At 40.1% G+C, this 64,860-nt stretch overlaps 5 protein-coding genes across 8 annotated transcripts; 4 read left to right on the top strand and 1 right to left on the bottom strand.

Moving 5' to 3' along the window:
* The first annotated feature begins 10,812 nt into the window (after nucleotides 1-10,812).
* On the top strand, nucleotides 10,813-32,981 carry tpm4a (tropomyosin 4a). Of its 4 annotated transcripts, none has more exons than XM_080877728.1 (9): nucleotides 10,813-11,156; nucleotides 13,713-13,838; nucleotides 27,968-28,101; nucleotides 28,236-28,353; nucleotides 28,462-28,532; nucleotides 28,644-28,719; nucleotides 29,727-29,789; nucleotides 30,024-30,093; nucleotides 31,852-32,981. In XM_080877728.1, exons 1-9 carry the CDS (start codon nucleotides 11,043-11,045, stop codon nucleotides 31,932-31,934), a joined length of 855 nt encoding a protein of 284 aa, XP_080733854.1. In that variant the 5' UTR covers nucleotides 10,813-11,042; the 3' UTR covers nucleotides 31,935-32,981. The 4 variants fall into 4 exon arrangements, with proteins under 4 accessions (XP_080733854.1, XP_080733855.1, XP_080733857.1 ...); XM_080877729.1 differs by lacking the exon at nucleotides 31,852-32,981 and adding an exon at nucleotides 31,019-31,224; XM_080877731.1 differs by lacking the exons at nucleotides 10,813-11,156; nucleotides 13,713-13,838; nucleotides 31,852-32,981 and adding exons at nucleotides 19,985-20,570; nucleotides 31,019-31,224.
* Nucleotides 32,117-34,540, bottom strand: LOC308393760 (small ribosomal subunit protein eS27-like). The gene is made up of 4 exons (XM_080877733.1): nucleotides 34,401-34,540; nucleotides 33,617-33,725; nucleotides 33,418-33,528; nucleotides 32,117-33,325 (listed from the first exon to the last, which is right to left on the bottom strand). Exons 1-4 carry the CDS (start codon nucleotides 34,404-34,406, stop codon nucleotides 33,297-33,299), a joined length of 255 nt encoding a protein of 84 aa, XP_080733859.1. The 5' UTR covers nucleotides 34,407-34,540; the 3' UTR covers nucleotides 32,117-33,296.
* A 154-nt stretch (nucleotides 34,541-34,694) lies between these two features.
* Nucleotides 34,695-41,929, top strand: LOC308393759 (ras-related protein Rab-8A). The gene is made up of 8 exons (XM_080877732.1): nucleotides 34,695-35,187; nucleotides 35,679-35,739; nucleotides 36,595-36,655; nucleotides 37,169-37,246; nucleotides 38,076-38,165; nucleotides 38,267-38,332; nucleotides 40,408-40,458; nucleotides 40,592-41,929. Exons 1-8 carry the CDS (start codon nucleotides 35,064-35,066, stop codon nucleotides 40,679-40,681), a joined length of 621 nt encoding a protein of 206 aa, XP_080733858.1. The 5' UTR covers nucleotides 34,695-35,063; the 3' UTR covers nucleotides 40,682-41,929.
* A 3,911-nt stretch (nucleotides 41,930-45,840) lies between these two features.
* Nucleotides 45,841-50,582, top strand: hsh2d (hematopoietic SH2 domain containing). Its single transcript, XM_080877873.1, has 6 exons — nucleotides 45,841-45,879; nucleotides 46,311-46,501; nucleotides 48,271-48,360; nucleotides 48,467-48,632; nucleotides 48,811-49,071; nucleotides 49,518-50,582. Exons 2-6 carry the CDS (start codon nucleotides 46,377-46,379, stop codon nucleotides 49,980-49,982), a joined length of 1,107 nt encoding a protein of 368 aa, XP_080733999.1. The 5' UTR covers nucleotides 45,841-45,879; nucleotides 46,311-46,376; the 3' UTR covers nucleotides 49,983-50,582.
* A 1,510-nt stretch (nucleotides 50,583-52,092) lies between these two features.
* Nucleotides 52,093-60,486, top strand: tax1bp3 (Tax1 (human T-cell leukemia virus type I) binding protein 3). Its single transcript, XM_080877424.1, has 4 exons — nucleotides 52,093-52,289; nucleotides 57,644-57,763; nucleotides 58,644-58,721; nucleotides 58,864-60,486. Exons 1-4 carry the CDS (start codon nucleotides 52,251-52,253, stop codon nucleotides 59,011-59,013), a joined length of 387 nt encoding a protein of 128 aa, XP_080733550.1. The 5' UTR covers nucleotides 52,093-52,250; the 3' UTR covers nucleotides 59,014-60,486.
* The last annotated feature ends 4,374 nt before the right edge of the window (nucleotides 60,487-64,860 follow it).

The raw sequence follows: 64,860 nt of genomic DNA, 5'->3' as shown, positions 1-64,860 counted from the left end.
TTTTACAACTTTGTCAAACAGAGGTACAAAAGCTAATGTAGCTTAATGAGGCAGAGAGAGATAATCAGTGTTGAGAACAATACTGGAATGATTTGACTGAAAAACAAAGATGCTGACAGAGAGAGGAGCAAAAGTTTACCAAAGAAGTTCCACATTGCGAAATCAGGAGGGAGAACATTTCAGGTCAGGCTGTGGGGAGGTGAACTCCAGGTTGCTGAAGGACAGGAAGAGCCCACCGTCACAAACTGAGCCCAAACCGTGCAGATGAGGAAGGCTGGAAATGGTCTACGAGCTTCAGGAGTTCCTCCACAATGGGATTTCGACTTTATGTGAGGAGCCAGTGGAGGCTTCACAGGAGACGGGTGAGAAAAGAGGCTTTGGCAGCAGCGTTCTGGACGAACTGCAGAGTATGAAGTTCATCCAGTGAGGAGTTACACTAAAAGCTACAGTCTAAATAGAGAGCTTGACTCAAAAAGTAAATGTGTAACATCTGTTAGATTTGGCTGCAGTGTTTACAGTCGTGATTTTCTCACAGTCTTCATGCATTCGCCACACCTCCTTGTTTCATTTCTAATCCAGGAAGACTAACGATCACTCATACGGTGACCTTTGACCTCCTGTGACCGAGCTGGCAGTGGCAGCACTTCAGGTTTTAATTAACTGGGATATGCTGGCAGCTATCTGCAGCCTATCAGGCTAACGTCATGCATTTTCCAGTATGGCTTCTTAACTGGAGAGCCTTGATAACCTCTGCAACACGCCTTTGTTTATATGGTGAAAACTTTGTCCTAGAATACCTTTAAGAAGGATAAAGTCTGTACAAATGCTGCTTAAACATACAATAATGAAGGAAAAGCCTCAGAAGTTTGTTATATGTGTGCGATTTTGTGGTATATGAGGCAAATAATTTACTCTTAAAGATGTTCTAATCAGTGTTTTTATATGAACAATGGTTCTTATGTCTAATGTGTAGATCTCTTGCTGGAATGAACCCACAGAGATTCATTTTATACCCTCAGCTCTGTGGAGGTTTATGGGCCATCGTTTTGGGCTTGGTTTTACAACCTACATTTTTACTGTTTTGGTTCACTCTCACCGCTCTCATCAACCTCATTTCCAGCAGCAGGAGCTATTTTCAGCCATCCAGCACCAAACTGCAGACAGGCAAAGCTGGCAGCTCCTGCAGGTGGAGATCATATTAGATCATTTAGTCAGGACTATAAGAGATTATAATGTAAGTGTGAAATTAGATGAATTTATGATCCATGCTGCATTCATTCACACTGTTAGCCATTCATGACAAAATGTGTGTCATCTCACCTCTGACAGGGAGGTAATATAACTTCCCTGTCAGTCCGTCTTCTGATAAATGAGCGCGATGAGGCGATAAAACTGTGAATAACTGGTGCAAGACAGGCATTCGAGACAACGATCTTTATTTGCACATTTGCTGTGAGCAATGTTAAACAGTCAGATAACATAGGGCAAGACAAGGCAGCGCCCATCAAAAATAGGGCCGTGCATAGAAATGTACACACACATACAATAAGGTGTGCTGGTGAAAGTAGTAAATGAAACCATGGGGTTTAAATGCAAGGGCAGTGCATCCAAGAGACCGTCTGTAAGACACAGAAGTACTCAGAGACCGTTAGAGACTCACCACATAACATTAGCCTCTAACCTTAAGCTTAAGCAAAGTATTATACATGCATTTGTTTTGCCATTAGGCAAATGGTACACACAAACAGACTGGGCAATGTCTTTTTCCCTGAGGTACGGCCTCCATCACGGCTATAGGAGGGATGCCAGTCTAAATTTTGTTGCGCTTGTTTAACTACAATAAAGTTCATTCTACTCTAAATTATGTGAATTTGCTTTTTCCTCCCAAAGGAAGTTGGTTCCTTACAGTGAGTCTGTTAAACAGGTAAAATGTTGATACACACAAAATTCCAAATATCATATATTAAAGCTCTCCCTTATTCTTTTACATTGCTAAAGAAATAAAAAAAAAAACAACTGCATTTTGGCCAAAATGCCAAATAGTTGTTTGTGTGCAAGACTTTGAAACATCCACGCTGACAGTAAACTTCTCTCTGGCTGTTATCCAGTAACTGCTCACAAAGAGGACATCCGACAGAAACATTAGGAATTCTTTGCAAGTCTCTCGACAATACCAATTTCTCATAATGGCTCACTTTGCGGACGCATCTTTTGTTTGTATCTCCTTTAAATTGCAGATAGTTTTCCCATGTGTAAGAAATGCATGGGGTCTGTTTCCCACACCCCTCCCCTCGTGATATGACTCAGACACGAGATAATTGACATGAATGTTGACTATGCAGCAGGTCAAAGACTCGGTCATAAAGATACAATCACAACCAGAGCTAATGAAGGCTTTCAGTCATAAAAGCCCTGATAGTGAAATGTTATGAAAATATGACTTTAAACTAGCAACACTTGAGGAAACTGACTCGGCTCTTGACAAATGAGGTGTGCTACTTAAAAAATAACACAATAAATTCCAAGCACATGAATTTTCCTCTGCTTGCTTTTCATTGGGTCTTCTTCCCTGCCTTTAGCAGCTCTCTCTCTCTCTCTGTAGCTTTAAATATGACTATATCTTAGCCCTTTTCCCAAGCGAGAAGAGTTTTGGGAAGTTTTTTACCTTAAAAGGCCATGTGGAGTGGAGCGCTGGTTTCCTGTGGGAGGGGTTTCCTCTCTCTAACTCTGGAGCTGGAGGCCCAGCCCATCCTCATCCTCTCTCGGCCCTGCCTGTTTAAAGCACTCCTCCTTCCATTTTTGCACTCCCAGCAAAGTGGTGAGATCCAGCTACAGCCAGATGTGTGTGTATGTGACAGTGTTCATGTGTGTCTGTGTAGGACTCATGCTGACCTTCCTACTTAACAGAAGGTGAAAACACGGTTAAAAGCTGGGAAATGAGAGAGGAACCAAGTAAAGACAGCAGGAGAGAGAAGGAAGCAGGAAAGAATTGGATTGGAGTGTGGGAGGAGACAGGAAATAAATGAGAGGGATTAAGAAGAGGGAAGATGTGTGGTGTGGTGATAATGAACACTACTCTTGTCATCCCCTTTTCAGTTAGTCTGTCAGTCATTCACACAGCACAGAATGAGTCAAATATATTGTCCTTATAAGGCCTGTGCTGAAGATCTGACTGCAGTGCTCCTGGCACAGCAGCTGGTGTGTCATCACTATGAGGTCATTACTACTGTGCCCCTGTCTGACTTCCTGTCTTTTTGTCAGCGCTTATGATTATGATCTACAGGAGTTATTGTGGTTTTATTATGTTTCAGTTTCTGCAGCGTATCTCAGTTTATCCCAGTTCAGTCAGTTTTACTTAGGGCTTTAGCTATCATCACTTCATACTTTTAAATACATTTTATTTGTGACTTCACCTAATATATTTGTGGCTTCTGTATGCCATATAAAGTGGCTCCGTGGTGCATGGTTAACACATTCACGTCATATGTGACAGGTCCCTGGTTCAAGGCCAGGAGGAGCCACATGCTGGGGGGGTCACGTGCTGTTGTACTCCTAGTTCCGGTTGCACGCCCGGATAAACGCGAGCGTTAGCTCACGAAGAGTCTGTGGCCTGTTATCTGTGCCAAATTAACATGTGGCTCCATCCACAATTGTGCACCCATGGGAATTAATAAAAAGTACCTTGTTCTATATGTGTCATAAGCTCGGATGTTGGATTTTTCTGTTCACCTGAAGTCATTTATATGGATGTTCTAAACAAACACAAGTAAAGTTGATCCAGAGCAGCTAGCTCAGGGTTCATCTTTAACAATCAGTTACAGTATTTTTTTTCTAGACATGTCAGTGAGAGTGGATATGTGTAATATGGTCATATCAGCACAGAAGTCCCACTCACCAGCTTCTGCTTGGGAGGAAGCTTGTGAAGAAGAAAGTAGGCTTAAAGGGAGAGTGATAAAGGAGGAAGAGCCCAAAATTTAGCTTGTTTTAGACAGAAAATGCACCAGGGCCTACAATAAGGAAATATAAGGATTATTGTGAGCTGTAAAACATAGAGGGTGACTGTAAGGATTATTGGTTGCATCATTAAATTGCAGCTGGTCAATGGAAACTCTACGATGTTTCCCTGGATTTTTTCTCTTTACTCAGGGAATATTGAACAGATTGAAGTACTGATAATGTTCTAATAAAACACCAAACACCACCGTTTAATTGCTTTAATATTTATTTTAGATATATTTGTCATAACTTCCTTTTAAGCCTCTAATTTTTCTGCGTAGTCTGTGACTCTTTCTGCCTTTGCATGTCCTGTTCTTCCTCGAAAGGTATACGGCTCATTAGTCGGGAATGTTCTGTCTTGTTTTATACACAGGAAGTTGTTGCATAATGAAAAAGTCACAGACAGTGAGTGGGTAATGGTGTAATTGCTTGAATGATCATCAGTCATAATCGTCGATATTTCATAATAATGGCAGCTCGTTTGAGCCCAACCCAAGTTTCTTGTTTATATCAGGATATTTTTTGAATGAATATTCTTTATTGTCATTGTCACAAGTACAATGAAATTGAAAGATGTCTCCGGTCAGTGCAACATCACGAAAGATAAATACTTAAAAACCATAATAAATAGGATATAAAAGATAGAAATACATATAAGATACAGTATTCTCATACAGTAAATTCACCCAAGCAATCCAGGCCTAAGGCCCCATACAGACACTCAACATACGACCTAGTTGATATATCACTCAAACAATCAATCACTCAGTCAATTTGTTAGCGCATCCAACAAAACATGTCTGAAAGCATTCCAACATCAAGGGCACAAATGACAACAGGGGCAATGAAAGTCATCTACTTTTAGTAGCATTGAGACATGATATTGCAATTGGGTAGAAACTGTGTTTGAGTCTGTTAGTCCTTGTGTATGTTGTTCTATACCGTTTACCTGAAGGCAGCAGTTCGAACATGGAGTGTCCAGGGTGTGAGGTGTCCTTTATGATGTTATGGGCTCTTTTGAGGCAGCGGGAACTGTGTAGGTCTTTCAGTTTGAGGAGAGGGCAGCCGATTGTCCTTTGGGCAGCGTTGATTACTCCCTGGAGTGCTTTCCTCTGAGCCACTGTGCAGCTAGCGTACCATATGCCTATGCAGTACGTTAGTATGCTTTTGATGGAGGCTCTGTAGAAAGACACCAGCAGTCTCTGTGTGATGTTGTTCTTCCTAAGCACTCTCAGAAAGTACAGTCTCTGTTGTGTCTTTTTCAGTAGCTCAGAGGTATTCACACTCCAGGATAGTTTTTTTCAGTGCTAATATTAGTGTATTCCTGAAAACTGAGCAAACACTCTGGTGTAGTAGGTCACAGTGGAAGAGCTGAACCGGAGAAAGTAAAGTCACCTCACTCCCAGATCGCACCACTTCACATATGAGCAGTCATTTTCACGCTTATGCTCACCACCTGAACCTGAGTGGCAGGTTTAGTCTCTAGGTGACCTGACAACAATTCTTCATTACACAGTGACTCATTGTGCTGTGATTACAGAGTTACTGAGCTTAAGTATTATTGCAAAGGCGTTGGAAATAATTGGGATTAATTTAAAAGCTGATTGACTTGACTGAGACTTACTCCATTCATTGCAACACGTTCATCAGGACATTTGGGTTGGGCAGCTTCTGAATTCAAGATGTTCGAACAAAGGTAGAATTTGTAAAACACTAAAACGTGAAATGAGGTCACAACATGCAGCTGCGTCTGCGATTTCACCTTAATCGGTGCCCGTAACAATGTGTTTACTTACCCCAAAGCAAAGAGAAGTTGAGACATGCCAGGTCAATTCTGATTGGCTAGCTGTGAGTCAAACATTTCTGAAATGCCTGTGGAGAAAGAGTGTGTAAGTACTAATCACCTTGAGGGGATCTATACATGGGGACATGCATTAATTTTTTTTAAGTCCCCTCAAAGTAAATAATCAGTTTAGGGCAGGTTTATATTTGAGGTTGGTTAAAAGTATGGTTATGGTTAAAGCACAAGTCAAGAAAATGTAAGTCATTAGAATATTTTTTGAAATAACTGCACGTATGTGTCTGTGTGAGTGGGTTAGGAGAGGTGGATGGGAGGCTTCTGACGTCATTTAACCTCGTCGTCATACAGGAAACATGCCTCCGCCCGTACAGACTCTGAGTTACAAAGGGAATGTGCCTCACCATCTGTGCATGTGTGTCTGTGTGTGCGTATCACCAGAGTCCAGGTGGTGTCCTGTCTAGCAGAGTCATGAGCTTTGTTTCCACCCCAAGGCCACAGGAGTTCACTTACGCACATGTACAAAGAGTACCTCTTGTTCTGCTGAAGGGACTGGAGGTTCAGTTGTGCAATAGCTTTGATGCCGTTTTGTTTAGCTTTGCATTAGGAACTCCAGTGCAGAAAGTCCTGCCTTTTGGCTGCTTTATCCTCTCCGGTATTCTGTTCTCCATCAAAAATAATGATAAAAAACATTCACTTTCATTGGCTGCTCTGCTTGCATTTGCAAAATATCTTCATGTTTAGTCTGGGCCCCTCCGCAGCATTTCTGCGGCTAAGCTGCAGAAAGAGAAAGCATACTTGGAACATCGGGAGAAAATATTGAAGACACTAAATTATACTCTTGAATTACTGGCTGAGCAGTCGGGTGGAGCAGGGCTACATTCACACAGTATGTGTAAGAGACTTAAAGCTGCTGCTTCTCAAACCAGAGCAACTTCTGCTGCTGCTGTATTTACACGCATAGATGTCCAGAGTCAGTGCTTTCAGGTTTTATGTGATTATCTTGGTAACTGTTGTAATTAAGACATGAATTTAAAGGCTCTTTATTAAGAGAAAATATTCTCATATGTTGAAAAACCCTGACATAGAATGTCTGTAGAGAGTCATTTAATCTCTATAGATGATTGTCCTCCAGAATTCAGTTTTTTAAAGACAGCAAACAGAGATTTGAAATCCAGCTGGCTTCACATAAATCTGGTTTAGTCTTTGTCCTGAGACCTAAACTAATGTCAAGAAAAGCTACTCTGCTGTTTCACTAATACAAGCAAACTGACCGCTTCACAACAAGATGACATGAAGGTGAAGCACACGACAGGTAATCTAGACAAGATTAATTTCAGACAGGAGAACACACAACTTTAAACTGCTCCAGCTGTGTTCACTTCTTAGCTGCAGTCACCTTGAAATGTTGCCAGATGCTAAGCGACAACTTATAATGAACAAAATTGTTCTGTACAGATGAGCTGCTGGATGAGAATTTGTCAAGTTGGTCACACAGACTTCTAGTACAATTTGTCTCTGAGTGGATCTGTACATCAACATTGTTCAGTTCCAGCCAATTGGACCGGCTTCAGGTGTTCAGTTCAGACTCTAATGTTTAGTTAAATTTTAAGTTTTTTACCACAAATTATCCATAAAATATTGACATAACCACTGTGACTAATGGGGACTGTTTTTAACCCTGGAGATTGGTCTTTTTGTATGGTGGCCCTGAGAGGCCAAACAGACTGAAACTGAAAACACCAGAAAAACGCTGCAAAAGCACACAAAACACAACGGAAATTGGAAAAATGAAAACGAAAACAGAAATAGGAATAACAGATTTACAAAAGCAAAAGTGTTTCTGGGGAGACAATAACCCGACGGACCAGTTGCAGGAACCAAAATATGCTAGGTAAGCGTGTAGGCTAATAGTTAGCCTACACACTTACCTCTCATCTTTTCTTTCCTCACAAAACCGATAGATCCTCCCCTTATTTTAAGTGTCTCCCAGCGCAATTCTTATCTCTCTATTATTAGAGTCTTGACCTTTCATTATAAACCACACTGAAGCAACTTTTGGGATGATTTGGTGCTATATAGATAAGATAAAATGGAACTAAACTGAAAGGAAATTTAACTTTGAATTTGTTTTTTGCCTTGAAAGTTGCAGCTTGGTATTTACTGATTTATTGATCAACCTTAGATCCACTTCAAAGAAAGACCCACTAATGCTGGCTAGCAGCTAACAGTGGCAAAAACAGCAGAGCTCAGCAACAGAAAAACTCAGGATATCCACAACAACAAGTGAGCTTCACAGACTCATCGGCTCATATCAGACTCCTTTCACAAAGTCTCCAGAGAAAATAGACTTGGAAACCTGCTGAGATGAACAAGGAAATGACTCGCTATCCGGTTGTTCAGTCTGACGTCACTAGCCGTGTCTGGGTCTAAACTCCGCTGCAGGTCCATATATCAAACGATCACTATGGCATTACTGAGAGTTGAAAAACTGTCTAAAGTCTTTCATCTTTAATAAAATGATCAGCCTTCTCCTCTACCAGGTGTAACAATTGAGTTTAACATCCAGGCATCCATGAAAATGGAATTTATGACATTTAACGGAGTTAGAAGTTAGCAGGGAGTTAGCTCGCTAGCTTCTATCTAAATACAATATAGCATGTCCTGACTGCGGGGTTTTGGAAACAAATTAAAACGTACAGCTCTGCTATCACTTCCAGCATAAATGAAGACAGAAAACTAAACAGCAGTGACGTTTGTAGGGTTACTGAAGTTGGGCTAGCTGGTATATAATGATGTGCTACGTGACCGCTAGCGACACAGCTATGTTAGCATAATATAAACAAGCTAACTTTTTTTTCCACTCGATAAAAGTTAACGTGAGTGTTCTCGGTGGTCAGGAACAAATGTAATCGCATGGCAGGATGCTGTAAAAGGACCAAACTACAGCCAGGAGAACAACTGAGATAATGCAGCCACAATACGAGGTTAGTCATTCATATACTGCTGCATGGGCTGGGCTGTAGTTACATCGTAAGGTTTTAAAAACTGAGCTTAAATAAATGATTAGCGGTAATAAAAGCCGAGGGAGGTCAACAGTGGTCGCTGACTGTTTTAGGAGCTTTTTGAGATCAAATAGAAGAAAACACAAAACATTAAACATGTTAACAACACAAAAGCCATATTAAACGCAGACTACTTTAGACCCGGAAGTAGGATTCGTCGCGTCATCACTGAACAACCGGATAGATGAAAGGTGGCCAGAGTTGTTTGTCTTACAGTGGCCACCATAGATAGGATTTTGCACTTTAATTGAGAGGAGGCATAAAACAGAATTCAGTTGACTGCAACGTCTGCGATCTGCTGATGTCTAGCTGTGATATTTTACAAAGAGCACCTTTAAAATCAAACAAATCTGTCCCTCAAATCTTTCCAGTTCTTTGTACATTCCCTCATGTCCATTCTGATGAAATAAAGGCATGAATAACAATTTCCAATTAACAGCGTGGTACGAAAGAACTCACATTGGCAACTTGAAAGTGATAAAAGCAAGAGTGAGTCAACATGAGCCTCCAAGGGGAAGGCTGACTCAAATATTAAGCCATGACAGATAGAAGATTTTGCAAAAGCGTCAAGGAGAACCTAGAGTTTCCATTACCACAAATCTGTTGAGGGCACAAGCACTACCTTCTTTTTATTAAGTTGGAGAAAATTGTCAAATATCTGATTTTTGATACAGTCCAAGCGCCTATGGAAGATCTATAACTTAGAAAACAAAACATATAGTGCTGAAAAGAGAGCAGATGTAACAGAAACAGTAAAGGCCCCAAAAGAGGACCCGAACTTACAAGCAGCCACAGGATCGTTCAGACAAATATGAAGAAAATAATTAAAAACAAATCTACAGAATACATGAAAATAAAGCTTTTATTGGTGTAACGAGTCTTACTGAACCACTAGTTTAACATTAGCCAACCAGTCCTGGGTAATATATGCGCATGTGTCCATGCAAATACAAACTCATGCAGGTCTTTTCTCTTCAGGGCCATCCATCTTTCTGCATATTTCTCTCTCTGTGTAGGCGAATGTGGACACTGGTCTCCATTCTTTGCACAATCTCTCAGTCTGATTTCGTCCCTCAGTCATCAAACTGAAGTATCAGGTACACAGAATGCAGAGCTCAAGTTTCAGAAAGCATGCCGTAATCCATCGTCACGCAGATGATCACACTTGAAGAAGTGCAGCAGGGAAATTATCATAGAGTTATAAAACCAAAACAGCTTTATGATACTCTGACAAAGGCAACATGTGAAGGCTGAATCATCAAACTACCCTGTACTACTGTGGCACAAACTAATCTCCGAAAAAAGTATCTTTGCATCTGTCTTCCATACGAGTTTCCTTTATGTCTCCTTTCAGACCACATCAATGCCTCTATTCTGTTTTAGTCTTCTTGACACAGTAATGAATTGGGATAAGCCAACACCCTCACTTTAAATGGCTTAAAAGTCACAATAGAGCGATCACATCATGGAAACTTCCTTTCTATAGTCTCCTTTCTACCTGTCTCCTTCTACTTTGCCCGTCTATCTCTGTTTGTCTTATATACGCACTCTCTAAGGCTTTGAGTGCGAGATGCTGTGTGCCAGCAGGACTTGTAGCCATTGACAGGGGGTTAAATGTGGAAACAGGACCTGCGCGTCTGATCTCCGTCTCTTTGTGAAAACATAGCAACCCAAATAAGGAGATCGTCCACGGCTGAAGAGCGGAGCAGCCAGACCATTCCTGAGAGCGAGCTTGGATGGGTTTGATAGGGTGGAGTGATAGCCAGGGAGTAAGGATGGAGTGGACGCAGAGTGGTGAGTGGCTGAATGAAGAGAGGAATGGACAGAGAGTGAGAGGATGGAGAAAAGTGATGGATGTAGGGAGGGAGGGGGAAACATGGGAGGAGGATGGCGATAGGGGTGGTGAGTGGAGACTGGAGGCAGGTTCTGTTGAAGTTTAAATAACCATCCTTATAGGGCTTGACTCTCCATCTCTGTTCACAGCTCTTTCTGTCTCCTTCCATCTGTCTCTCCTTTTCTGTCTCTGCCTCTCTTGCTTTCTCGCTTTCTCTGCAGCTTTGTTCAGCTCGAGCTTTCTCCTGCACTGCAAGCAAGGCTGAATCTCCTACATCTCAGCGAGAGCCCAAACTTTTAACGGTGCGTTTGAACATCTCAGAGGGAGAAAATCCAGCCGAGCAGCCACCATGGAGGCCATCAAGAAGAAGATGCAAATGCTGAAACTGGATAAGGAGAATGCCATCGACCGGGCCGAGCAGGCAGAGACAGACAAGAAGGCGGCAGAGGACAAATGCAAGCAGGTGGGAAAGACAGAGCAAGAAAGAGATGGATCACAAGGGATTCCAGCGCATATAGAAAACATTTTAGATATTTTTTAGGGCTATTGATCTGATTTTGGAAATACGCAACTAGAACTGTATATTAAGCAAAAATGTATAGATTAAGTTTATAGTTTACTTATAGATTTACTGATTAGTTGCAACTTCTGAAGCGAAATTTATTTCAAAACAGTTTTTCATGAAAAAAGAAATGTCCACACCCAGTAAATGTGCTTTTCTCTGAAGACTTTTCTTTCTATCCAGTTCTTAAACTAATCACGACATTCAAACCATACCAGACATACCTACAAGGACACGGTGTGTAAACAGTTCTTACATTTATTTATTCTACATTCTTCACAGTTAATTTACTGGTTTACTTTGCTGGGAAATATTTTAGGAAGTAGTTTAAGTTTTTTTTCTTTTTCTTTTCTGAGGAATGCCTCATAGTACAGATGATCCAACCACAGGTCCAGGAAAGTTTGGAAGTTATTAAATTGCTGACTTTGGATCAAATGAGGTGCAAATCGTTGCTTTCAGTTTCCACTCGTTACTTTTTTATTCTTTAAACAAAGCTGTACTAAAGGAGATCTGCAGGAAAACAGTAGTTTGAACTTCTCTTCACTTGAACTGGTCAGCACCACCGGTACACAAGTGATGAGACCACCCAGGACCAGGATTTGGTCTTTGGGAAAAGAAAACAAGTCCACCTCAACCGCTTTATAGAGAGGACCTATTTAAAAGAACAGCCATTATGGAGACTGTGTGACCCTTAATAAGCATGCAAATGGACATGCATAGACACACAAATGGAGGATTAGACACACGTGCATGCGTGCACACACACACACACACAACTTATGGTTCCAGGCGTCTGTGTGTTCTCGCTGATAACAGCTGTATTTTTAGAGCCCAGAAGAGATCGGCAGTGTGGGACACAGCAGGGTTATCAGATGTACTTCATGGACTCAGAGGGGAACACTGATTAGGGGGAACAGCTAACCCTGAGAGAGAGAGAGAGAGAAGAAAAGGGAGAAAGAGAAAAGAGATTAGACCGCATACCAGAGTTCTTGTCATGAGAGGGTGATGCCATTTAAATAAATGTTCTCCAAACATCATAAACACAGTTCTGCTTGCAAATTAGCCACCGCAGCTTTATCAGTTGCTTAACTTGGTTTCCTTTCAACCATCATTTTGCTCAGCAGTTGTTAACTCGATAAAAGTTTCATCATTATATCTTTGCAAAGGTTCATTCATCTGTGAGAATAAATATGATGGTCTCAGTGCTCAGATGAATGCAAATAGAATAGAATAGAATAGAATAGAAGAACCGACCATACCAGACTCCATCAGAATAGAATAGAAAAGACTACACCAGAATAGAATAGAATAGAAAAGAATAGAATAGAAGAACCGACCACACCAGACTCCATCACCATAGAATAGAATAGAATAGAATAGAATAGAATAGAAGAACCGACCACACCAGACTCCATCACCATAGAATAGAATAGAAAAGAATAGAATAGAAGAACCGACCACACCAGACTCCATCACCATAGAATAGAATAGAAAAGACTACACCAGAATAGAATAGAATAGAAAAGAATAGAATAGAAGAACCGACCATACCAGACTCCATCAGAATACAATAGAATAGAAAAGAATAGAATAGAAGAACCGACCACACCAGACTCCATCACCATAGAATAGAATAGAAAAGACTACACCAGAATAGAATAGAATAGAAAAGAATAGAATAGAAGAACCGACCATACCAGACTCCATCAGAATACAATAGAATAGAATAGAAGAACCGACCACACCAGACTCCATCAGAATACAATAGAAAAGACTACACCAGAATAGAATAGAAAAGAATAGAATAGAAGAACCGACCACACCAGACTCCATCAGAATAGAATAGAATAGAAAAGAATAGAATAGAAGAACCGACCACACCAGACTCCATCACCATAGAATAGAATAGAAAAGAATAGAATAGAAGAACCGACCACACCAGACTCCATCACCATAGAATAGAATAGAAAAGACTACACCAGAATAGAATAGAATAGAAAAGAATAGAATAGAAGAACCGACCATACCAGACTCCATCAGAATACAATAGAAAAGACTACACCAGAATAGAATAGAAAAGAATAGAATAGAAGAACCGACCACACCAGACTCCATCAGAATAGAATAGAATAGAATAGAATACCAAATCACCGAACAGAACAGAGACTAGAATAGACCAGACCAGAAGGGAATAGAACAGAACACAAGAGAACATAACAGACCAGACCACACTATACTAGAATAGAATTGAATCGAATCAAATCGAATCTAAGAACAGAAAAAAACAGAGACTAGAATGGACCAGGCCAGACCAGAATAGAATCCAATCCAATACAACACCAGGCCAGACTACACTACACTAGAATAGACTAGAATAGAATAGAGGTTCATCTAAGGTTTTCATGCTAAACTGAGTTAAAATGAAAAAAACAGCACTAACAGTATCCTTTGTTTTAGTTGGAGGAGGAGTTACTGGATCTGCAGAAGAAGATGAAGCAGACGGAAGATGAACTGGACAAATTCTCTGAGGGCCTGAAAGATGCTCAGGAGAAACTGGAACTGTCTGAGAAGAAAGCTGCAGATGTGAGTGAACGGCACGCACACACACAGGAGGGTTCGGTGTCACTTCATTTTCAGGACACTTTACTCAAAGTTAAACTAGAAATCAAACTGCCAAATAACCATGACCATTACAGTCACTGAATCCTTGAATCCCGTAAAGAAGAACAAAGGATGTTAATACTTGTTTCATCTGACTCTGGCATGCACACATTACTGTGGCACTACTGAAAACTAGGGACCATTCTTCCACAGCTGGACTCTTTCTAAGCCGGCACCAGCTGTGGCTTTGCTTTGATCCTCGGTGAACGATTTGGAGCACTTCAGAGACAGTTACATTCCTGTGCAGCCACTCCTGAAAGATGAGCACACGGTTAAACTATAATCCCTTCACCCAAACACACACACACACACACACACACACACACACACACACACACACACACACACACACACACACACACACACACACTGTAAGCCTCATCATGACATATGTTCTGACATTTACAGTTACACAAACATGAGGAGGGACATTTACAACAAATTGCATGCAGATGTTGCAATCATGATAGCAAAGGGACAAACATGCAAAAAATATAAGAGTTTTTCATTTTGTGCCACTTCACATGTTCTAATACAATTTACTAAAGGTGATAACTAAAATTAAAACAAACAACACAAAACAGTTTATATGCCTAAATTCACTTTTGGTACTTTAAGGATTTTTAAATATTTTAAGTATTTATGATGCTTTTGGACTTTAACTAAATAAATTATGTAGCATTTAAAAGTCAGTTTGATACATGAATGTGCAAGTTATGGGCACATCTAGGACACAAGGGGAGATAATTAGTCAATAACCTGCCTCTTGTAAGCTCACTGCATTGCACTTACAAGAGACAGGGAACAAGACGACCACTCACTCGCTGTGAATGCAGCACTATTACTTGGGCTGTTCTTACATCAGTGGAAATCAGTGCAGTCCCACATCAAACAGACTTTGTTCTAACGACTTAGCAGGTTTAATAGCATTTCATGTCCAAGCTGACTAATTTGAACATTTGGAAGCTATTATGTTTTTTTAATTCTTCGTTAAGAAGCACACTGCCTACATATCCAACAATGCATTTCAACCTCTAGCTGTAGCTTCAGGTAGCTTAACCCACAAACTTCAGGCATGACTAAGGAGGCGGTGAAAGAAGTCTGATAAGCTTTTTTTATTTCTAACTTCACACCACCAAATTACTTTATTGTCAAACTCGCAGTCTTGCAGTCAGAGCCAAATGATGGAGACACAGCTGGACCAAAAGCTGTAAACAGACTTCCCCTTTAACTAAACTCAAACTTGCAATGGCAACATTTTTTGGCTCTGGAGTATTTACTTTTTCTCATGTAAAGATGTAAATAAATGTAACCACCACTGAGAAATCCTATATGGATCTTGTTTGTGGACAGAAACAGTTAATTGAGTAAATGTAGCAGAACATTGGAATTGGCAGTTCTCCTGAGCCTAATCAGCTGCAATCTGGGAAAGGCGGTCATATTTTAGATTGGCATCACCACAAACCACATGGTTGTATATCTGTCAGTGGTGATTCATGCAGCACAGCAGTGTGTTTGCTTGCTTGTGTCCGTTACTGTGTGTTTGTATGGGTGGAAGGGGGAATCACATATATCACAAACATACAATACTGTTTACAGTATACCTGTTTATCAGTTAAATGGCATTTTAATAAAAAGTAGGGGAAAGCAGTACCACAGCATTACGAAGCAAAGTGAGCACAGAGAGAGAAGAGTCATGCACAAACCTCCCCCACCTTCCACTAAGATGTGGTATTGTTTTAGTCTCATGGAGGATATCCCAGGGAAATGTGATGTTGCACTAAACACAAAGAGAAGGGAAGTGCCTGCTATATAGACATAGACCTAGGGGCTGAGACATGCTGGTTTATCCTCACGCAGTGATTAAATAAACTCAGGATGGTTCTGAGAAGCCTCACATATAAACTGGGTCAAGTGGGCCCCTTGAAAACCCAGAGCATGACCTGTAGCTATCACTCTTGGGTGTCCTATAGTGTTTGGAAAGAGAACTCAAGCAGTGCGAGTTGTGTTAAAAAATAGATGTCCACTATGGCATTTTTTTAGATTTACCACAGAGTACAGAGTGACATCAAATTATGAAGTCTGCTCTGCTCCACTTCCATGAATTCCCCTCCACATGTCACTTATTAGAGGAAGCAGTCAAGTCATTACGCATCTGAATTCACACCGACCAAAATTGGAAACCTGAAAACGACTGGGAAAACAGAGGAATGAGCCAGCAGCTCCTGCAAGCAAACCGTTTATGATTCATGAAAAAGGGCACCAGAGCAGACGTGCTGATATTTAGGTCATCACTGTTTATTGCTAGCTCAAGCCACCAGACGAAGAGTCTATCCTTATAGATCTAAGTACTTAAACACAGTGCAGTGAAAAGTAAAGTTAGCGCATGTGGTCTTGGTACAGGCATTGATTACACCAATCACAGCAGCAACAGTCGCAGTTTTAGGGCAAAGCTGGTCAGCCGGGCGGAGAGAGCAGAGAACAGGCAGGGGGGGCTCTGGTATGTGAGGAATGTAGCTAAGGCAAACAGAAAGGCCCACACTCCTGTGTCTAATGAAATCAATGCTTCCAGCTTTTCTGGTGCAAGGGCCAAATCAGAGAGAGAGCAGCTCAATCAACACATGAGACTGACTGTGAGACATGTTCTTCTTGTTGAGAACAGCAGGACTGAATCTGAGATGAGCCTCGGCTGAAATCTGCTGGCCTACTTGCCCGTCCGCCCGACATATTCAAGCTCCCAGGCTGATCGTGTGAATAGGAGCCGATGGGGGGTAAACACAGGCAGGGCAAGCAGTGAAACATGAAAAATGAAGAATAAATTTGATTTACACCCACACAATGCACATCATCAGTCAGCAGGGAAGTGGTTCATGTATTCTGTATTTGCTCTCTGCTTCAAGACAAACACTAACACATTTCTATTTAGAGAGTTGCGGGTTTACTGAGAGGTCAGAAGTTGGAATTTTATATATATATATATATATATATATATATATATAGGGTGGCACGGTGGTTAGCACTGTTGCCGCACAGCAAGAAGGTCCTGAGTTCAATTCCACCATCAGGCCGGGGTCTTTCTGTGTGGAGTTTGCATGTTCTCCCCGTGTCTGCGTGGGTTCCCTCCGGGTACTCCGGCTTCCTCCCACCGTCCAAAGACATGCAGTTTGTGGGGATAGGTTAATTGGATAATCCAAATTGCCACTAGGTGTGAATGTGAGTATGAATGGTTGTCTGTCCTTGTGTGTTGGCCCTGCGACAGACTGGCGACCTGTCCATGGTGTACCCCGCCTCTCGCCCTATGACAGCTGGGATTGGCTCCAGCACCCCCCGCGACCCTGAAAAGGATCAGCGGTAGCGAATGGATGGATGGATATATATATATACACATCATTAATGTAAGGGCAGTGCTGAGTTATCAGCTAAGGCTTGGCTATCAATTTCTGTCCATAAACTGTTCTGTACAATCTAGATATCAGCTAATTAATGGTAACTAAGTAATAAAATACTGTAAGCACAAGTAAGCTGTAATATAATACACCAAATGGCACCAACAGCATAAACACAGTGGAGGGGTCGAGCTCAGTGACTGCAGTTAGTGAATGTGAGGCCAACCAGAGATATCAGCTAGAGATGCCTGTGTCTGGATGCCTGTCTATCAAAGAAGTTACACCCCTAACTCCAGTACCCATGAGGATGTTACAAAAAAGACTAGACTCCCATGAGTTGATATTAGATGGGGAAATCTTATTTTTTTGCATGAGGCTGTAGACATGTTTCTTAATGCTCTGAAAGCTCGGTATTTGAACATGGAGTCTTGTTTTTGGAACCAGCAGCACTTTTTTGCACTCCTACATTAGCTACCCCCTTTTTTTCTTTTTGGCTTAGTGGCTTAGGTTACTGGTTAGTGTGGGTGTCAACCCAAGATAACTGACTACATCTGGAGGGTGCCGGGGCCACATATGGCCACATTCTTTAAGCAGCATACAAGTAATCACGTGTCCTCAGCAAAAACAGTGTGTGTACTCCTTTGGGCACCGGTGGTGTCTTATTCGACATAATGAAAATTTTGAAAAGGATTTAGAAATATATTAGAGGTTCACTAATCATCTTGGGCTGTTTAAATGGCCTGCAACACACCAAGGAATACTTATTCTGACGTCTTCTTTTAAATTCCAGCACACCAGTCACAATTTCTGGTCTTTGCCCACTGAAATAATCTAGGTGTTTATTGTCATATTGAGCAGGGGCATGACATTCTATTACACAAGTGGTCACTTGAGACCAGATGCTGTAAATAAAAGATGGATATAGCCATCGTGACCTTACCCGTTGGTTTGTGCAGACCTGGTGAGAAGTCTCACCATTTTTTCCCTTTTTTTAAGAGCTTGAAGTGACCGTATATGGACGAGAAGATCTAGAGATAGGTTATCAGCTAACAGTAGCAACCTGGGTTAGCTGCGTGTATCTGTAGACTGCCATATTATTTGTCTGATTACTGCATTAAAATTGCTGAAAAAACACACCAACATCTCAAATATGGCCGAGAGGTCTATTTCAGAGACCTCCTCATATTAGGTAAGATCGGATTTAGCAGATAGTATAGCAACCTAGCTGGCATATGTTTGCTCAGTGTGACCATGGGCCTAGTTGTGCATCACTTTAGTTAATTAAAATGGGTCATAAAAGGAAAAAACAAACAAACAAAAAAAACCCGCGTTAGTATCTGGCTTTAAACATGCTTATTTCTGCAGTGAAGTTTAGTATTTGAACATTTGAGCCAATTAAATTTACCTGCTTTTAGCAAGCCTCAAGTGGCAATTTAAGGTATTGCCGTTTTTGGTACTTTACTGCTAGCTTCACCTCTAGAGGTTGCCCCTTGCTCTACATCAGGGTAGGCAACTCCAGGCCTTGAGTGCCGGTGTCCTGCAGGTTTTAGATGTGTCCTTGATCCAACACAGCTGATTCAAATTGCTAAATTACCTCCTCAAAATCTCATGAAGTCCTCCAGAGGCCTGGTAACAACTAATCATTTGATTCAGGTGTGCTGACCCAGGGTGATATCTAAAACCTGCAGGACACCAGCACTCGAGGCCTGGAGTTGTCTACCCCTGCTCTATATTCATGTCAAGAATAATAAGGATACTTGCACAGTCTGAGCCCAACTAACCCTAGCATGCCATTTTGAAATATGCATGTGCCATCAGAGAAGAAAAAAAATCAATTGATAGAAAGTCCGGGTCATTCAGTGTATTCAGGTAGTCAGGTGACCTCAGTTTTTGGGGGGCATGTTAACTGAACCTGGATCCGGTCAGGTAAAGCTGCCTCGGATCATTAGTGTTGCCCCCACAGCACAGGCTTGTACAGTAGATGCATGTGGATGCATCACTTTATCTGCCTGATCCACTGATCATTCTGGAAGAAGACAAATCTGGACTCATCAGACCACGTGACCTTTGTCCTATCTTTATGCCCCATAGCAAACACAAGCCTTTTTTTTTTCCATTGAGCCTCACTGATAAGTGTTTCTTCCTCACTAGTTTTAATCATTCTCCTTAGCTGTATTCTGTGCTTGATGCAGGCCAGTTGTATGACCCCTCTGAAATGGAGCAACAGCTTCTCTGTGACCACGTGGTCGTTTAAGGTTAAATAACCTGTTGCCATCCAAAACACATTAATCGCTGCTGCTTAGGTTTGGATTTCCACCATGAAGTTAGAATGGTATATGCAGAGTGGCACTTTAACCAGTAGTCCACGATGACAGAATGAAATATAATTGTGTGGGGGTTTTTAAAAGAGGAAATACTCAAATTATTCACACTTCACTGGAGGCGGTACAAACTCAGGGGAAATTTAACTGTCACATCAAGTTTGTGTGAGACAACTAAACAATGGACACTGCGCCTTCACAATGACTGAAAGTAATTCATCCTGGCTCTCCTTTTTCTTTTCAAAGTCTCGCAGCAGTGCTCACATCAGTCACAGGGATCAGCTTTTTACACACACTCACTCACTCTCAAGCCCCGCCCTCTTCGGCGTCATCGACCCAATCACTCACTCTCCTCCTCCGCCACAGTCTGGCGCTCTTCTCACCGCGCAGCTTATTCTGTATGCTCCTCAAACTCTAACTGAAGCTGAGTCCGGACCAAAACGGCTACCTACATTCCCGAGGACCACTTTCTGCGCCGCTCATGAACTTTTCATTCCTACAATCCAGAAGAAACACTCGGGGAACACCTGGACACTCACGCTTCCTAGTTATATAACTTTTTGCTGCACTTGAGTGACTCCTTTACATTCCTCATACTTTATCTCCGGACTCACGCCTATTTTTCTCGTTTTTCCTTTCTTTTTTTTTTTTTTTTTAAATCAACGAACAAAAGTCTTATTTTTCTGTTACTCAACTACTCTGAATAGACCAAATAAGCAGGAATCAGTGGCCTCGTTTTTGCACAACATATACATAGTCATAACTGTTTTATTTTTTTACGTTTAGTCTTAAGTTAAGTAAGGAAACAGTAAACAATGGCAGGTGTGAACTCTCTGGATGCTGTGAAGAGAAAGATTCAGTGTTTGCAGCAGCAGGCCGACGACGCAGAAGATCGGGCTCAGGTCCTACAGAGAGAGCTGGACAGTGAACGGGAGCTCCGGGAAAAAGTGAGACAATCAACTCCTCTATTGTTCTAGCTTTTTCTATTGTCGCCATTTCCCATGTATTATAATCATTAAACACGGACTGAATTGTTCGTATTCGCCTCTCGGGCTCTAGAAAGTCTTATTAGTCTCATGTCATTGATTCACTGGTGGCGGGCGTGAATGTGCCACAATGCAAGGCGTTGGTCTGCAACGAAAAAAAAGTTTGGATTCCTACAGCTCTTCGCGCATGCTCCGTGTGACTTGAAGGCCGCTGTGAAACTACAGTGATTAGACCACGTAGACAGCGTTGAAGTGATTGTGCAAATTGTGGCGAATCTATTAGCCTGACCAGTTTATTTCTTTTAAAGTCAAACATGTGTCATAATTGTGACTATATTTTCAGTCAGATTCCATTTGGTTTGCGGGTTAATGGGACAATGTTTTGATGGAATTTCAATGGAATTCACTTTTTAACGCTCTGATTTGCTCAAAGGCACTTCGGCAAGGGTGGCTGTTTTCCCTCGGCAGCTGTCTGGTTGAAGGGCTGACCCTCGGGCCTCCACAGATGATCGGAAAATACAGGGCACAGTTAAAGAGTGTCTCCTCTGTTATTAGGGACACAAAGGAGTAGCTCTAAAAATGTTGCTGTTTTCAGCTAGAAGCAAAAGATCAGCTGCTTCATTGATCAGTCAATCAACAGTCAGTAACAGTTGAGATCACCTTTAAGTTTTTTATTATAAAACTGTAAATTGGTGAAGTTGAACAATGAAACAACTGAAAGCTGTTTTCCACACCTCTTTACATTAAACTGTAAAGTTTGGGTTATTTGCTCAGCTTGGGCTGAAATTAGTCATTGCTAAAGTTCCACAAATTGAGCGTCTTTAACCATTGCCTTCAATGTGTCAGATGTGACTCATATATTGAGTAATTGGCGGGTCTGTCACCTGCCTGTCTCTTGACTGTGCCCACATCCGAGTTTTATGGCTTCACATGCAGAAAAGGTAGTGGCTGGAGGGGAGAGAGAGAAAAATGCTTAGTAGCAGCACAGTTAGGCAACAGTTTTTGACTCGTTTCACGTGCTGCTTTATGGCACACGGTGCCATACTTTTTGCATAGGAGTTATTTTAATGATAGGACAATGAGAAAGACTTCAGGAGGGTGGGAGGGGAAGGTGTGGCAGTAAAGATATGGCAGCTGAACTGATGAAAGGAGTTGGGCCTGCTGCAAGGCAAAGCCCTTTGTTACAGGATGGCTATTAGGTAACAGGCCACCTTTTTAATTTGGCCAATGGGCGTGTGGGTAATTATTTTGGTATGGACTCACATACCGTATCGGTTTAAGAAGTTTGGCTTCATAGTTGGCTTGTTTGTGTTGCAGTTTGTGGTTGTTCAGTGGGTGCTTTGTGTACTTTACAAGTGTTTCTGTTCAATGTTTGTGCAAACTGCAGCATGAACTTCAAAACATTGACACAGGAATGGTAACTGAATGAATGAATGATATGGGGATGCCCCGTATAACTACATCTGCTGTCAGGGTGCATGTGTGGTCTCACATCAATGAAGAGCTGAAAGGGTTGTGTTTTTTTTTAAGAAATTAATTGTTAGAAAATTTTTTATTGCATATGAGACAGACTGGCTGGTCAGTTTGGTCCAGCATTTCAAAACTGATGAACCAGGTTTCAGAGGTGGACTTATAGTTGTTGACCAGTACTTATAAGTATGTCTTGTATAGTGTGTTTACACTGAAATGGGAGGGTGTGGTTAAACTCTTATCTTCAGAGTGGATGCTGCATTTAAAAAAAATTTTTCATTCCTGTCAGGATTAACGTGCACAAGCAGTTTGATGTCCCACATGTCCCTCCATTCAAAGTCGAACACAGGGGTGCAACTGTGTGGCGAGGCTGGTGTGGTCCCATGTGTGAATAATTAGGACAACCTGGAGTTATTCCTTGGCACAGAAAATCCTTCTGAGTGCGGGGAGATCAAAACAAGAACCTTGCTGCGTGTAATGAATCATTCTTTAAAAATGTGTGAGGGAGTACAAAAACGTTGGCTACGTCTCTCGCTGATAAAGAAAATTGCTTCATGTTATTGTGGTTTTGACGCTTCTGGGGATGTTTCTTAACCTCTCGGTAATGATTTAAGGTTGTAGTCAAAGGCTTGTGATGCTTTTTGTTTATAGCCACTATTTCTCTACATGAATTCGTTCAGTTTTCGCAGCAGAGTCGGGTCAGAGGTGATCGTTTTGACTGTGTTCGGAGTCCTGTAAAGAGCACAGATGAAGCAGATTAGTTGTTTTTGGAACATGGAAGCAAATTTGAGTGCTTCTCCTTCTGTCAGGCACTTAATAATGACAAGATTAGTTTAAACAATCAGTCATGACCAAAATAAGAAAAAGAGACGGGGAAAAAATATCTGCTTCCTTTTCTGAAATTGAGGCTGTTGTGAGGACAACTTACAGTTGCCATGGTGAGCATCAGTGTTTCACCACACGCAAGTTGAAATACAGAAATAAATATAAAAAGGGAAGTGGAATTCTTACTGAGGAATCCCCACGCACGCCCTCCCTCCGACTGACCCTCCCAGGATGTCGGCTGCCGACCCTGGTCCAGTACTTCCTGCGCTTCTACTCCCAACACTTCCTGTCCCCTGGCTCCAGCCCTGATCAACAGGAAGATTACTGTGCTCGGTGAAGTTGGTATTTCTACATTGATGTGCCACTTCATCTTTAGTGTCCTGTTATGTTCTTATAGTTACTAACACTATTCTCTCCATGTAGAGCAGAAGTCTGCAGTCTTTTTTTGCACTACAACATTTAATTAGACACACTGAAGTTGCATCCTACGCTTATGGCAACTGTATTTGTTTACTTGCATCTCATATCGAGAGTAAATTGCAGGAAGCCATTCAAAAAAATGCTTATCGTGAAAAACGACGTCCCCACACTCATCTGCTGAGCTAAAGGTGTTCGTTTGTTGCTTTGTGCGGTCAGCTAAGGCTTTCTGCTGGTCCTCTAGGAGTCTCCAGCAGATTCTGTGGAAAGAATTACTTCCTGATTTCACTGTTTTCTTTGGACTTTCTCCCTGGGAATAGCTCAACTTTCCAAATATAACTGCCACATGTTGATACTTTTTGGCAGTCGCTGGCATCCTGGGGAACACTCCCATGTAAGTGGCTTGTGGCTTTGCTGATTATGCAGGCCAAGGCTGAGGGTTCTCATTCAAACGAGGAGTGGGTTATATTTGTTCGGTTAGTCCTAGCACAGGCGAATTTGCTGTAATGTCGTTAAATAGCATGTATACAGCACCAAGTTGTTTGAACTGCTTTTAGAGTCCATGAAAGTGAGTCACTTCAGCGAGTCTGTTTGCTTGTGAATGCAGAGTGGAAATGGTAACCTGAAGGAAACTCGGATTACCGGGATTCATATTTGACCTGCAGGTAAAAATCACCCTGTTAATATTTATCTGGAAAGTTAGATTGCATCAACGCTGGAAAAATTAGGTTTTTCTTATGGTTTGTGGATTCCTGGTGGTGCGGTTCACAAATGGGTTGCAATCAGCCTCTGATTAGGATTAGACACACTGAGCTGAAGACTCAGACCAGAGTCGAGATCCTCCTAAAAGTCTGAGTACATGCTTTTAAATGGCGACAAATTGTTTAGCGCTGAAGGAGCTCATTGTGATGCTTGTCTGAATGTTTAACAACAGTCTTTTACATACTTCATGACAGACTGGCTTATACTTTATGCAGCTTTCTTTGCATGCCAGATCTTTGTGGGAAATGATTACACACTTTCTTTCTGTCACGAACCAACACAGAGTAACTTTAAGAGCAGCAGGCAGTCAGGAATAACTTGCACTGAACCCCAACAGCATTGTGCCGCTCATTAGCCCACTGCCCTGAAATCAGCCAGTAATTAGATTCCTCTTTCACTTGTCCTTGATGCTGTCTCTAACATATGTAATACACTCAGGTATTTCTTAAGTCACTCCCAGCAGTCTGCAGCCTCACTTCGAGTGCTCTGACTTCAACTAAGACAGATGAATCACTCCATGCCATCAGTAGTACCGTAGTCTGTGCCACTTACTAATGCAGTGTCTGTTAAAAAGGTAGCTTAATGTCATGGAACATCTTGCACTGCTTTCTTGCTGCACAATAAAATGAAACTATGGCAGTCAGTCAGTGTAATCTGCTGAAATCAGCCCATCTAAGCTCACTAATTAACACTATTTATTGGCTGGGAATGATGGCAGTTAGGCTCTTTAAATCCGCAGCTTATCCATAGTCTCCACTGTAGCTGGGAACTATTTTGTCAGCCCAAAGTTTTGTGTTTTGAGACTGTTAACAGTGGTTTTTATTTTTATTTTTTTTAAATCTCACACTAGAATTTAGTTCCTGAAATGTTGAGCTAAAGCTTTAGGAATCTTGTGGCTCTAATAGCCACACAGCCTGCTGGTTGCACTGAGTAGTAAAGCTCCATTCCTGACTTAGAAAGCTGGTGACATATTAACTTACGGTGACAACAGAGCAGCTACTTGTGTCCCAGTATCTTTTAAAGTCTGCGTGGTTGTTGCCTCAGTCTTCCTGATACTCCACCACAAACATTCTCCATAGTTTGTTTTACCATATAAGGCAGGGTGCGTCCCTGGCAGCCAAAGAATGAAAAGTGGGTGCTAAAGGAAGGGGCATGGCCAGAGAGACAGACGGAGCAGTGAAAGAAAGAACAATCAAAGGGAGGAAATGAAAGGATGTTGGGCAGCGTACTTCCTGTCACCTTTTTTCAAGATCCTCATTTGCTATATGATGAGTAGTGAAAGCTCGTCGTTAACCTTACTTCTTGTTTCTTGGCATTTATGGTAACATTGTTTTGACATCGTGTTCGCACAAAGGCTCTGAATACTTTTCAGTCCGCTTTTGCTGCTGGGCTTGTGGCTGCACCGGCCAAGGTTAAATGATTTTCTAAAGCTGCAAAAGAGTCTGTGGCTAAAACTGTGCATTCAGGATTTACAGGAAAGGCTCTTCTTTGTTCACAGCTCAGTCAATTAGAAGCATGTAAATACATTCATTTTTTTTCCTTTTAAACCTGACACAAGGGTGTCTCTGTCTGTATGGGGCTCCCCCACTCCCTGCCTTTTTTGCTATGAGCAGATGGCAGATAAGGCACCAGGTTGCACACATTTCTGTCACTGCCACCATACCGGTGTTAGCTGAGGTTTTTATGTTTGTCTGTTTTGATACTTGAACGCAGTTTACTGGGTAGGAGACTGGATAGCTGGTAATTGTGTGTGTGTGTGTGTGTGTGTGTGTGTGTGTGTTTGAGAGAGGCAGAGATTGGTGCAATAAGAGTGTCTGTTTGCATGTTTGCAGAGCATGTGCGTGTCTGGAAGCACATTACAGCAGCTGGTGCGCTAACGTAGCTGACCTAAAACAGATGAATAGCATGTTTGTTTGCGTGCTGGATATTGCTCAGGAAGTACCAATATCTGTTATTTCAGGTTGCAGTTGAATACTAGGTAACGTTTCTGGGCAGCCAGATGTGGCGTCGATGGATGCAGACCTGTGCGAGCGACACTGCTGATGAGATTTCAAGATGTTCTGAGCGATTTATGATTTTTCATTCATTCTGTGTCCGGTTCGGTTTTCAACGTCTGTCAAGTGCCAGCGGTTTTGAGACACATCAGCGATAGTTAGGCAGACATTTCCTGTCTCGTATGGGTGGCCTCCCCTGTGAGCTTTCTGTGCAGCAGGGGAGGACCTGGGAGAGGATGAAGAAGAGGGTGGAAAAAAAAAAAAAAACACACAGACGACCGGCGGTGGGAGTGGCGGGTCACCAGGCCAAGATTAGATTAGATGGATGCAAGATGGAGAAAATACTAAAAATGAGAATGAAGCCTGTGCCATCATGCTTGGATTTCCTGAACATATCGAGTCTATGACAGAATGGAAGTCTCAGTATATTTAAGCTCTCTGTTCTTTGCATTGGTCCTTCTTATCAGTCATCTCATTTTCTATTTGTGACTTTCGGTCACCAGTTTCTGCGCAGAATGACTCCTCTGCCTGTAAGCTGAATGGTGGAGACACTGACGGTTGATCAGAGCGATTGCTGGACTGAAAAACTGGCTAATGAGTCACTGACCTACTAACTGCTGCCCTCATCAGAGCAGAGAATACAGCCTGCGAGGTTGTAAACATAATAAACTTGTGTGAGTACTCCGGGTTTCAGTGAATGGTTCAGCAACTTATCGGTCTGGTTGTGAACTTTCATTTTAACAGCAGGTTCTTTGTGTTATGCTAAGACTGAGGTCAGTTTTTACTTTGAATGCAACTCCCAAGGAGATGATTGTTGGATAAACTCCCCGACCAACAGAGGAAATTCTTGTGTAGTTGTCTGTTTGCTTTCTTTTTTCCTCTTTCTGGCTTTTTGTTTATCGAGGGCAGACGAGCAGAAGCCCATTCGTTCTCCCTCCTTTGCCCAGTTGTGGCTTGAGCATCACCGGAAATTGAGTTTGTCTAAATGTTTCGCTCAGACGTCCTGCTACATTGTAAGGAATTACACTTTCCAGCCAGATGCAGCATGTTCTCATTAAAGACGGTTAGAGTTGGGCCCTGCTTTTATGGACGAATCTCCCAACGACCTCCAGCTGCCTCCATTTCACATTTTAACCGTCACATTTTGATTTGAGAAACCCGAGTGACCCCAGAGAGCACACAGAGTAGATTACACTGTCTCCCCCTCACTCACTCACTCACTCACTTGCAGCCTTTGTTTGGATTCACTTTGTTAGTGAGGATTAGGATATGAATGATAAGGGTGAATATTTCCCTGTCATCATAGCACCATGATTATATTCAGGTGGCTGTATTTAAATATTTTTATCAGAGTTCTGGGTAGGCATTGTACTGTGTGACTGTATAGCTGCTCTTCCATTGACAGCTTTAAAAAAAAAAAAAGTGTTTCATGTGGTGAAATATGCAACACTTGAGTTCATTTTTGGACTTTTGTTCATAATAGATGTGGTTTGGTTTTAAAGTGATGCATCAATTTGTTGGATGAGGAACTAAGTTTAAAAAAAGACAGAGATTCAACCTCCTGATAACAGTAGTTGTTAGGGAAGTGTAGACAGGACATCACCATATCCTGTCCACACAGGCCTTGCTTAAATCTACAAGATGTTAATTTTTATTCCCTTTTACTTTTAAAATTACGTCCTTCTGGTTGGTTTGGACATTCACTGATTTTTGTTGCAACAATTGCTGAAAACAGGGTGAAAAGTTCTTTCCCCCGACTTCTGTCATTGTGTCATTTCCTTCTCTTCCTGTTTTATGGTGGAGGACGACAGACAACTTCGGGTGACTTAAAGTTGAATAAATGCATGACTAAAGTTCTTCCTATTTTTTTTTTTTTTTTTTCCTTTGCAGGCAGAGGGTGAGGTAGCAGCTCTTAACCGTAGGATCCAGCTGGTGGAGGAGGAGCTGGACCGTGCCCAGGAGAGACTGGCCACAGCGCTGCAGAAACTGGAGGAGGCAGAGAAGGCTGCAGATGAGAGCGAGAGGTCAGTTTCTTATTCGCATTAGACACAAGTGGAGAAAAAGTCTGCCTTGCGCGGGAGAACATGTGTTATCTAGTTCACCTGACTTTCACAAAAGAAAGTCTGTCCTCTCCTCACGCTGTGTCCTGTCATCCCAGAGGAATGAAGGTGATTGAGAACCGAGCGATGAAGGATGAGGAGAAGATGGAGATTCAGGAGATGCAGCTGAAGGAGGCCAAACACATCGCAGAGGAGGCCGACCGCAAATACGAGGAGGTGATTCTGACAGTGACGGCTTAAGTGCAAGAGAGAAATTCCCTTATTCAGATCGTTAATAGCCTCTTAGTTTTTTGAGTTTAAAATATTTCTCTTTTTCTTTCTCAGGTGGCTCGTAAACTGGTGATCTTGGAGGGCGAGCTGGAGAGAGCTGAGGAGAGGGCCGAGCTCTCAGAATGGTAAATGCAATAAGCGCACAAATGTATAAATCCATTGACTCTCATACAGATGCATGGTCTCTTGTGCGGCTCGCAGATTAAAACAAAGTATGTGTGGGATTCTCCTTACAGTAAAGCCAGTGACCTAGAGGAGGAGCTGAAAAATGTGACCAACAACCTGAAGTCCTTAGAAGCCCAGTCTGAGAAGGTACAAGACGAAATGCATTGACACTTTAAGAAGTAATAATTCTGCTTTGGCTTTCTGGAGATTGGTGATGTTTTTCCAAACAAGAATCTTCCAAATATAGAAAAAAAAAATCTGATTTTATCCAGTAAAGGAGGAAAAAAAGGTTTCCTGTCAAAATGCATCAATGTGATTTGTGAACATCTAATAATATGACAAAACAAACTAAAACTTTAGGCAGTTGCTTTCATTGTCTTTCACAAACACAAACAGAAAAACTAAATATATATACTGAACACCAAGTCTGGCACCATGCACACACGAATCCTATCATTAGGGCTTTACTCATGGCTCGGTGCACCGTAATTTGGGTGAGCTGTCCTCAGAGAGAGAGAGACCACATGGCAAAGGACTGTTTCATACTACCTCCATTATAACTGTGTATCATCAGGCCCTCCTTAAAACCATTTATTTTGCACTCAAGCTATTATATAAGGGAGCTCGGCACCTGAACTCCTTTGATATGCAGCTGTTTAAATATATGTTTGCACACCAACTTATCTACCGCATGACAAATTAGCCACTGAGGCTTTTTTTTTCTTTTTCATGTGTGTATGAGTGGTGTTACTGGCTACGTAAGGTGTTTCAGGTGTGTGTATATAAGCAGCCAGTAGAAACCTGCCACACTCAGAAATGTGTCTGCTTCATTCCCGCCCGTGCACAGGCATGCAGTGCAACGGCATGCCAGGTTTACCTCATGCCAGGTTTACCTCATGACAACTTTTCTTTAGCAAATATGGCATGGCTTGTCTTTGAAACCGACCTGCAGTGGTTAGCGTAACAGCAGAACTTGTTCCCAGGACAAGCCAACACCTTTCCTGTTACGTGCCAGCGAGGGAGTGGCGCCATGAGCTCTCAAAGCAATAATAATCCTGGGATGGTGCCGTTTTGTGCTCCCATTGTGTGCACGTTTGCTGCTGAAAGCTAAGTGTGAGCTAATGCTGTTTCTTTGCCTCTCCGTCTGTCACCAGTACTCAGAAAAAGAAGACAAGTACGAAGAGGAGATCAAAGTTCTGACTGACAAACTGAAGGAGGTGAGATGATGGTGTTTTCACAGAATTAAGAATAAAATTATAATAGTGAGAATAATCCAGTCATTCAGAGACATTTGTAGCATTTTCCCCCCCATCACTAAAATGTTAAATGTGACATTTCCATAAGCTTAGCAAGGCTGGCTGAAAAGCTCTCCTGTTGCAGTCTTTCATGATGGATGTGTTTGTTGGCGCTCATCAGTTTGTTTTGACTTGCTTTGTCTGAATTCCTCCCAGGCTGAAACCCGTGCAGAGTTTGCCGAGAGGACAGTTGCCAAACTGGAAAAGAGCATCGATGACCTGGAAGGTACGAGAGTCACATTCATATTGAGGTTTTTGGGGGATTTGCAGCATCTGTGGCCCAAAATCTTTTTCTTTTTTAACAGAACATGTAAATGGTAAATGGCCTGTATTTATATAGCGCTTTACTAGTCCCTAAGGACCCCAAAGCGCTTTACATATCCAGTCATCCACCCATTCACACACCCATTCACACACACATTCACACACTGGTGATGGCAAGCTACATTGTAGCCACAGCCACCCAGAGCCCAAATCATTTTGTCTGCTAGCTTTAAGTGAACCTGCAAAGATGCGTTCAGTTTCATTAAATGGTGATTTATTTGCTGATGAACTACGAGCACATCTTCATACACAGTTGCAAAATCACTTACCTGAGTTTTGGCCTGAGTTCTAGAAGAGGTGTCCTATTTCAGCATCACTGGAATTTTTTTTTCCTGTGGAAAAGAGGATTTTCCACAGGAACCAAATGTATGGAAACTATTTCACTAAGACAGGCTAATAAAAGACCCTTGTTACTGAAGGACAAGTATTCCATGTCAGCCACGAAGCTGCAGCGGCAGCAAAGAGGACAGAATGTACTCATATTTTTTTTTTAGGTCAGGATCGTTCAGTTGTTGAACCACAGGCAGCTGAGTTCATGGATTTATTGGATCAGTTTTATGAGACTTTCACAAAAGTCTTAAATGCTCAAAGCTCCCCCAGCAACAAAAAACAAACGTGAAGAGCTTTGAGCATAATTAGGTATTCATCATTCTTTCTTCCAAGCATTTCTGCATCTTTAAAAAGGCTGACCTATTTTTTTTGTCTCTTCCTTTCTCCCTCTGCTCTTTGCCTCCATCTGTCTCTCGCTCTCGTCCTGCTTTCGGCTTGCTTGTGTCGCTGCTGTCGTTGGCACCTGCCTCTGCTTCTTGTTGACCTCTGGCGTCCAGATGAATTGTATGCTCAGAAGCTGAAGTACAAGGCCATTAGCGAGGAGCTGGACCATGCCCTCAATGACATGACATCTCTGTAGAGACATGTTTCGCTCTTTCTCTCTGTCTGCTGTGCCTCTAAATGTTCATCTCCTCTGATCGTATGTGCCTCTGCTCATCTTACTATGCAAAACATAATTCATTAAAGCTCGTTTTCTTTCCTAGTTTGCAGCTTTTGTCTGTTTTTTGTTTGTTTGTTGCCAGTGTGTAAGGAAATTATGAACTGTTTGATGCAAAGTCTGAGCTAACTATATAGGTTACTATGATTTTCTTATTAACAGTGTATTTTATGATTAGTTGTTACTCTATGCGTTCATCTGAATATCAGTTTTACAAAGGTGAGCATTTCTGGTTTTAGTGTGGATTAATAGTTTGCAGTCACCTGGGTTTTAATCTACACGCTTTGGTAGTTTCTGATTTCTATGTCCATAAAGTATGCATAGATCTTAATGCCATTTCCACAAGGTGGGATATACGAATGACTTCACTGTGCAGCAAACGAGTCCTTTAAAAAGTCCATCCTGTATGATCCCACTAACAGTCTTCCAGCAGTTTATGCATGAAAGGTACTCTGTAGTGGTTGATTTTTATTTTTTGCATGTGGCACAACTTAACCAAACCAGTTATGCAAAACATCTGCCCAGTAACACCGACCTTTGTGCAGTCTTTAAAAAAAGGGGTGCTGTGTGACAAACCTCACGAAGAGATTACAGTGGCATGAAATGAGCGAGCACTGCTAACTGGTGATTGAGGGTTCACAGTGTCATATTTCTTCTTCTTCTTCTCCCCAGAGAAACTATCACATGCCAAAGAGGAGAATCTGGGCATGCACCAAGTCCTGGACCAGACCCTGCAGGAGCTGAACAGCTTATAAACACACACAGAGGAAGCTGGAGAGGATGAGGTCGTCATTAACATTCCATTAAACGTTCGACTCCATTCCGCCTTTCGAGCTGTAAAATCTTTATTCCCCACCTAAAGGGGGATTAACTTAATGCTTGTCCCCTTTTTTTTTTTTCTTTTTTTTTTATAAAGATTTTTTGAATCCACTGCTACTTTATTTTTTTTAAACCTACAGATGTTCTTGTAGAAATTCGTTTTTGACCACTTACAAAGAACTGACACTAAATTTGTCCAAAGAAACCTCAGATTTGGTCACTCAACCACTTAAACAGACTTAATTTTACACATTATGTGCACATACATTACACTTTGATTATTTTTAATACATAGGCTACATATGGCATAGGGGTTTGCTCAGTCTTGTGTGGCTTTTAAGCGCCACCTACTGGTGATTTGAAGTTAGTCAACATTTTTTTTTTCTTATTATTATTCCATTTTATCTCCAGTGGCTGCAAATTAACAGATATTTGACAGATCTGTGCTCGTCTCAGTCTCTTTTTGTGTTAGAACAGCACAACAGTCACGTGAACAGATGACCTGATAACAAGGCTCAGTGATTAAGACTTCTTTACATTTAATTATAACGTAATGCCTCTTTGGCCAAGGTGTTGAACCTGATGCGGACGTCCTGACCACTGATACCTAATGCATCATTACCAACAATATGCCATTGTGTAGCCAATATTTACAATATGAGTGAGCTAAACCCCAAACCACTGGAAGCTCAGTCAAGTTTTATCAACCATGGATACTTATTGTATATAGTAGAATAATGTTAGGTAATGTGAGAAGTTGTATTTTTTTTTTTCCTTGGGTTTTGTTTCATTTACACCACTCCTTTTTGCCAGAGGAACTCTCAAAACCAAAGAACACACACAACACAGACAATTCATGAAATGTTTTTATTTTTTTTGTGATGGTCATCGTGGTTTCATCTCATGTCAGAGCCACTGAGAGTGCCTCACATTTGGTTGAGACTGTTATGAAATACTTCATTCACCCACCCCCACCCCACCCATGTCAACCTATTAAAATGTTTTACAGAAATCATGACTTGTCTGAAGTTTTTTGCAAATTTGATTGTTGCATTTTACTCATGCAGAAGAAGTAATGACAATGTCTTTACAGGAAAGTGCTTCTTTATGTCAATCTGCTTTGGAGTGTACATGCATTCAGATGATTCTGTCTCATTCAGCCCCACACGGGGGTCAAATCGTACTCATTTAGATAAATAGAGGCAATTTCTCTATTTGCTGAGGATTTGCAACATGGCATCGCTCAGCCTCGATTATCCTTGGGTATTTCTGCTGCATGGTTCCAGGTTCGTTACTGTTCATGTCTGTTTCTTTCTGAAGGCGCAGCCTAGAGGGAGAAATGTCAAACATTTCAGCAAGGTCTTGCAAGCAAATTAGGAGGATCTTATTCAAAGCTACTGTTTTTGGCATTGTACTTACCTGCTGTCAGTCTGCATTTCCCCCCTCGTGGCCTACAAAGGATTATAGAGCAGCCTGCACAGGGCACCACTGTCTGGGCATGGCTGAAGATGGTGGTGATCCTGTAACACCCTGATGAGCATTTGCAGATCAATTAGAGCTTGCCACACATAACTAAAAATAAATCCTAAAACTTTGCACCATGAGCCAAAATTCCTACCCATGCATTTAACATCCATGAAGTAAGAGTTTGGATTCTGCACCAGCCTCTTCTTCTTATGCTGCCTCCTCTCCTCGGCAAAACTTGGGTGCATCAGATCCTTAGCCAGCTGCAAGAAAAGGCAGAGCATTTTTTTTTTTTTTTTTTTTTTAAACATGAGCTATTCAATTGTTCTGCTACTGACAGGATGGGGTTAATGGAGGGATAAGAATATGAAAATGATTATTTACAAGATCATGGTAAAACTGCTGTGATGTATGGTTTGGAGACAGCACTAACAAAACGACAGGAGGCATAGCTGACAGGAATTTGTACAGCTCAGGTTAACTGGTTTGGAAATTAGAGAAGAGGCTGAATATTGGCTATACTGGATAAAGGTGACAGTGGAAGATGATGGGGATAGGGTGAGATGAAAGAAGAAGACAGGATTGTCTTAAGAGATGTACCGCAATATGTTTTATAGCCGTATGCCCCCTACAGTCTGAAGAATGAATTGCTAGTTAGAGAAGCAACATGTCCAGACAAGCCCAAGCATCATTCGTACAGTACAAGAACAATGGGCAGATAACAGTATATAACATGTTGCTACAAGTTCAATATTACAAGAGTTAAAAAAAATATTACTCACTTTATTGCTACTCTTTTTAAAATTCAGTACAATGTTGTATTTCTTAGTTCACAAAATACTATTAAAGCATCTTTCTGTCAGTCAGAACTGTTCTACTTTCTAATATTTCTAACAAAAACAGTCAAATCTAAAAATTATAATAAGATTTTCACTTACAGACATTTTTGCTCAGATCGTCCGGTTTTCTCGTCAAATGTAAATAAATGATATAGCAAACTAAGCCCGCTATGCTCGTCACTAAATCCACCTGTAGTTTGGTGTAGGTCTGAGTTATAAGAATCGAGTAGGCGGAGGCTTCGTGTAAGGGAGGGGCCTAAGTAGGTCCGTGCTGAATGCACACTACGTGTTTAACAAACAGCACAGCTGTAAGAGAATGGAAAGTGTACTGGAAAAGGTCTGCTTTAATTTAGCCTTTTAGTTATTTATTTTTTAAAACAAAATCTAAACAGGTCTTAAAAACACCTGTTGTAAAAAAAATAAATAAAAAAAAGATAAGAAGCAACAATAAATTAAAAGCTACAGTAGAAAACTCTTAGAAACTCTCAGGGTTAAACAATTGTGTGCAGTTTCCAGTTTCCTTCGGACTACACATAACCAGCGGCTTAGTATTGTGTTCTTACGAGCAGTGGTTAGTTAAGCGATTAATTAACAACACTCTCCCGGGTGGACACAGGCATCAAAACGAGCAAACCCCCTCGGGAGAGCAGCCACGACGACAGTGGGGAGTGACGTTTGATTTGTCCAAAAGAAACTCGCAGGAAGTGACGCCTCCCTGTACGCGACGGGCGGGATATCCGCAGTAGTAAGCTAACTAATAACATGGCGAAGACTTACGATTACTTGTTTAAACTACTTTTAATCGGCGATTCCGGCGTTGGGAAGACCTGCGTGCTTTTCAGATTTTCAGAAGATGCCTTCAACTCAACGTTTATCTCCACGATAGGTGGGTAAAAGCCGAATTATCGGTGTGGTTTTGGACGAAAAGAGACATAGGAGTAGCCCATCCCGACAGGCTAATTCTGCTAACTTTTCTGGCTAGCATTCATATTGTACTACAGGCTAGTCAGGAAGCTTTCAACCGGCTAGTTAGAGGGGCTTTCCAGAAACCTCACAGACGTTGTAACCGGCCTGAATATTTGGCAACCTCAAATATATGTGATTTCCATGAGAGTGCACCCCACCTGACATTTTTATCGTAATAAATACTTTAACAGGGGTAAACTGAGCTAGCATGCTTCAAAGCTAACAGTGATAGTTGGCACTGTCATTTCCCTTATGACAGACTGCCCTGTACTTCGCACTCATGCTGCCAACGTTACAAAAGTGTGAATTATCTCGTGCATTAAAAACAGATATTGTTACTGTCTGTGGGGTGGTCAGGCAAAGTTTGTGGTGCTTCTAAAAGACAATTGATGTGACTTTTATTTTCTTCAGGTATTGACTTCAAAATCAGAACAATAGAATTAGATGGAAAGAAGATCAAGCTACAGATATGGTAAGATAGACAAGTCCATAAATTGTCTTCATCTGACAGGGTTTGGTGATGGATGACAGTGATATTAAGCTGCCTTCAAACTGAAAGTCAGCAGCATAATTCAGCATGCCTGCACTCTTTACTGTTTAGAATAATTGTTCTAAAATGAGAAGCATTTCTGATGAAGAAGCATTTCAGTATGATGCAATGCAATTTAACAGCAACACAAACTAATTTAAATCAGAAATTTATTATTTAAATTATTTAAATCAGAAAGAATGTTTCATAACAATGTTATCGTTAAAAACAGGTATTTACTTGTATTTACTTATCTACATGATCACTGCCATACCTGTATTTTCTGTGTGTATTTATTAACTTACAGATGGAAAGTTCCCAATCAAACAGACTCTTTGTACTCCCCACATTTGGTCTGGCCACCATTGGTCTAACCCTTCTTGGGGTTAATGTTAAGTCTTACCCTAAATCTAATCCTGTATATTTTAGAGAAAGACAAAAAGTACTTGATATTCTTAGAATTATTTTCTTTGTCCCCCTATTCATAAGACTTGAGATAAATTCAAAAGCAAAATACCACACAGCCTTGGCTTGGGTACCTAGCGTCACAAACGGTAATGACCTCACATTGTTGGTGTTAGCTGAACAAGTTATTGTATAACTGCTGGACAGTATCTACTACTGTAACTGACCAGAATAGGATTGTGTCAAGCGAGGAAAGTCACCAACACTTGTATGGAACACTTGGAAACTTGGTCCTGCTCCTTATTTTGTATGCTTTTAAAAAAATCTCTAAAAAAGCTGTTATACCCTTAATGTGTTCTGTGAGGACAGTTAACAGATGTATCTTCTGTGTAGGGATACAGCAGGACAGGAGAGGTTCAGGACTATCACAACAGCCTACTACAGAGGAGCCATGGTAAGTTGCATCGTTAGCCTTTCAGATGATACATTAGCTGAGATAATCTCTGGGAATGGAGTAGGTGAAATGATGTATGTACTGCAGCATAAACCTCTACTAGAACCACACCCCACATTGTTGTTAATGCCATGTACACCTGAAAAATCAGGTGTGCTCACTACAGCACCTTGGCAGTTTTTGCTAGTCCCTCCTACAAGCATACAGTTAGTATGCTTGTATTTGTAAACCTAATTGGACCTTCTTACCTTTGATCAAAGTCCTTTTACTTTGCTCCAGCACAACATGATTCATCACCGGTCGACGATGTTTCATCTCAGTTTCGTTTTATTGACATAGTGCTAATTAATAACAAGTGGTTATCTCACAGTGGTTACATGAGCTGCATATTTTCATTAGAGTTGATTCTCAGCTCTGTTTCTGTGGATCAGATAGATTCAAGAAGTACGCGATGACAGCACTGATCTTAGGTTACTGTGTTTTCTTATGTCTTCTGCTCTATGACCTCTGCAGGGCATCATGTTAGTGTTTGACATTACCAATGAGAAGTCCTTTGAAAACATCAAGAACTGGATACGGAATATAGAAGAGGTAAAAACCTTGCATTACTCGTACTTTTCTAGTTCTTTCTGTTCAGATTTCTTCCTCTTTGGTTAATTATTGATTTTGATCTTCTACAAAGTGCTATAGAGTAACGCTGTAGTTTTGATTCAGTTTCTGTTACGATTAAAATTATTATACCCAGATAATTAAGATAAAGCAGTTATTGTGCTAGGCCCTGTTTTGCAGGAACCCTCTTGTTTTGCCTTCTGCACATCCTTTTCCTTGTAATTTTGTCAACAAATAAAAGTCCAAATCCTCCTGCAGGGCTAGGTTTATTTAAGCAGCTTAATCTATTTGGGTTTTACAGAATAGTTGTAATTATAATTTTTGTGTTAGGGCTCAACGATTGGTATCAAATCTGAATTTCTTGTGCTTAGAATATCAATTTGGACAATAGCTGATGTTTATGCCCATGTTTTGCATTGTTATTTGTTATTCATTCTCCCTGTTGTACCAGAGAAGCAAAATTATAATTATAACGTAATAGCAGAACTATTTTAATGTTACTACATTAAATGTAAACATACAGATTCATGCAAAAGTTTTAATCATTCACGATAAAGATTTTTTTTGGTGAAAAAATAAATAACTAAAAAAAATCCAGAGGCCTTCTTCGTCAGCCTTATAAATAACCAACACAGTATTTAATGAGTGTAAAATACACAGCAGATAAACATCAACATCAGTTACCTTTAGTAACAATGTTCTTATTTACTGGTGAGCTGGTGGCATTGAACAAGGTGAAAACATACCAGTATATTCTTAGTATATATGAGGTAGCTTTCCTACCTGTTCACCATGAGTTTCTTTTTCACAGCATGCATCAGCAGACGTGGAAAGGATGGTCCTTGGGAATAAGTGTGACGTTAATGACAAGCGTCAAGTGTCCAAAGAAAGAGGAGAGAAGGTGGGAATTGATTTGTCGGTGATAATGTTACTCTGAGGTCCCTGCAAAATAAAAGTAGTGTCTGAATAGTCCCACTAATGACTCTTTTCTTCTGCTGTTAGCTGGCGCTGGAGTACGGTATCAAATTTATGGAGACCAGTGCGAAGGCGAACATCAACGTGGAGAATGTGAGTTCAGTTTTCAGTAATTATTTGCTAGTTGTTGAAAGTGGTGTTGTGGAAGATGGCCAGCTTAATTTATGTTTTTACTCTGTAAAACTAGGGGACAGCACATGTGCGACAGCTCAGATGTTAAATCATTTTTAACTCTTGAAATCCACACCGGACAACGACACAATTGTACTTCCTATTAGCAGGAAGCAGGTTCAAGCAGCTCTATCAGAATATTACAAGCATACCTAAAACCAAATATTTATACGTTATAAGAAAAAGAATTATTATTATTATTATTATTATTATTATTATTATTATTATTATTATTATTATTATTAATAATAATATTTATTTATCCCAAAGGTTGGGAAATGACTTTGATACTCTTAGCTAAGTTTTTCTTTGAAGCATAAACGACGTGACTAAATATATAGGTAGAATATAACAGTTCAAAATAACTTTGAAAGGTAAAGTACTACAGATCCAATAAATCAAAACTTTTAATATGATCAAATAATGATCTTAAATCTTTCTTTTTATTCTTTGTTTAAAAGGGACAGTGCAGTTTAACATAGTCCAAATATAAAGCATGAAACTGATGTACTGCACATAAGTTTATAGCTATTGCTAATTTCTAACTATTGTCCCTTGTTGGGCTTACATTCATAATACACAAAGTTACAACATTCAATTACATGAAAACCAAAATACACCATGAATATAACTACAATTAATAATGTAAAAAAGAAGGAGATAATTTTATCTGAAATGAATGTGGCTATTATGGCATGACATGGTTAAGAGTTTGTGTCTTTAAACACATTAGAGAAAGTTTCCAGCTGCAGTGTGGTCAGAATCCATTAATCATGCGCAGCCACAGAATCCAAACCTTTTGCTCCTTCAAAGTGGATACAAAGAGATATAGCAAAGATGAATTCCTTCATCGAGTAATATGGTCGCATTCCAGCAGCTAGTAATTCAGTATTCAGGCCGCAGGAATGTTTCTGAGCTTTGACACGACTGGGATTTCCCCAATTTTCAATCGTAATAAGTGTAATCCCTCCACATATCTTCTTACTGCTCAGATTAATATCCCTGTCTCCCCCAAAGTCCTAAAGCCAGAGGCAAGGAAGTCTGAGTGCAGCACACCAAACTGCCCTCACTGGGTTTCCTCTGGTCTTGGGGCGTTTTCACATGCACATGCACTTTGTTGTAAACTCGTAGCTTTTCCTTGTTTTTTTTGTATTCGGTTTCTTTTCACATGGAGAAAACTCCAACCAAACCAAATGTGGAACTATAAAAGACACAAGAATTATCAGTTTGCGCCACAGACACATCTGGACAATAAAAAATCTTGAAAACAAATACAGTATGAAGGTAAATGGCCTGTATTTGTATAGCGCTTTACTAGTCCCTAAGGACCCCAAAGCGCTTTACACATCCAGTCATCCAGTCATCCACCCATTCACACACACATTCACACACTGGTGATGGCAGCTACATTGTAGCCACAGCCGCCCTGGGACGCACTGACAGTGGATTACAGGGAGAGTTTAGTTAGCCCTCACTTCATTTCGTGGTTAATGACTACAGTTTTTGCCCTCGGCACATGTGTGGTACTCTCAAACTTGCAGCCTACACGTTGTAGTTGGGTCAAACGACCTCCTCCAAAGAGTCTCGGTGTGGTTGTTGTGAGCTGTGCCTGAATCTAATCACCGTATTCAAAACCGCACAAACAAACCACCCTAAGAGGAAAATGAATTATTAATAGAGCACTTTTTAATAGCACGTTTGCCATAGAAGGCACCAAAACAACACATCCAATGAAACATTGATTATTTTTGATGTTTTCATTATTCTAATAATAAATAGAGGGTAATAAGAAACCACTCTGAGTTAAAAGCCAAACAAAATAAAAAAACGAGTTATTGTCCAAACACTTTAGATTCCCTGTGATAATTGCTGGAACACTTGTTTGGGATTACATCGTCTTGTTGTTTATTATTTATTTCTTAGTGATAATTGTACTGAATTATTGCTTCGATGCGGTGTAATGATCTTATATGTTCTGGGTTTTTTTTGGTCTGCAGGCCTTCTTAACGCTTGCCAGAGACATTAAGGCAAAAATGGACAAGAAGCTGGTAAGAAAGTAGAGAAGTGAAAACTCTATTAATAGCTTACCCACAGTAGTTTCAGTAGGTATGGTGTTAATGGTGTTTTCTGGTGTCTTGGATGTTTTTCTAATTAATGGGCTTTAACATTTGTGCATTTTAGGAGGGAAACAACCCACAGGGCAGCAATCAAGGAGTAAAGATTACAGAACAACCCAAGAAGAGCAGTTTCTTCCGCTGCACGCTGCTGTGAGAAGACGAGTGCGTCGGCAACCACCATCGCCTTAACCGTGTCCCCCCACTGGACATAACTGGACAGAGCACACGCTGATCTGTTTTATCCTTCTTCATTTGTCTTCCTCCTCCTTCTGATTTGTCCCGTCATTATGTAATTAGGAAAAGTCTACCCCCCCGCCTTGGTTTACCAGTCTTCCTTTAATACCTGTGGATCTAACTGCTGTGGGCTCTGTTACATATTTAATCTCATTTCTTTTTTTCTCCCCCACCCCCCATTAATTAATATTTTCAGTGTAGGCACAAGAGTGAAAGATTCTTAACGGTCACGTCCTTAAATACTAAGAAAGATCCAACCTTTCGGCAGTGACGGATAATAATTAAGGGATTCGTTCATCAAATTTGAGAGAGTTTTAATATCTACGTAACTAGAGAGGCAAATTTTTTAAGCAGCCATTTCCTGAGTTTATCATGTTCAAAAGCTGATTGTGCACAGCTAAATACCATATGGATTGGATACAAAAAAAAGAAAAAGTATTCTTCTTCTTAGAGATTAAGGACGTTGCATGTACAACATTGCCAAAACTCTGTGCACAGAAGAGCACTAACCAGAGGAGAAAGAGAAGTGGGAGACCCCAGTGCCCAGCTGAACAACAATAGGACAAGTCTGAGAAACACACAGAAACGCCTCACAGTTCCTCATCTGGCAGCTTTTTAAAAGAATGTATTTGTCTAGACTAGTTTTGAAGTGAGTAGGAAGTGCTGTTGCATTTCTTTGATCAAGAATATAACTTTTTCAGGTGCGTTTTGAGCCTTTAATCCAACACACAAAGGCTGATTCTCCAGACGCTGAACTAGCTGCATCGTTTGCTTCTTTAGTCAGCACAGCATTCTTCAGCTTCTTACATGATAAACTTGCGTTAGGTGACACGATGCAACATTCGAAGCCAGAGGCGATGGTTGCTGAAAACAGGGTATGTATGCTTGATCTTCCATTAAAGCTCAGTGATGGTTCCTGATGAATAATTCCATTTATCATTAATTTAATGCGCTATTACATAAAAACAAATATCCTTTTCCTTAAGGACGGTCCCCAGTCACCACAAACCTTTAGGCAGCGCTGTATTTGATCCTTATGACCAACAAAAGACCAGATTATACTTAAAGAATACGTGTATTACACTCATGTGTTTTTATAATATTTCGATTGTCACCTGTGCTTCCAAAGTGATGCGTACAATCCCCCCCCCCCCCCCCCCCCCCCCCACACACACACACACAAGATATTATACTAGATATTTGTCCTGACAGGGTGGTCTAGCTCTTTCCTTAATGTCCACATCTATGTAAATGCATCGTGTAAATATATTAAAAAAAAAAAAATATATATATATATATATATATATATATATATATATATATATATATATATATATATATAAAAATTGATTATGATTCACCGTATTACAGAGTAATGCCAGCACATGTCACTCATATCCACAGTGGGGTTTACGTGTCCTTTCTTCTCGCGTCTTCTGCTAAAACATTCCAGTCCTCTTTAATGTGCAATGTAATGTATGAAAGAGCCCTGATTTTTCTCTTGTGTTCACATGTCTGCAGTAGGGTTGGGTTTTTAGAAAGGGGGGTAATTTAAGGGCACACACATGCTCCTTTTTCATGTTGCTTTCCACACTGTTTTAGCAATACCTACACTGACCACCTGGAGGCAACTTCAGCTACACAGCAGAAAGAGTCACAGCAATGGTGAAAGTGTGGTTTTATGCATTTGTACTTGTTCCGGTTGTCTGTTCCAATGGGGGAACATAAACACAACTGTTTCCTGGGCCTTGGATATGTGCTGTGCTGTAGCAGTATTTATGGAGTGAAAGAAATCATAGCACCAAAATGACAAAGTGCCCTTTTATGTTCTTCTTGATTATGCACTTTTCTTCCTTTTTCTTTCTGTTTTGGGAAAAAAAAGATTTCTTAACATTTATTGTCTGTGTTTATTGCAAGTCTTAACTGAAAGCAAAGAATTTGCATGCACAAGATTTCCACAGAGCCTCTCTGGGCTTCTTTAAAACATCTGAGCACTGAAACCAGAAATCTAGAGATTTTCTTTTTGTTTTCACAACATTCCCACTTAGTGATTGAACTTTTTTTTGTTTTTGTTTTTTTTTTGTTTATGCATTTGCGTAGATTCTGATGCTTTTGGAAACCACCTTCTTCCACCTCTCCTCCTGTGTTGTTTTGGTCCAGTATTATGACCATCTAATCTATGCATTCTTGGTGCGTAGGAAACCTCAAAAGGCTTTGCACAGTTGACTTAATGAGCTTTATTTGAGATTAGAATTGTGCAGAGGATCCTTGATCTTGTTTTATTATTTTCTGCTGTCACTCCATGCAATTACATCGAGAGCTCATCAGAGGACAAAAAATAGGAAATTGAGCAAATCACGTCAAAGGCCAGATAAGCTGGTCCTTTGAAGTGGTGCTGAAGAGTCATCCAATCAAACCTGTAACAAAACGGTTTTCCTGTGGATTTAAGGAAATGTCAGCTTTGCTGGTTTAAATTTGTTTCGGCTGTTTCTTAAAATCACTCTCAGCTAAAATCAGTTCACAGCTTGATGAAAATCCAGCATTGTGAGCTACAGTCTGCCGTTGCTTTATTCTGTAATTCTCTCCCTTTTGCAAATGTGACAGTTCTGTGTTCACATATCTTAAGCATTCCTGAACTACAATTGGCTTTCTTTGCTGATTACTGATGGGCTTCATGTGGAATAAAGTAAATAATTCAGCAATTGTAAATAAGATCTACAATGATTGTACTGTAGTTTCGTAAATCTTATTGATCTACACTTTTTGTAGATATGTGTACTTTTGATGATTTATTAAAAATGAGATTCTTAAATGTGTCCAGTATGTTTTTCTGTGCAAAAACACAAAACATTTGCAGGACAAGTACTCTTGATGTTTTTCTTTAATTGTGTAGGTACACCTGTTCAGCTGGTTGTTGATGCATCTAACCAATCACATGGCAGCACCTCAGTGCATTTAGGCATGTAGTCAAGGTCAAGATGACCTGTTCAAACTGACAGATGCTGTCCCCACTGCTGTTCTGCATAGGCCTGAACCGCCCAGGCTAGATCATTAACATGACTTGCTACGGATACCGACTACAGGATGGCACAATTGTTATCCTCTACATCAAGCTGTATGCCAGGAGTAAATGAGACATATTGCAATGTCATTCAGGCTGGAAAAGTGTAACAAAGAGAGGGAAGATGGTTAGAACTGAGAGGATTGCACAACCAGAAGACGACACCGAGGACAGCTACAAGTACCTGGGAATCCCACAGGCAAGTGGGAATCACGAAGAGGCCGCTAGGAAAGCCGCAACCACCAAACACCTGCAGAAAGTAAGCAAGTCCTGAGCAGTCAGATGCCTGACTCGGATAATCAGCTGGCTAAAGGATGAGATGGAATTCCAGCACCCTGAGACTGTCTGCTAAGAAGGACGGCCGAGGACTAGTGAGTATCAGAACCACCATCCAGGATGAAACAGCAAACATCCATGAGTACACTGAAGTAAATACCTCAGCATTGACCCCAAACTAGGTAAGTGGCTCGAACAGATCCAGAGCACAGTCCCATAAACAGAATTAATATATATACACTGTATATGTCATTATATATCATCAATTGGTTAACTGGTTGCACCATGACACCAGTACAAATTGAAAATTTTGGTTCCTATAATCCAGTTTCTCTGAAATCTATTTATTGATGTTTTCCCATCCGTGATGTAGAGTTTTGCGTTGCAAATGAATCTGCCACTCTACCACATGGTAATATGCAAATGTGTAGCCTACGGCATCGAAGTGGCGCAAAAACTGCGGAGCAGTCTATCGCCTCATATTATCACGGGGATCTTGAGAGACTTGATTATTTCTGTACAAATGAGGAGATTTGTGGAGTCAGCATGCCATCTATTCCACACCCTCTGTAAGCAAGCGTATTGTACTCGTGCACTTCCTCCTCAGCCTTACAAACAGGGAAAGAATATGCCCGCAGTCTGAGCTGCAGCTTTCACTTTAGTCAGCTGATGGAACCATGATTAGACTGAGGCTACTTCTCCCTGCCGCGTTCTCCTCTCTGATGTGGCACTGGTTTATTTTCTTCTCTATCAGTAGTTGGCAGTTTAAGGAAGCTTTAAGGTGTACAATAGGGGCCTGTTTGCTTGAGGAGAAGACATATGAGCATTAGTGGTTCCCTGATAACTTTCTTCACCAAGGTTTGAAAAAAAAAAAAAAACCCAAAAACGTATTTTTCATAAAATTGTGGAGGAGGTGGAGTGCGTAGGTGGGGGCACTTTGTGTATAAATGGAGAAGAGCCCTGCAGAAAGATTTGCACTGGAGCGCAACACTTCTGCTTCACACCAGAAAGACTTTGACCTTTGCTCTGACTTTTTTCTTTTTAACAATTGTCAGGTGGGCGGTGGATTTTCTCTGAAGCGGATGTCGATATTACAGGAATTTTTTTTTATTGAATCATAAATCAGTCAATAAGTCACCTATTATGCCTGAAAGCAGGATCTATTTTTCTTTAAAAGATGCTCACCTGTATATCATGCACTGCATATAAAAAAAATATGTTTTTACTAATGATAAGTTACATAAAATGCTGTGGGATGCGAACGTACTGCATGTCGTCAGTGACGTCTAGGAAGTTTCCCAGATGTAAATTGTTTTTCGGCACTCTGTAAAAATCTGGCCCTGGAGTAACGTGGGAGAGCTGGAAAGTACTGATAAAGTCTTTTGAGGTTTTTTGTTGTTGTTGCTTAAAATCACTCAGACTGTAGCCTCTCCTTTCACTTGTGTTTTATCTCCAATCTGTTAAGTCAGAACAATCACTTGAAGGTCATTTTCTCCACAGCTTTGCGCATGTGTGCTTGTGTGCATACAGCCACAGATACAATCAAGACATGCAACTTCAGCCTTAACGTATGTGGAGTATCTGAATAATTTAATTTCTTATTTAGTGATGCTATTCAGTGTTTTCTATGTGTCTCTTAAAAAAACTATTCTACTGTACTTAAAAATTTACTGTATTCTACTTGGATCGAGTAGGGTTTTGGCCCCGCCCCCGCCCCCAGACAGGTTTTTTCAGGTGCGCGAGCTCAGCCGTGTCATTCTATCTCGGAGCTGCCAGACAGGGTGAGTAACTTTTCCTATGAGTTTGTATTTGACGCCAGAAGCAACATTATTGAGTTTTATTCACAAAATCAGTATTCTGTAATGAATTATGTGTTCATATTGCAAATTTAAGATGAATTCACAAATATAATTGATAAAGTCTTACAACAGGTACTGCTGTAAACAAAGGTATTAGTGAGTAGACTCCATCCTTTAGCTCTTTGTCATTTTAAAGGAAAACTGCATTATGTTTGAGATTGTTAAAATGCACGGGAACTAATAATAATTCACCTGAGGAACTGTTGATAGACATCACAGAGCACTTCACCTGCAACAGGAACAATGAATATTTAAAATGCATATTAACACCCAGCTTTCACACCTGTATGTGGTCTCTACTGTAGGTGCGTAGTTAATGTACAGACTAAATATACTAACTTCTTCATTTGCAGGTCTTTGTGCTCAGTGACTTTTCCATTAGCCATAACTGTCGATTAAATGAACCATTACGCAGGAGGATGGAGGGAAGTCAGACGTTTCAGGGACAACGTGATCCTTACACCTGGTTCACAGAGTCTCAGCTCCAGTCTGTCATCAGGAACGGTGTAGTCCCGGAGTGGTTTCATGGGATCATTTCCAGAAAGTAAGTTTATGAGATATATAACTGTGCTCGCATTATCATTATAAAAGAGGGAAGAACATTAGGTTATTCCAGCTTTCCAGGACCCTTCAACCCCAGAAACAACCCTGATAACTCATAAACTACAAGGTCATTCTAAATGTGGGTCTTGCATAAATTGCTAGTACAATAAAAATGTAAAACCATTAGTGGCAACATCATCAATGTTAAAGGCTTCATCGCTTATAAAACTAAAAATGTGGTCTATATGACATAGTGCCTATGTAATGCAACATCTATAGGAGAAACATCCCTGAAAGAGAAAATTAATGAACATTTAAGTTGTACAAAGAGGAATCATTTAACCAGTCCTGTTGCAAGACATTTTATGAAAAACATTGCAGCTTGCCTTTATTTTTTTATAGGCATTGAAACCATTAAAGAGTCGGTAATATGAACTTTATCAGGGAAAAGACAGAAGCATTCTGGATATTTTGTTTAAAGAGTTTATTTCCTGCAGGTATGAATAAGAATCTATTTTGTTTTTATGTTTTTAATTAGATTTTCTAATACTGATGTTTTTTTTTTAATATATGAGTGAATGTGTGATTGGTTCATTTGACTTTTTTTCTGCAGTATACTGTTTTATTTAAACACACACTGTTTGGTATTTTGTAATGACCCTGATGAAGGCCGCACGTCTTCACCTCATATCATATCATACCTATATCATTACCTTCCATCTACTCCAGTGGAAGGCAAACAGTCCAAAATATGAGGAGCTAAGACTGAAAGATATCAGTTTTCATGACCTGATGTGATTGTCTAACTGACTGAACATTTTGTAAATGCTACATTTCTTTATTAATGTTTATTAAACTGTTAAATCATTCACATGCCACGGTTTTCCGATATTTCTGGGAAAGCACAGGGTTAGACTCTTTTTCTCTCAACCGCCCATCTAATAGCCTTTGAACATCTAGGCACAAATATGTGTCAGCAGAGATTTGCATTTACTTTTCCTATAGGTTTTTTTTTACTCTATTTTTAGGCGGTGAGACTGAAACTAATCTTTCACTCTGCCGGTTTACTTTGGTCACTACACAGTAATTCCATAGAGTAATGGTTGATGCACTCAGCTAGCATGTGAAAGATGGTTCCATCCTGGAAGGAGACTCAAATCCCTTTAGGGATACAGCGTTAAACAAAGATACCTGACGTCCTGACGTCTTGTGAATAAGGGAACAGCTGAAAGTAGCTTACTTCACTTAATATGAGACCAAACCTGTGCTGTACAATTGCACTATGAGAGATGATTATATGGGATGTATTGCACAATTACCATGTTTTAAAGCTGTAGATCAGTTATTAAATATAGCTGGAAAAAGGACTGGTATACTTTTGATAGTTTAGTATCTTTAATTATGGTGACAGAGCAGTTAGCACTGTTGCACAGGAAGACAGTCACAGGTTTGACTCCACCAGCTGGTCTGCATGTTCTTCCTTTGACTGTGCTGGTTCTGTCCGGGTACTCTGGCTTCCTTCAGCAGTTCAAAGACATGCATGTTAGACTAGCTGGTGATTCTAAATTGGCTGTAGGTGTGAACTCTTTCACTATGTCATATGATATACAAAAACTATTTGTAGAATATGCCCAAAGGCCAGGCTGATTCCCACTATGATGTGATTCACATTTTAGTGACAGCTACGGTTTATAAATAACCCCAAACCATAAAATGTAAAGATTGAAGTGCATGCATGAAAGAGGCCTTTGTTTGTGGTCCTTTGTGTAGGACAGCAGAGGAACTGCTAATGGCTAAGCCGCCGGGTTACTTCCTCATCAGAGTCAGTGAGAGCAGGATCGGCTACACTCTCTCGTATCGGTGAGTGTTTTCAGCATGACGGAAACCTTATTTTTAAAGTAATGTGCTCACACACTTAGTGACCCTGACACTCCACTCTGTTCACTCTAATGTACTGACCAATCAGTGCCGAGGACCGCTGCAGACACTTTATGATTGATGCACTGGAACATGGCTCTTACATCATAGTGGGGGAAAACAGGTATCACCGGTTTCTGCATGACCTGGTGGACTTTCATCGTAGAACTCCCATCATGCCTTTCACTCAAGTGCTGACTGTTCCTTGTGGACAGGTGAGAAAATGTGCTTGTCTCAACTGCATTCATGCTTTTTTATGTTATTGTAAATTACAGGTTTACTTTTTAGTACATTAAATAAGCTCAGCATAAGCTAATCAAGCTAAGCTAAGTAAGATTAATTGTGTAAACTACAATAAAACATCTGTGCTGTAACTTTTCTACATCTTTTCAGGCTTCTAATGACAAGACTGACTATGCAGAACTACTGTTTTGCTCAAGAGGTCCAGACTCTAGGGCCAGTTTGCCACCAAACAACTTCCAGGTTCCCAGCATAAATCCACCAGGGTCAAGAGAGGATATCCCACCTGCCCTTCCTCACCGCCCAAATTATTTGGGAAACTCACCAATTTTGCCTCCAAAAAGCCAAATAAATAGACTCTACCCTTCTTTGGAAGATGAGTTTCAGCACAATACCTCTCCACCCCCAGCACTGGTAAAAATGGCCTTGAAAACTATTGTTCAAGCTAAAGATCTCCGTACATTGTCTGATAAAGTTATGGTTAAAAGATTTTCATCTAAAAAGCTTTTCTTTGCAGTTAGCATCCTTTTATACGAATCTAAAGAATAAGTATGGCTCTAAATCTTCATGTAAAAGGATATTTGCTTATGATGATCAGGTTTGATTTAAACTGAAATAGTAGCATGAATATTTTCTAAAAACTGAAGACAGGTCCTGAAAACATGTTATCAATGAGCTACTTGCTGTGAGTGACTGAGAAGTCTAGATTTTTGACAAATTAGAAGTAAATGTAACCCTGAGTGTTGATGGATTTGTGGTGATGCACATTTGAGATGAGGTTTTCATTAACTTTCAAAATAAGAAGTAAAGAGATCTAAAAATTAAAAAAAAATTAAGTTTGTCTTTATGTTCATCTGCAGCCTGTCCCAACACCCAGGAAGAAATATACAGGTGATAATCCTCCATCCAACCAGCCTCCCGAAGTCCCTTCTCGAGACTGCATGGCTCTGAAGCAGAATCAGGCTGTCAGAACAGTCTCTGCTCCTGAGAATCTGCCCACGTTTGCAGGCTCCGAACAACCGCCCACTACCAACAACCAGCAAGTGAGGAATCAAGAAGTAAAGCCGTCAGTCGTCACCAACCTAAAGAACTTCAAGAAGAAATTCCAAAAGAAGAGGGGCCCGTTGCAGGATAATTCATACGAAGAGATTAACACTGACAGGGGTGAAAATGATGAGCACGAGTACCAGGAGATCACGAGGGATCTGACCTTTTGTGAACCACCACTTTCCTCCAGCTGCACTCCTGTGAAGCTGACTGATGACATGTTACCCTTAGAATATATGCCACCTCCACCTTTTGCTCCAGGCTACGGACCCACATGAGAAAATAGAGTGCATAAAATATAGTGAATATGGACAGGTCACAGTGATCACCTGAAACTATAATAAACAAGTGTGTCAAGTCAAGGAAGAGGTTAATGTGTACATGTATCCTCATCTGGGCAAAGGAGAGGAAGTGGAAAATACTGCATTCGTCCAACCTTTATGATCCTTTATCTTTATGACCTTTGTTCACCTAAAGAGAGGCTTAATGTCAAAGCATTGCACCAGTCTTTCATTCTTAGGATGTGTCTACAACTGGCTAATGCAGACACTGAAACACAGTGAAACAGCTAGACTAGACACAAAATGTGCCTATCGGTTTCTTTAAAGTTTACTAATTAAATCATTCCGTGTGTTTTCTTTTTTTCCCTGTTGTATAAGATAACAGAGGCGGGATAGATGCCTCATCCTGTTTTCTGTCTTTATGCTAAGTTAAGCTAAGCTAAGCCAACAGCTGCCACAGCCTCATAATATTCCTATTCCTTTAACATTTAGGTCGCAAGGAATATTTATTATGCATAAAATTATAGGATAGATTAAACTGCCTCCTTCATGCAAATGTATTTAGTGCCAAATTATATATATATATATTTTTTTTAAATGTTCCATACATCAAAACTCTATTCAGACAAAAGGTGTCACATTAAAATGAATAATGCAATAAATTTGTTACATAGATGTCTACCTGAAGCCAATCTCCTGCCATCTTTGCATACATGCTTTCAAATTGAGGTTAAAGTTTTTTATACACTTATTTGGTAGGATATTAAAGTCTAAACATGCTCAGGGGAATTTTTGCGTAGCATATGCAAATAAGAAATAACAGCTGCTTTGAGTAAAGGTGGCATGCTGCTGCATCACATGCAGATCTCTGATCAGAAGTGTGATAGAGATGATGAAAGAGAGAGAGAACACCCAAACTGGTACATTTTTTACAGGTGGAAACATACAGCAGTGCGCTCTTAAAAACATTATTTTGATTTTATGGCAAATAAAATTATAGCTAGATAGCTAAAAGAATACAGAGCTAGAAAAAAAGCACTTCTAATGTTCATTCTTTATTTCTTGATGCATGCTCAATCAGTGGGTTTTGGTCAGTGGTTGTTGATCAATGGTCATGAGAATTTGCATAATTAAGATTAAGAAACTGACCTCCCAGCTCATTGTTCCTTCAGTGGGCTGGTTTCAGTCATTATGCAAATGTACTGTTTATAAGATTGGGGAAACCTGCAGTCAGCTGAGACTGAAGAAGTTACTTGGATGAGTGACGAAACGTTTCTCCCACAAAACGCTACGTCCAGATGAACAGAATCAACTTTGGGAGATTCATGCTTTATTCATCCCTCCACACTGTACTGACAGAAAAGTCTTGTATCATTACGGACTACCATCTAGTGGCAGCAAAAGACACAGGATGCTTGCACAATGAGTAGTACAACAGCGTCAAGGTGTCTGGCTTTAAATGGTTACTATTTTCGTGTTTTACTTTATTACTTTAAATCAGAAGGAAACAGTTACTAATAGCTGAGACTATTTTAAACACGTATATACTCACCAGCTACTGTATGAGTGCTGTAGCTATTATATGATTATTATGAGCTTGTGTAAGAGAAAAAAATCAGCTTAACAAAAGCAATAAATCTCAAATATCAACATCTATATAACACTCATAAATATTTATAAAAATCGTTGGGGGGTTTTGCCTCGATAAGGAGGGTTTTTCTAAATATTTTTTGTTATATTGTTTTCTAGAGGAAATTGTCATCTATGTGATTGAGCGCAAAAATAAAGTGAAAAGTAAAGTAAAGTAAAGTCGTACAAAATCCATGATCAAAGTATAATTAATTTTCGAATATCCTGTCGACTAAGTGCGATCAAGAAAACAGAATCGACCGAGATGTCGCTGTTAGCCAACTCGATATAAGGAAAACAGCTGTCGGTGTTCGCCTGAGCAAAGGAGGAGCAAAAACCCCTTAATGAGTTCGATTTGTTTTCATTTCTGTTTAGAGTCACAACGGGACGACTGCCAGCATTTAAACACCGCCCTCCCTGGCTACAAAGGTGAGACAAAACACGCGAACCCGAACGCCTGGGGGCGACGTGACATCATCCCTAAAGCCTTTGGATTCCAGCTCGGGATCTTCCTGCGCTGTTTCATGTAAGGATCTAGGAAGTAGTCCCGCTATCTGAATCGACGTGTCTTTAGTTTTTAAAACAGCAGAAGCGGAAAGTTTCTTCTCTATATAAGCCAAAAATCTCAGCGAGAGTATGTCTTTCGTCCCAGGTCAGCCGGTGACTGCTGTTGTGGTAAGTTTGAGGGCTGTGGCTCTCCACATTTAACCGCACTCTATTGTTCAGCTTCTCACCCGACTTTAGCACCAAACCGTTTCGGTGCAAACTCTGAATTAACTAATGTTGGGTAACTACACGCGCTAACCAGCTAACTGGAGTTTTTGCTAACAGCAGAGCGACTTTCTTTGTTTAGCTAAAAGCAGTTGAGTGAGAGCAGCTGAACAGATATGAGCACTTTATGTACCCAGTAATGTTAAATTTAACCGAATAACTCATTAAATCACTGCAGCAAAGAAGTGGGCACTAACGCGGGACACAAAGGGTGACATGAAGTTGACCGTTAATTAAAAAGACAACTGAGTTTATCGTCAGAAAACTGCTGTTAATGAAAATGGGCGTCGCCACCTTTGTAAATCAGGCTTCCTGGTCTTCTCCAAAGCTGAAGATCTAGCTGGAGATGGACAGCTGGGATTTTAGCAGGCCTGTGTTGTAGAGCAGAGTGTGTGACAAGCACTAAATTATCAATACTAGGAAATCTGAGCAATTGCTGTGATTTGAGCTAACTGATAAGTCAAGTTTTTCAGAGTCAAATCTTTGTTTAACTTTATATATTTTCATAAATCACTGTTGTTCGATCTTATTTTGCTTTTATTTGACCTTTGCAGCTCAACATTTGTCCCCCCAGAGTCCCTTTTGTATAAATAGACTGAAATATTGACGTAAAAGAGGCATTGCGTTTAATTTGTCATGATCAAATAAAACAGCAGTCAGTGATTTGTGGGGATTGGATGAGGGTGGATCCATGCCCACCCAATACATCCACCTTGTTGCCTGTGTCCCCTAGCATCAGAGAGTGTGCACGGGCAGGGAGGTTGTTTATCCCAATCATAGTCTAGTCAGTTGTGTGTAAGAATCAGTTTCTGTAATGTCTTCTAAAATACATTTTTAATTCTTTAATATAATATTTTTTTAATGATCACTCAGTTGTGCCCCTGCTGGTTGACACACACTTCAGATCAAGCCACCTCCTATAATGAAATACTATAAGATAGAAGTCCTGACTTACGCAATAATTGCGCTACTCTACTATCATTGTTTTTTGTTCAAATCAAATTCAAATTTTATTTGTCACGTACACAGTCATACACAGTATGATATGTAGTGAAATGCTTGGACAACTGCTCGTGACCTAAAGAAAACAAAAAAGGAAAGGCTATGAATAAGATAGGAAATAAATATGAAAAATTAAAAAGGGTAAATTTAACTAGGAAGGAATAAAATATAAATTAAGGTTAAAAATGAAATAACTGTACAACACAAATTAGAATGAAGGGTAAATTTAACTGGGAAGAATAAGATAAAATATATAAATTAAAGTTGAAAATAAAATAACTGTACAACAAAATACACAATACACAATATAGAACTATATAAGAATGTATGAAGAAATCTAAATATAAATAAATATATACACAATAACAGCAGCTGTACAAGTATTAACCGGAAATGAAGAATATAGTGACCAGTGTTGTGCAAAAACAAAGTCCAGAAAGTCCAGTGTGTGTGTAAGAACCATATGTGTGGGTCAGTACTGTGTGGTGGTGTGATTGAGAGACCGTATCGCCTGCGGGAAGAAGCTCCTCCTCAGTCTCTCTGTGTTGGTCTTCAGGGAGCGGAATCGCTTTCCTGACCTCAACAGAGAGAACAGTCTGTTGTTGGGATGGCTGAGGTCCTTCACCATCTTCCTGGCCTTGGTCCAGCACCGCCTGCTGTAGATTGAGTGCAGGTCAGGGAGCTCGGAGCGGATGGTGCGCTCAGCTGACCGCACAACCCTCTGTAGAGCTCGTCTGTCCTGCATGGTGCTGTTCCCGAACCAGGTTAAGATGTTTCCCGCCAGGATGCTCTCTATGGTGCACGAGTAAAAGTTCCTGAGCACCTTGGAGGGCAGTTGGAAGTCTCTCAAGCGTCTGAGGTGGTAGAGACGCTGTCGGGCCTTTTTCACCACGGTGTTGATGTGACAGGACCATGACAGGTCCTGCGTGATGTGAACTCCGAGGTATTTGAAGCTGTCCACTCTCTCCACTGGGCACTCGTTGATGACGGGGGTCTGGTAGTTCCTCTCCTGCTTAGTGCTGAAGTCCACTATCAGCTCCTTTGTCTTACTGACGTTTAGAAGGAGGTTGTTCCTCTGGCACCAGTTCTCCAGATTCCTAATCTCCTTCACATAGGCCGTCTCGTTGTTATCAGAGATCAGGCCCACCACGACGGTGTCGTCAGCAAACTTGATGATGGTGGTGGAGCTGGTAGTGGCCACACAGTCATATGTGTACAAAGAGTACAGCAGGGGGCTCAGAACACACCCCTGGGGGGCTCCAGTGCTGAGAGTGGTGGAGGCTGAGACATGTCCGCCCATCCTTACTACCTGTGGTCTGCCAGTTAGGAAGTTGGAGATCCACTGACACATAGATGAGCTGAGTCCCAGATGCTCCAGCTTGGTGGTGAGTGTGGAGGGAATTATGGTATTAAATGCAGAGCTGTAGTCTATGAAGAGCATTTTAACATAATTCCCCCTTCTAGTGTCCAAGTGAGTGAGTGATGTGTGGAGGAGATGAGAGATGGCATCGTCTGTGGAACGATTTGGACGGTAAGCGAACTATAGTGGGTCCAGTGTGTCTGGTAGTGAAGAAATGCCCTCAAAGGACGTGTGGGTGTGTTTAAATTCCCGTTAACTTTTCAGACATTTTTTGAGTCATGAATTCTCTCATACAGGAGGTAGTTGCATAACATTGTAACACACACACACACACACACACACACACACACACACACACACACCCTCACCCTCTCCAGGGGCCAAAACCTAAAGACATAAATCCAAAAGTTTGTTTTATTTTCAGAATAATGTTTTTGTTTTTGATATATCATAGGACCAATAGTAAAACTGCATGACCAATTTAACATAACGGCAGCATAACAGACACTCCATGTTTGAGCTTTTCCCCCTGATAATTCAGCTAAGAAAATGTTAAAATATGTAACTTGAATAAATTTTTACAGGTAATGTCAAATTTGTTTCTGCCTGGAAGTTTCTTGTGGCTCCTTCTTGCACTTATAAAGTTATGAGGAATCAAAAATGCCGGAAAGAAATGTGGCAAATTTTAAATTGCAAAATTTTGACCTACTTTTTTAACTTTGAGAATTTGTAACTTGAAAAGTTTTTACAGCACAACATCATTCGCATGAATTCAGTAAATATATTACATTTATTATGCATTAAAAAGTCAGTGGATTCGAAAGGTGGGAATGTATTTTTCTTGCTTTAGCTGTTAGAGTTACATAATTTGAAATAAAATTTATACAGTACATATAAGTATTATGTCACAGGTCTACACAAAAATACCTTTGAAGCAGGTTTACTGTAATACACAAACTTACTAGATGTTTGTTTGTTTTTTTTTTTCATCAAGTCTCGAACAACTAAATCACCTGTGTTGGCGTGCAGGTACACCTCAGCCCCCTGAAAGCTCTAATCTATATCAGATGTTATGAGGAGTCATAATAGACTGGTGTACGCCTTTTAATGCACAAATAACAGCTATTAAAAATGTTGTGTGATTTTCAATTCATGTCTATAAAATTATACATCCCTAGCAACCACCTAGCAACAAGCTGAAATTGCCCATTGTTAGCATATAAAGAAAGACTTCTCACTGTGATTGAGTATATCGGTTTGCCAACAGCATGAACACGTCAAAAATACTGTAGCATACACATGCTGACTTTTAAGTCTGCCTGTAGGGTCCTTGTGATTACGCAGACTGTGTGAATCCGGCACATTGAGAAAAGCAGCTCAAGTCATTGTCAGACTTTGGATCAGCCACACTACTGAGAGGCTGTCTGATTATTCACTGTCGCGCACACAGAGCCAGTCTTTGTGTTTTGAAGAGTCTCTCTGAGTCATCTGTCTCTGCGATGTAGTGAAACTGCAGCTGCTTGTCAGTGTCAAGGGTAGGGCCCGTCTGTCTGGACTCGAGTTAAGAAAAAACAGCCTCTGAGATCCATCGTTTGCCTGCACTGAAATCTAGAAAATGAGTCTGTGGTGATAAGTCGGTGCTTCACTACCTGACGGGAAGATAAGTTGTCCATCTTTCTGTAATTACTGCGATGTGTATGTCAGTTGGGAGTAGAGCAGGGCGATATGACCAAAAATATTTATCACGATATACATTTGAAAATTTGCGATAACGATATAACTGACGATATAATTGACACTAGACAAAATACTTTACAACTCCACAACTTTATTAGTTTAAAAAAACCCATCAATGTATTTTCACTTAAAGAAGCAGCTGGTTTTTTTTGTTGTTTTTTTTATGTGCATTAAAGTTATATAAAAATGTAACAATGCAAATTCCTTGCTGACAGTTTAACCAAAAGGCATTTCCAGTGGAAACTGGCCGACATATCCTCAGCATAACCATGTATAATATCCACAAAACTTAAAAAGAGGTTATACACACACACACAATACGGTAATATTATGTTGAAGCACAGTACGTATCACTCCGCGAGGCGCCTGCCAACAATAGCCGTAATGCTCCGACAATCCATCAAGCGGTGCGGGTTCGTAGCTTAGCAAAGTCGTACTAAAACATTTGACAGATTTTCGAGCGCCGTGTACATAAAATCATTTCGAGGTCAGTAAACACAACCAGAGTTCATACAGTAAGACACACGGGATTATAAGGGGCACTGTCGATTTTCAGAAAAATCAAAGGATTGATTTTAAGTGCCATATTTTCCAAACAACACGGTAATAACGACGGCCCGCTAGCATGCTCTACCAAAAATAGTGCTTTGTTGTGTATCTGACGGACGAAAGCTAAACCAGGAAACATCAAAAGTAGTCAAAATGGCCAATTATAGCCTGGACCCCAGAGGGTTAAACAACAAGTAACGCAATAGTTACTTTTCAAGTAATTAATTACTTTTAGAATCTTGTAACTCAGTTATTAACTCGGTTAATTTTTTTGAAGAAGTAACAAGTAACTATAATTAATTAATTTTTCAAAATAACTTGCCCAACACTGATTATTTATGGGTATGGAAGTGTTTCGTTTTTCTACCTTCATAGTGAAGAGTTTTTATCCGATCGTAGTGAAATGTGAAGGGAAGCAATTGCGTTCTTTCCGTGGTCCTGTCAACCTAATTTAACTGGAGTTTATCGTATTAACATTAGCAGTGATGGAAACAAGAACATTTCAGCAAACGTGACTGAGCAGCACGCGAGAAAGCTTGGTGATAAGCCTACCCAATATTTTCCTCAACAGTATTTAATGTTTTTAAATTTGTTTTCTTTTGTTAAACAGGAACGAGTTGAGATTCAGAAGCTGCGGCAAGGAGAGAATCTCATCCTTGGCTTCAGCATCGGAGGAGGGATAGACCAGGACCCCGGGCAGAATCCCTTCTCTGAGGACAAGTCTGACAAAGTGAGTTTATCTGCAGCTATCATCTCTTTACGTGCAGTTTTTTCATCTTGATTCTCTCCCTTTGTTCTTAATAGAATATTTGTAGACAATAGTGATGTAGCCGAAAGGAATAAACCCACAAATGACCCTATCAAAAGTGAAATTATATATTTTCCATGTATTTTTCCATATACAGCGGTGGATTTTAGTATAAATGTGATCAAAGTTTAAGATGATGAGGTGCTCTGTCTTCGGGTCACTCGTTTTGGTTATGTGGATTTTATTCTTAATTTGGCAAGACGCTGAATATCCACCCACAAGTTGCAATTGCGCTAAAGCCTAGTGGTACAAGTATCCACAAAGTACTTATCGTTTTGGTTAACTAAAGGCCTGAACACGTTACTCATGGCCTCGGGTGGTGACTAAACAAACTCAGCAGAGCTACAGAGAGGAAGACTTCAGGTTTACATTAAGTCATGCTGACTGCACAGAAATGTACCAGCTGATTTGTTAGAGAGGAATAAGACTTAGATACTGGCTTCTACACTTTTACTGTTTCCTTTATTAACATATTTTTGAGCATTACAGGAACTTTGTTGTGAGAGATGTCCTCTGTGCCCTTAAATTAACAACAGATCAGGCCTCTGTCCATTTTTCTCTTTATTTTAATCCTAGTTTTACTTTAATGGGACAAAAATAATTTCTTATGCTAGTGTATCCTTTACACTTTAAGCACTTGATGCTTTCCCCCTGGGATCCTCCTCCTGTACTGCCAGACTGGCAGTATTGAAGGCAAAGGCCTTCAGGGATATTCTGTATTATTTTGGACTACCCATTTTAAACCAGACCTGCTCTCCAATTGTGGCAAAAAAATGAAATGATGAGTTCTTTGTTTTCACAGGGCATTTATGTGACCAGGATATCACCTAAAGGCCCAGCAGACTTGGCCGGCTTGAAGATGGGAGACAAAATAATGCAGGTATTTAGTGAAATGAAGTTTTTCTTTTGGAATAGTTGATCCACAAGATGGCACTGTGTACCTCAGGAGCAGTGCTGTGATGACTTTTACTTTTGGTATTTGATTCTTTTTATTTCAAACTAAGTTCCTTCCTTCTTTCCAGGTGAACGGTTGGGACATGACCATGGTGACTCATGATCAGGCTCGTAAAAAACTAACAAAGAAGAGAGAGGATGTGGTACGACTGCTAGTAACCAGGAAGTCGCTTGAGGAGGCTGTCAAACACTCTAAGTGCTCTTATCCCAAACACTAGTGTGGTGGCTCTACTTTTACACAGACTAATGCCATAGCCAAGGAATGAAGACTCACTTGGAGAACACATACTACCCCAAATAGTTGCACCGTGGCCTTTATACTCCAGTAATGCAAAAATAGATAAGTAAACAAACTGAGACAGATCAGTTTGTTCATTCAGATCAGTCTGTAGAAAATGAGACTGTTATCTGTTTTGTTTTTTTCTCTCATTTGTGGCATATCCAATTATAACTGATCTCAGTAAATTATGTGAAATGACGCTGCTTGAATAACAGCATTTGAGATATTTGTAGCGATTATCATCTTCATTTGTACTTAAAGCAATTTAAATTAGCATTTGGAGAACATTTTATAGACCGGTTCTTCTGCAAGGAGTGTTAAGTCATTCACACATTTAGAATTTATTTGTTAAGTAATTTGTAATTTGTCCACAAGGTTATTTGGGAACAATCCGAGTTTAATTTGTTTTCCAGCAGCTGACCAAAGTTAAACTGGACACACTGGATACACCCAGAAAAATTCACTGTTGTTTATTCATCTCAGTTAAAGAACCAATATTTTTCTGCCACTAACACAGCAAAAAATGCCAAAGTAAAATCAAAGTTTTTGTAATTTAGTATTTCCAGTTTTCTTTTTCTTTAAATAATGGTACAGTGTATTGTATAAAATCTATGCAAAAAATGTCAATAGAGCCAATTTCCAATGTGTTTTTTTTTTCCTAATGATAATTCTACTGATGCATCACATTTTTCAAGTTGCATTCAGTGTAACATCCTCTCATCTGTTAAAGTAACTACACAGCCAGAATTACAGTAAAGGTGTTTCATATGAACATTACTTCACATGTTGGATGTTTCTGGATGCACGCTTGTCAAATCAGCTTTCTCATTTTCGGCATATTTGCTTCCAGTTACCTTTTATCGGCTTCAGAAAGAGAACGATGCTTTTTTGTTTGTTTGTTTGTTTTTCCTGGAGGAGATGATATTCAGCAGTTAGCTCCACTGAGACTGTTTCGAGGTTTAAATAGTTTTGTTTCTTGTCACTGAACAAAAGTCCAGTTTGAAACTGTAAATCAGCCAAGAAGGAGTGAATGTTGTTTGTTAACTTGAAAATGTGCACAGGAGCCTTAAATGTATTAACACTAAGTTTTAATAATTCATTTCCAATTTACCAGTGTGGTATGATCTCATTAGTGCATCTTTCCTGCAACATGTAATAAATGACACTGGAGATGACTGGTTTACTTCTAATAAGTATGTTTGCTATGAAACCTTTTCGTACTGAAACCGATATTCTGCTACATTTCTTTTACTTTTGGGTGAACTTACTTTTTTTTTTTTTTCCATATGTAAGTTGCTTATAAAATATTAAACTTTTTACAATATTAAACAAGCAATAATCAAGTTTGTAAAATAAATGGTTTGCTCAAATAAAATACCTGTATAACTGTAAAAAAAACCAAACAAACATGCTGCTGGTCATTTATTGTTTCATACTGTACTGTAGAGTCGATTTACAGGCACATGTGGGCCTCCCAGTATTTTAAATTCATGTCATCTTAGATTCTCTAAGAGTTTTTGACGAACTGCTCTGTTGGAAACCACTGCTTCAGAAAATGTCAGTATAGCGGTATTTTTATAAAAGTTTAGCCTGCAAAATTTTATGTTTCAAACATTTTGCTAAAGACTTTGTGCTCATCTGGCAGTTTACAAAGTTTGTTTTGGTATTTTTGTTGTTTGTTTCATTGTAGAACATTTGAAAAGGGAATGTTTGTCAGATATAAAAGGAGTTCTGCTTTTTCAACAATGGCCGACTGAACGCTGTTTAGAGTTGTACTATCTTGATATGTTAATGTCATTGGGTCTGATCCAAACGTTGTCAGGGTGCTCGAACACGAAACCAACAGATTCAGATAATGTCATGTTAATAGAAAGGACCGCATGTGTGAAACGTGCTAAAATCTGCGAATAACAGACATACAGTAACTGATTACTTTACCCCTCTTTTTTATGTTGCAGGACCTTCAGATAGCTTCGTCATGCCAGTTAAAGAGTAATCAGCTGACATTTCAAAGCAAAGAATCTATTCCCTGACCTTTCCGTGTTTAGCAAGGCTTTTTGATAGTGACCTCTTCTTTTATCTCTTAAATGTGTCCGCTATCAGCTATTCAAAGCATACCTTTGAACAGAGGTCTCAGATAATTCATAGAAAGGAACCTTTCCATTGTGTTGCTATAACTGCATATGCCTCTAATATTTCATTTTCCACTTTGCGCAGTGACAAATGTGTTCAAAATAACACTGGAAGTGCATTTCTCTGCCTGCAAGCTACATAATTGTAAACCCTTTTTTGGGGTACACTTATGTTCCAGGGCAATAAAAAGTAAACATTCGCACCAGTACTTCTAGATTTTAAGGTGAAATATTAAAGCTATTTAAGGGGAAAATTTAAAAAAAGGAAATGTTGTTTTTATTTGTATTTTATTAATTTCGAATAGATCAGGGCTACTGTGATTTTAAATTGTTTTGGAAAAGCTGTTTTTGGTGTTGTGTAATGCACTGCCAGTGAATTATTTGTGCTCTGAGGACCAAACACCTGAACTGAATGTGCTGTGTAATGTTTAAAGTCTTAAAATAACATCTGGACACATAATGGGAGAGGGTCGATTTAGGGCACCGCTTAGCTAAAATCCCCCCTTTGAGAAATAATTTATGAGCGAGCCGTGTGTGTGCGCTTGTTATGTTTATCAGGACAGAGGAAGCATGCTCCATTCCACTTACCTGGGCTTCATAATACTATTGCACCATGTTGTGAGACAAGAATGCGATTGTGCAAACACCAGCTAAAGCTCAGACTCGCTATCTAGGTTGGCTTTCCCTAATACCGCAACATTAATACCTTGTGTGTTGCTAGGTAACTAATGGACAGCTATTAAGTGGGTAACAGCGAGCCCCTAATTTGATTCCAGTGTGATTATTTAATCAGCATTTACCAGTCAGCAGTAGTTAAACGAACCACCTATAATGACATGAGTAAGAATGCAGCTTCTTGCTGCTGAAAAATAACACTAAGACAAATGTTTCTTCCTGCAAGCGGGTGAATAATTACACTATCTAAACATGGATCATACATGATCCATGCCTCCCACGTTATGGCAGGATAATTGGGTTGCCATGGTAATGCGGACTGCTCCTATCACTGTGGTCATACGCCAGATTGGAACTTGAAGGAAGCCTACAGAGGTATCCCGATCCTAGGCTGGACTGTTGTAATTCCTTATTGCGAGGCTGTTTAATAGCTCTACTACCTGACAAAACCATATTTATATCTAATTGTTAGCCACTTATCACTGGCTGCCTGTGGGACTCATAATATCCCCGTGGTTCTTGGAGTTCTAAAAAGTATAGTAGGAGGTAGAGCCTTCAACTTTCAGGACCCTGTTCTGTAGAATCAGCTCCCGGTTTGGACTCAGACACCACGTCTACTTAAAAAATTAGGCCTAAAGTCCTTTTTATAAATCTTATATTTAAGGTTGGATCTGTTGTTCAGTGATATAGGCTCAAAATGCTGGGGTAGATGCTATATTGTGCATCTTCTCTGCTTTCCTCTCTCATCCACCATGCATTTATTAGTATGTTGCACTATTTCTGTAACCTTCTGTGTTTTCACTCTTTCTGCATTTTTTTTCTAGCTCAAGTGCTGCACGTTACTGATCTGCTGCTACCGCCATTAAAAACTAAATTGTTTATCATCTCTCTTTTGTCTTCGCTTTCCACTCACCCCAACTGATCAAAGCAGATGGTCAACCTCCCTGAGCCTGGATCTGCCAGAGATGTCTTCCTGTTAAAAGGGAGGGGGGTTTGGTGATCCGAGGATATTGTTGGGTTTCTCTTTAGAACATTGTAAAGATTTACCTTTCAGTCTGAAATGTTGCGCAACATAAATAAGGCTGAATTGAAAGCTGAATGTTGGAGACATTGACAATAAAGGAGAATCCTAAAGAGTCTCTCAAAAATGAAATGTTACAGAGCTTACCATTCTGTGACAGTTCATCAGTTTAGGAATGATGCTCCTAAATTTAAAATTAAAATATTTAAATATATATTTAAAGCTGAATTCTATATACAGTCATGTAAAAAAGAAAGTTTCCAAAGGACTCTGTGCAGTCCTGTGACAATCTAAATACATCCATGATTCAACAGCTTGTGAAACCAACACTGTAAGGAGTTTTGACCCATTCTTTTTTATTCTTCTTTATAATGTTGCAGTTCACAGCACTTAGTTAAGGTCTGGACTTTGACTGGGCCGTTGCAGCATGTTGAATCTTTTGTTTTTCACAAAATCCATCCACCAAAAGTGCTTAACAGCTGGTAAAAGGTGTTTGTGCTGATATGTTGTGTTTTGCTTTTGTCAGACTGTGAATTATAGCCAAACATGTCTGCTTCAGTTTAATCTGTGGAAAGGTCACAGTTCCAGGAGCCTTGTGGTTCTTTCAGATATAACTTTGCAGAGCTAAGCTATGCTGCCATGTTCTTTTTAGAGAGAGGAGGCTTTCACCTGACAAGCTTTCTAAAGACTGATTTTGTTCAGTCTTTCTTTAACTGTACTGTCATGAAGATTAACATTTAGTATGGTAACTTTTGTTTTTTTTCCATTTATTTTAGCACTGCGTGGTCTGATTTTGGGGTGAACTTGCTGTGATTTCTACTCCTGGGAAGATTGTGGCATTAACACAGACACAATAAAACCCCCAAACTTCAGTATTCATGAAGGATGGTAAAGTTCACTGCATGCATTTGATTAGAAGTATTTACCCTTTTAATTCCCATGTAAGCAGTCAGGGTATGTTTAGTTTTTTCACAGGAATGTCCTGTCCTATGTACAGTCCTGTCTATTTAGCTGTTCTATTTAGCTTCTGACAATGCTAGATTACAATAACATGCATTTTACAATAAAACATAATAAGCAAAAATCATAAAGGAATCAAAATTGAAGAAGAAGAAGGAGAAGAAGTTGGTTCTAGAGCTGCCTTTTGTCCGTGGTGTGAAGATTGAGACTGTTCTTTATCTCTAATCTTTCTTAAATCTTTCTGGAACAGTTGACAAAAACTCAACATAGCAAAAGTTTTAATAAGTTTTAAATTTCTAGTCTTCTTGTCTCTGAACATCAAACTTAACCAAACTGTCAATTAAAAGCTCCAGAACAGCTTCCAAAGTCTCCAGTCTCAGCAGTCACATTTGGTGGTGCCCAATAAAATTAAATTAAAATACCTCTACAACATCTTGATTCTGTTTGTTGAATAGTTTCACTCTGAAAAATAAAAGTTCATCCACTGTTATGTTTAATGGCTTTTTTCAATGGCTTTTATTTATCTAATTATGTATTTTTAATTATCCTCTATTTATCTCGTTGAGATTAAAGTCTCCTTTTCGACAGTGACTTGACCAAGAAAGAGGCGTTTTATTGTTATTTTATAACAATAAAACGAGTAAAGAAACAAATAGAAAATGTTTCAACTCGTCTCCAAATCCTGCGCAGTTTGTTGGCTTGTTGTTTCTTTGTTCGTGCCACACAGTTGTGTATATTATATGACTGCATGTTAAAGCTACTTTTCTCCCCACTGTATGTGCTCATGCATATTAATCCATCGTTTGTGAACGTGGATATGATGCGTGGGAGTGCGAGTAAAAAGCCGGTCAGCTGGATGGCATCGGGGTTAGGCATACACGAGCCCCCCAGAGTCTAACTAGCACATGCATGTTGTCATAGCAATAAGTGCCGTGTAGTTACACGTGAGATTTATTGTGGATCTGTTGTGCTGTTTTACACACATAAACCGGTTATC

The sequence above is a fragment of the Rhamphochromis sp. 'chilingali' genome (assembly GCF_963969265.1).
Source record: "Rhamphochromis sp. 'chilingali' genome assembly, chromosome: 3".
NCBI lineage: Eukaryota > Metazoa > Chordata > Actinopteri > Cichliformes > Cichlidae > Rhamphochromis > Rhamphochromis sp. 'chilingali'.
This window is presented reverse-complemented; position numbering and strand designations above follow the sequence as displayed.

What these genes read in the sequence shown, in the direction of transcription:
- tpm4a (XM_080877728.1), top strand. Translation starts at nt 11,043, where the DNA reads ATGGAGGCCATCAAGAAGAAGATGCAAATGCTGAAACTGGATAAGGAG. An exon ending in GCTGCAGATGAGAGCGAGAG is followed by an intron (nt 28,102 to 28,235) that starts GTCAGTTTCTTA and finishes CTGTCATCCCAG; the next exon opens with AGGAATGAAGGTGATTGAGA. An exon ending in CCGACCGCAAATACGAGGAG is followed by an intron (nt 28,354 to 28,461) that starts GTGATTCTGACA and finishes TTTCTTTCTCAG; the next exon opens with GTGGCTCGTAAACTGGTGAT.
- LOC308393760 (XM_080877733.1), bottom strand. An exon ending in CATGGATGTTAAATGCATGG is followed by an intron (nt 33,529 to 33,616) that starts GTAGGAATTTTG and finishes AATGCTCATCAG; the next exon opens with GGTGTTACAGGATCACCACC. An exon ending in GAAATGCAGACTGACAGCAG is followed by an intron (nt 33,326 to 33,417) that starts GTAAGTACAATG and finishes TTCTCCCTCTAG; the next exon opens with GCTGCGCCTTCAGAAAGAAA.
- LOC308393759 (XM_080877732.1), top strand. Translation starts at nt 35,064, where the DNA reads ATGGCGAAGACTTACGATTACTTGTTTAAACTACTTTTAATCGGCGAT. An exon ending in CCTACTACAGAGGAGCCATG is followed by an intron (nt 36,656 to 37,168) that starts GTAAGTTGCATC and finishes TGACCTCTGCAG; the next exon opens with GGCATCATGTTAGTGTTTGA. An exon ending in CGAACATCAACGTGGAGAAT is followed by an intron (nt 38,333 to 40,407) that starts GTGAGTTCAGTT and finishes TTTGGTCTGCAG; the next exon opens with GCCTTCTTAACGCTTGCCAG.
- hsh2d (XM_080877873.1), top strand. Translation starts at nt 46,377, where the DNA reads ATGGAGGGAAGTCAGACGTTTCAGGGACAACGTGATCCTTACACCTGG. An exon ending in GGCTACACTCTCTCGTATCG is followed by an intron (nt 48,361 to 48,466) that starts GTGAGTGTTTTC and finishes CTGACCAATCAG; the next exon opens with TGCCGAGGACCGCTGCAGAC. An exon ending in TGACTGTTCCTTGTGGACAG is followed by an intron (nt 48,633 to 48,810) that starts GTGAGAAAATGT and finishes ACATCTTTTCAG; the next exon opens with GCTTCTAATGACAAGACTGA.
- tax1bp3 (XM_080877424.1), top strand. Translation starts at nt 52,251, where the DNA reads ATGTCTTTCGTCCCAGGTCAGCCGGTGACTGCTGTTGTG. An exon ending in AGCCGGTGACTGCTGTTGTG is followed by an intron (nt 52,290 to 57,643) that starts GTAAGTTTGAGG and finishes TTTGTTAAACAG; the next exon opens with GAACGAGTTGAGATTCAGAA. An exon ending in CTGAGGACAAGTCTGACAAA is followed by an intron (nt 57,764 to 58,643) that starts GTGAGTTTATCT and finishes TTGTTTTCACAG; the next exon opens with GGCATTTATGTGACCAGGAT.